At 56.0% G+C, this 69256-nt stretch overlaps 1 protein-coding gene across 1 annotated transcript; it reads left to right on the top strand.

Annotated features, from left to right (window-relative positions):
• Positions 1-9202: 9202 nt before the first annotated feature.
• NDUFA10 (NADH:ubiquinone oxidoreductase subunit A10) lies at positions 9203-60913 on the top strand. Its single transcript, XM_042950754.1, has 10 exons — positions 9203-9360; positions 12764-12932; positions 13661-13876; positions 16228-16314; positions 19064-19185; positions 20427-20506; positions 25894-25948; positions 27496-27581; positions 35908-36016; positions 60506-60913. Exons 1-10 carry the CDS (start codon positions 9286-9288, stop codon positions 60572-60574), a joined length of 1068 nt encoding a protein of 355 aa, XP_042806688.1. The 5' UTR covers positions 9203-9285; the 3' UTR covers positions 60575-60913.
• Positions 60914-69256: the final 8343 nt, after the last annotated feature.

The following is a 69256-nucleotide window of genomic DNA, read 5'->3' as shown; positions in this document are numbered from 1 at the left end:
CATCTATGTATTATCTATCATCTATCTTTCTATCAATCATCTATTAGCTATCTATCTATCATCTATCATCTATCTATCATCTATCTACCTATCTATCATCTATCTATTATCTGTCTATCATCTATCTTTCTATCAATCATCTATCTATTAGCTATCTATCATCTATCTATTATCTATCTATCTATCGTCTATCATCTATCATCTATCTATTATCTATCTGTCTATGTATCTATTATCTATCATCTATCTATCTATCATCTATTATCTATCATCTATCTTTCTATCAATCATCTATTATCTATCTATCTATCTATCTATCATCTATCTATATATCTATTATCTATTATATATCTATCATCTATCTATTTATCATCTATCATCTATGTATCATCTATCTGTCAATCATCTATCTATCTATCAATCATCTATTATCTATCTATCTATCTATCTATCTATCACCTATCTATCCACTCATCCATTCACCCAGCCATCCATCTCCCTGTCTGTCCATCCTCCTCTCTTTCTGGACTCCTAATTCTGTTCCACTTGTCTATGTGTCTATTCCTGCACTGATGCCATGCAGTTGTAGTTACTATGGCTTTTTAAAATCTTGACGTCTGGTAGTAAGTCCAGCATCTTTGTTCTTGCTTTTCAAGATTGCCCTGGTTATCTTTAGCCCTTCCCAAATGGGTGGTGGGGGATACATATTTGAGAATCAGCTTGTCAATTTCCACAAAATAAAAATTTGTTGGATTTTTATTGGGATTATACTGAATCTATAGATCGATCTGGAGAGAACTGTCATCTTTAGAATTTTGAGACTCTTAATCCAAGAGCAAGGCACACCCCTCTATTCACTTACGACTTCTCAATACTGTTTGTTATTTTCGGTGTATTCATCTTTCACATCTTTCTGGGCATATTTGAGTTTGGGTTTTTAAAACTAACACAAATGGTAACTTTAAAATTTTTTACTTTTTTAATTTAAAAAAATTAATCTCTATTCCTTTGTTGCTGGCACCTAGAACACAATTTTTAGAACTTTCTTTAAAAAAATTTTTTTTAATGTTTATTTATTTTTGAGAGACAGAGAGAGACAGAGCACAAGTAGGGGAGGGGCAGAGAGAGAGAGAGAGAGACGCAGAATCCGAAGCAGGCTCCAGGCTCTGAGCAGTCAGCACAGAGCCTGACACGGGGCTTGAACTTGTGAACCATGAGATCATGACCTGAGCCAAAGTCGGATGCTCAACTGACTGAGGCACCCAAGCACCCCCTTTTTTAAAAAATTGTTTTTTAATGTTTTTATTTATTTTTGAGACAAAGAGAGACAGAGTATGAGCAGGGGAGGCACAGAGAGAGAGGGAGACATAGAATCCGAAGCAGGCTCTGGGCTCTGAGCTGTCAGCACAGAGCCCGATGCGGGGCTCGAACTCATGAGCGGTGAGATCATGACCTGAGCCAAAGTTGGACGCTTAAGTGACTCAGCCACCCAGGCACCTCTAGAACTTTCTTTTTGAAATAATTATAGATTTACAGGAGGTCGCAGGGAGACATAGAGGGAGGCTCTCTGCACCCTTCGCTCAGGCTTCCCTGATGACACCATCTTGTGTGACGAGTTCAGCGTGAATAGCAGGGCATTGACTTCAGTGCGATTCACAGAAGGTATCTGGGTTCCCACCAATTCTACGTGCACTCATCTGTGTGTGTGTGTGTGTGTGTGTGTGTGTGTGTACGCGTGTGTGCACACACCTGTACCTTTGTAGTTTTATTGCCTGTGTCGCTTCGTGGGCTGCCACCTTCTAGGATGTGGAATGTTTCCGCCACCACAGGGGGCACACTCCATGCCCTGGCCTCTGGCAAGCGCTGATCTGTTCCATCTCTGTAACTGTGCCTTCAAAGATGTTATACAAACGGAATCACACCGTGCGTGATCTTTTGAGATCGGCTTTTCCCGTTCAGCCTGATTCCCCTGCGGTCCACCCACAGTCTGTTTTTATTGCCGACCAGTGCTCTGTAGCAGGGGTGCCCCAGCGCGCAAGGACAAGCGGGGGGGCCCCAGCGGCTGGCTGCGTGCGAGGCACGAGGGTGCGGTAAACAGTCAAGCACAAGCACAAGTCTCTCTGTGAACCTGTTTTCACTTCTCCGCAGACCAAGGGCCGGGTTGGATCTCAGCCCGTTTTTAGCGCCAAAGGCACCTGCCGACTCTCCAGCAGAGCGGCCGCGCAGCTTCCCGTCCCGCCGCCGGCGACCGCGTGACCAGGTTCTGCGTCTTCTCCAGCGCGGGGGTCACGGCCGTGTCTCACTCCGCCCCTCCGGCAAGGGCGCGGCGGCGCCTCCTCGGGCTTTAATTTACCTTTTTCCGACGGCTAGCGATGCGGAACGTCTTCTCGCGTGCTTGGTGGCCATCGTGTGTCCTCTTCCGGGAAGTGTCTGTTCACATCTTTTCCCCGTTTTCTAGCTGGGCTGTTTCTGAATGTTCAGCTTTGAGAGTCCCTTACGGGTCCCGAACGCAAGGCCTTTGTCGGGCTGCGCGCCTCTTCTCCCCCTCTGCCGCTGCCCTTCCGTCCGCGTAGGGTCCCCGACAGAACAAACCTTTTTGATTTTGTGGGGTTCCATGAACCACGTTTCCCTTCCGTGCATCACGTTCTTGAGGTCAAGTCCAAGAAGTCCTTCCCTGGTCCTCGGTCCTGAAGGTAATTCTGTCACTAGTGTCTATGACTTTGTAGGTGTACATTTACCCCCGTGATCATTTTGAGTTAATTTTCGCGTGTGGGGTGAGGGGCACATCCACGTTCAGTGTTTTGGGCCCATGGATGTCCGACTTCTGCAACACCGTTGTGTAAGAAGCCCCCCATTCCTTCGCTGAATTGCATTTGTACTCTGTCAAGTATCGGTTGAGAATATTTGTGTTGGTTTATTTATGATCCTCTGTTTTGTTACGTTGATCTGTGTGTCTGTCCCTCCACCAAGACCACAGGGTCTTGAGAAACGTAGCTAATTGGTAAATCCCTAACACTGCAGGGATGATTGGCTCCTCCCACTTTATTCTTCTTTTTCGAAATGATTGAAGGGCCTGTATGTTTCCTTATAAATTTTATAATAAGCTTCTTCATGTGCACAAAAAAATCTTGATGGGATTTTGTTGGGAAGTGCATTAAACGTACAGATCATTTAGAGGAGAACCGACAGCTTTGCTGAGTCTTAAAGTCCGGGAACCGCAGCAAATCTGTCTGACGATTGATGTTTTCTCTGACTTCTTTCTCTGGTGGTCTGTTCCCAGCGTACAGATCCTGGACGCGCTTTGCTAGAGTATCCCTAAGTATTACACTTTTATTCTGGAGAAATTATTAACGCTATTGCATTTTTAGGTTTCAGCTTCCACTTGTTGTTAGTATATAGGAATATGCAGATTTTGTGTTGGCTTTGTAACCTGCAACCTTGCAGACCTCATTTGTTACTTCTAGGGACATGTTTTGGTGTCTGGCTCTGGATTTTCTACATAGCCAGTCGTGTGATCTATGAATAAAGGCAGTCTGGTGTCTTCCTTTCCAATCGTATGCCTTTCATATCCTTTTTATTCTTACCTTGCTGTATTGTTTAGGACTTCCAAGGCTCTGCTGAACGAATGGGGAGAGCAGGTATCTTCCCAGGAAGTGTGATGTCAGCTGTACGGTTTGTACATAGATGTTCTGGGGGCGCCTGGGGGGCTCAGTTGGTTGAGCGTCCGACTTCGGCTCGGGTCATGATCTCACGGTTCGTGGGTTCAAGCCCCGCGTCGGGCTCTGTGCCAACAGCTCGGAGCCCGGAGCCTGCTTCCGATTCTCTGTCTCCTCACTCTCTGCCCCTCCCCTGCTCACGCTGTGTCTCTCTCTGTCTCAAAAATAAATAAACAGTAAGAAAAAAAATTAAAAAAACATGTATCAGTGTCATATTTTGTCAAATGCTTCTTCTACCGCAGATGTTTTGATCACTGGTTTTCCTTACCTGTTAAGGGGAATCGCAGTGATTGATTTTTGAATATCACATCAGCCTTCCAGCCTTTAAACAGATCCCATGGTGCTGGTGTCTTCACTCTACACATTGCTGTACAGTATTCAATATGCTAACATTTGATCAGGATGTTTGTGTCTAAGATCATGAGAGATATTGGTCTAACTGGTTTTCCCCCCATTTTTTGTGTATGTGCTTTGTCTGGGTACCACAGACTGGGCTGGGGGGTGTTCCCTCTTCTATTTTCTGGAGGAGACTATATACAGTTAAATCTTTAAATGTTTGGCTGAATTCTCCAGTGAACGAGAGGGCCTGGCAATTTCTCTTTTTTGGGAGGTGGGGGAAATTTTTAAATTTTTTTTAATGTTTATTTATTTTTGACAGACAGAGAGAGACAGAGCATGAGCAGGGGAGAGGCAGAGAGAGAGAGACACAGAATCCGAAGCAGGCTCCAGGCCCTGAGCTGTCAGCACAGAGCCCAACGCTGGGCTTGAACTCATGGACCATGAGATCACGACCTGAGCCAAAGTCGGACACTCAACCGCCTGAGCCACCCAGGTGCCCCCTAAATTACAAATTCAATTTGGATAAGTTAGGTTAGCAAATCATTATCAGGGCTGATGTCTGGTTTTTTTCTTTTTCTTTCTTTCTTTCTTTCTTTCTTTCTTTCTTTCTTTCTTTCTTTCCTTTGCTCCTTTTTTCTTACCTTCTGGTTGGAAAGTTTTACATTCTTTAGAGAGCCATCTTGATTTAGATGTAATATAATAATAACAATTCAGCTTACTTCTGAGGTGATGTTTTGGGCAGTACGGTTCTGTATCGTGTGGTTTCCTTAGCGGTTGCTCTAGATATCACAGCAAGTGCTCGTGACTTAACCTGTCATATCACTGCTTTATCGTTTCCGGTGGGAGAGCGAAATGTTACTTTCACTGAAGTCCTTGCACCACCACCCACCCCAATTTCTAAATGTGCTTGTTTGAGTGTTTCCTCCACATACATTAAACACCGCACCAAATGATGTTGCAATTTTTGTCTCAACCATCCAATGTGATCTGAGAAACTCCAGGTGAAGGATGGTCTGCTATATGTACCCCCATTTCACCCATGCCATGGTCCTCCCTTCCTTCCGAAGCCCCCAGCCTCCTCTTGTTACTGTTTTCTGTTTGGAGGGCTCCTTTAGCCAGACTTTAGGGGTGGGGGCCTGCTGGAAACAGTCTCTCCGTTTTCCTTCACCCCAGAGTGTCTCTGTTTCCCCTTTTACATCTGAAGGACAGCTTTGCTGGGTGCAGGAGTCCTGGCCCAGGGGCTCATTCTTCTTCTGCGTTGTTGGACAGTCCCTCCGATACCGCAGGTGAGTCCAGCATCGCTGGCAAAGGGGCAGTCGGGAGTGCACCAACAGGAAGTGATGGGGAGAGTAACAGAGGAACACTTCCCAGATGGTTTTATGAATCCAGTATTATCCTGATGCCATAACCTTGCAAACACGGTGCAGACTGAAAACTACAGACCATCTCTGTCGTGAATATACGTGAAAAAAAACTCTTTGAAAACGTTTGCAAATAGGATTCAGCAATATACAAAAAGCCTGACACATGACCGTGTGGGGTTTAGCTCAGGGATACAAGGCTGGTTCAACAGTCAAAAGCCAATCACTGAGATCCATCATATTAACAGGCAGGAGCAGAAGTCATGCTGTTATCAATAGATGCTGGAAAACTGCTTGATCCGTTCACGGGAACAGTTCTCAGGAAGCAAGGAACCCAGGGAGCTGCACCAGCTTCATAACGAGAAGTAACAAACCTCCTGGACTTAGCGTTACACTTAACCCCAAGCTGAATGCTTTCCCCTGGGAATTCGAGGGGGCAGGCTCCCGCCGCTGCTGTCCCACACAGAGCCCCAAGTGGCAGCCGGTGCAGCCAGGACAGGAAAAGAGGCAAACAGCATTCAGCCTGCAAAGAACGAAAATAAAGCTGTTCCTGTTTACGGATGACGTAATTGTCTACATAGGAAGTCCCAAGGCATCTACACGACATCTTCCAGAACTAGTGGTGTATTCGGCAAGGCCACAGGATACAAACTAAGCGTACAACAATCAGTTGTGTTCTTATGCTCTGGCAACAAACACAAGGGAACCAAAATTTAAAATTCCATTTAAAGGCACTCAACAGTTTTTAAATGCAGAACTTACATGCTGAAAAGTGTGGCGTGCTGGTGGAAGGAACCAGAGAAGATGCAAATAAATGGGGGCATCTGTTGGGCACGGGTAGGAAGACTCGGCAAAGAGGCGAAATCTCCCCAAACTGCTATGCAGGTTTAACACAATTACCATCAGAATCGCGGCAGGAGTTTCTGCACATATAGAGAGGATTGCCCTTAAATGTTCACAAAAAGGCAATGGAAGCGGACCAGCTAAAACAATTTCAAGGGAGAATGGACGCAGAGAAATTAGCCTACCAACTTTGAGACTTGGTCTGGAGCCACGGTAGTCAACACTGTGTGGTGCTGGGGCGCCTGGGAGTTCAGTCGCTTAAGCGTCTATTGATTTCAGCTCAGGTCATGACCTCACGATTCATGAGATCGAGCCCCTCGTCGGGCTCTGTGCTGACAGGACAGGACAGCCTTCTTGGGATTCTCTCTCTGCCCTTCTCCCGCTCATGTGTGCACACACACTCTGTCTCTCCCTCTCTCTCAAAATAAATTAATTTTAAAAAAAAAAGATCATGTGGTATTGTTGGGAGAGATGCACAAATGTTGAACTTTCTCGGAAGTTATTTTCCACATAGTGTGATTCCTGGTTTGTTCTTTTCTGTCAATGCCGACAGCATTCCGCGGTGTGCACCTGTCATGGTCTGTTTAACTGGCCAGCATCTGGCTATTATAATAAAGCTGTGACCAACACCCATGTATGGGTTTTCGTGGGGACGCAAGTTTCCAGGGAAGCAGAAGTCAGAAGTGACACAAGAATAGTGATCGAATCTAGGTCCAGCCGTACCTGCAGCCAGCTACACGCACTCAACTTCTCCGTTACCGCGAGGTTTCCGTCACTAGATTTATGATGCTAGTTGGTACTAACACATTAGGTATCATACAGTATCTCAGAGACTTGAGAGATTACGATTTGGGGGACAGCCTTTTCTAAGTGTACTTTACATAAATGTGAATCTTACCAGTAAAGCCTCACAAGTTATGTGATCTCAGGATAGTGCAAGTATCTCCTATTGATCCAGAAACATCGCTTTTTCCTTATGAACCAATATTGAATCTTCTCTCCTTTGGTTTCACTGTTGTAGTGATCATACGATCGCTCAAACTGAAGCTGGACAGAATTATCACTTGCAGGGTATTTATAAATGGAGCTCATTTGGAAATGAATTTCCTGAGTGCACTGTTTCCTTTCCCAGTGTTTCAGGACAGGGAAGGACAATATTGCTTGTAGCTGGCTATCAAGGTCCCATAACAGGGTGTTTACGAAGGGCTCACAACCAGGGACACTCAAACATATTATTTGTGTACCAAGAGCTTAACTTACTCTAGTTACAAGATCTGTTTAAATAAATTTTGGTTTTAAAAAAGCAGTTATACGTAACATCCCTTACTTCAATATTCCTCACAAACGTCCGTGTTCAGAGCTGTGTCCAGTAGAATGTCTCTTGTCCTTCTGTCTAAGGGTCCAGCCCTGGAGGAGGTACCAGGGAGGAGACGAGAGGAGGCCAGGTCTGCAAAGCGCCTTCACACCCAGAACAGAGCGGGGTGGAGGGGAGGGGGGACGCTGGGAGGCCTGACTGTGGTTCACCTGTCAGGCATGTGTGAAGAGCTTCAGGGCAGTGGTGTCTGATATTAACTTAACCTGACTTTGTTTCCGACTGGACTGTGGTCTCTCTTTCTCCCTCTGCGGTCAGTACAAGTTGTTCACACAAGAACTTTATCTTGGAAAATAACATAAAGCATGTGTCTTCGTCTGGGGTCAGGCTGGGAAAGATCCCAGCAAATGGGAGTTCTGGAGGCAAGATACAACGGGACACGTAACAAAGATGAGAAAAGCTGACAGAGCCCCCCGCCCAGAATTGCAACACCTTGGAAAGGGCAGTGGGCTCCCCAGAGTGATGGGACACCTTGGTGATTCCCTGGGGCTGGAGGACTTAGGGCTCCCTGGTCACACCTGCTTACTGGAGGTGCGTGTGCAATATGTCAGGGGTCCTGCTTGGGGCCGGGGACACCGTGGAGGTAGGATGTGAACGCGGCGCCCGCTCTCAGAAAACGCAGGGTTTAGAACAGTATTTCTCTCGGTGCCGGCCACTGACATCAGAATCCGCTTGTGAAACAGGTTTCGGGGCCTATCCCCTATTTCCTAAGGCAGACGCTCTGGCTTTGCGGAGTAGGACTCTGCACTGTGGATAAGCAGGATTCTCGCATCGGAGAAGCATCATTGGCCGACCTTCGTGTTCACAACGGCATTCCCACTCGGGCATGCAATTCCACGATCGTTCCGAAAAGCCGAAGCCGAGAGGAGGTTAAACGATAGAAACGTCCGGGTGTTGAGAAGAAGCCCGAGAGATGGGAGATTCGGACACCTTTCCGAACGGCAGGCAGGAAAGACATCTCACGTGGAAGTCAACTCGTGCTAACCGGGGAGGCGAGCACCAGGACCCTCGAAAGGACTGCGGTGATGGAGCACCCACAGCGCGCGCGTGTTCCAGTGTCGTCCGAGGTGCCACACGCCCTGCCAGACCCAGGGTCCCTCGGGCCCGGCCGGGAGGACGAGGACGCCGGAAAGGGCCCTGGGGCGGCCAGGTCCTCCCGCGGCCCCTCTCCCTTCCCGCCCCAGTCCCGGGCCACCTTCCCGGCCTCGGACGGGCTTCCGGCTCCGGGGGGAAGGAGGGGGCGGGGAGACCCAGGTGATTTGCAGGTCCGCCCGGGCCGGCCTCGGGGCCGCGGGCGGGAGCGGGGAGTCCCGGGCGCAGCACCTGCCAGCGCCGGGGCGGCCTCGGGACCCCGGCGGAGTCCAGCCGACGCTCTCCAGCGTCTCTGTCGCAGCCGCAGGCCCAGGTCGGGCGGCCGGACCCTGCGAAGGCCGAGCGAGGCGCAGGCACATGGGGAGCCCGGCCGGGGCGGCCGTCCAGCGGGAGCCCACACCCGTCGCCCTGCGCCTGCGCCTGCGCCTCGCGCCCGGACGCTCCTGACAGGCGTCGCGCAGGCACCCCGGCCGTGACGTCACGGCGGCGCGCCGGCCGCGGAAGAGGACCCCGCCGCGACCGCGTCCCCTCGGGTCCTTGAGCCGGTGCGGACCGCGGAGCCATGGCCTTGAGGCTGCTGAGAGGGCTCCCCGCGTCGGCGGCGGCGCGGGGCCTGGCGGCGGTCGTCCAGCGCGTGGTGAGCGGCAAGCGGCGGGCGGGGGGAGGTGCCGGCCCGTCCTCCGGCGCCGACTCCCTCACCTCCCCGCGCCTCGGGGCCGCGGCTGCCGGGGTCACTCTCGGGGGACACCCGCGGCCCCCGGAGTATTCGGTCCTGAGTCGCGGGCAGGTTTGCTGGGGGCCGGGAGCTTCTCCGGGCCGTGTCACCTGAGCTCCGAGCACAAGGCTTGGAGGGGAGCGGAGGTGACTCGGCCGCCGGGCCGCCGTGGCGTGGGAGGCCAGCCTGCAGGTGCCCCGGTGCGGCAGGACGACGGGCGCACGAGCAGGTGCGGCCGAGCCTAGGAGAGCCCGGGGCCCGCGCTCCTCATCCACTATAAGCGGCATCCACAGCTGCTCGGTGAAGCCCAGTTGGGGCCCAGCCCTTGCTGGGCGCCGCGGGGATGTGACTGTGGAGCAGAAAGCGAAGAGAAGGCGTTGGGTTAGATCCGAAGGGATTAGGACTTCCTACGGCTGAGAACAGTGGGATGACGTTGACGCAGAGAGAACCAAGGAAGCAAAAGAACTGAGGCCGGCAACCTTAGGGAACTTTCTTTTGTAACTGTGGTCGCAGAGTAGCGTCTTTGCTTGCTAAGGGCTGGAGCTACATTGGTGTCAAATTGCAAAGGGACTTGCTTGACCTCCTTCCTAAAGATTTTGATGAGAGGATTTTAGAACAGTGCAACTGTCTTATCAAAGTCAAATACGTGTTTTTAGGCGATAACTCAGGCCGCCAAAGAAAAGTGATTACCTTTTTAATATCTGGTGTCCTGGGAATTGTGATCGTGGAAGTGAGGGACCCAGAATAAAGGAGGTGATATTTTGCTATTTTGCTGCAGTACATGCACTAGACAGATTGCTCCCCCCCCCCCCCCCCCCCCCCCCCCCCCGCCCCATAACCGTTCACTTCCTGGTACTTTCTACAGCGGATATAGATGAACTTCAGTAAGTGGGAGAAAAATGAGTAAGAAGAAAAGGGTACACACCTTGTTACTTGAATACGCAAAGGAATGGGAAATGTGTCATGAAAGATCAGTTATTCCATATGATTCTAGAGAGCAGTAAACGGGACTGAGGATGGGAAATTGTGGAGAGTACTACTGTAACTCTATAAAAAAGCACTTCCTAAAGATTTTGAGGTCGGGAAATGGCTGATTGCTTGACCAGACATTACCGTGCACCCGTTTGTGCCACATCGGTGCTATGTTCAAGTTGTGGACGCAAATGGAAACAGTTTGTGCATGGCTCATACGTAGCCTGGAGGAGGGGGTGATGGATGTCTAGGGTTCAAGGTACAATACGATCAACATCTCCTTATCATCTCCTCTGCTTTTGCCTGGTCCACTTGGCATAGAGCCTGGCCCTGCTGGCTTTGCAGCACTCTGGCCTCCGGACATTTGTGCGAACAGTTTCCTCTGCCTGAAGGACCCTCTTCCACATGTCCACTTGGCCAGTTCCCTCAGCACCTTCCAGTCTTTGCTCAAATGTTACTCTTTCTTCAGAGGCTCCGTAGCCACCTGTTGTAACACACAGCCCGGCCCATGTGCCATGCTGCCCTCCACAGCACTTCATATGCTGTTGACAGTTGAGTCCTGAACAACACAGGTCTGAACTGCGTGGGTCCGCTTATTTGCGATTTTTTTTTTTTTTTATAAGTACAGTGTTGTGAATGTAGTTTCTTTTCCTTATGATTTTCTTGGTAATTTGTTTTCTAGCTTGCTTCATTTAAGAATACGGTGTATGATACATGTACAAAGTGTGTGTTCATCAACTTTCTGTGTTACCGGTAAGGCTTCCAGTCAATAGTAGGCTATTAATAGTCAAGTTTTCAGGGAGTCAGAAGTTGTACGTGGATTTTCAACTGCATGGGGGGGGGGTGTCGGCACCACAAACTCCTGTACTGTTCAAGGGTCAGCTGTAACTTCTCTGTTTTGTTGTCCTGTGGAACCCTTTTGCTCATATCCACATCCCCGGTTGTCTAGAAAAAGCGCACTGCATCGTGTGGGCTCCTAGTAAATACTTGTTGAATGAATAAGTAAGTGAATGAACATTTTTTCATACAGGTTTTGGCTATTTTTGATACTTTAAAAATAAGCTATGAGTTCCTATTCTTCCTTATTCTGTCACTATTCCTTATTGAGCTATACAACTTTTATATACACTAAGGATTTTCTTAGTTGCTTGCCTTTTGATTGTGTTGCTTTCTGTGTGCGTGTGTTGTGTGCTGTGTAGAGTAGATCATGTGGCTTTTGAGCAGAGAACGGGTATGTTGGAGACAGGAGACGAGACGTTGTGCTGTAGGTGAGAGATGTGAAGATGTCTGCACAGTCAGTGCAGTGGGGACAGGGGCAGGACAGTTCGCTCCTGAGAGGTTTAAGAATTAAGGTCAATAGGATTTTGTGAGTGCCTGTAGGGTTGGAAGGAGGAGGAGGATATCCAAGGTGATCCTGTGTTTGCTTGGTTTTGCTTGGTGGATAGCGGATAGGGAACTTGGGAAGGAAAGCAGATTTGGGGGTTAGGGTATGGATGTTAAATTTCAGCTTTAAGCCTGTTAGTTGTCAGATACCTTCAGGACTTCTGGATGGAGCTGTTTAAAGGCTGGTAACCAGGTCCAGAGCTCAGGACAGGAATCTGGACTAGAAAAATGCTCTGTTCCCTTACTCCTGTCTTCCCTTCGCCTCCTCCTCCCTGCCTTTCTTCCTTCCTTCCTTCCTTCCTTCCATCCATCCATCCATCCATCCAACTTATATTGAACATGGTAAGCGTATTCTGTTTCAGGCACTGTTCCAGGCCCTGAGGATTTAACAGTGAACAAAACCAACAATCCCCCTGTACTTATGAACTTACGCTGGGGGGTGGGGCAGGGAGACCGGTAATTAAATAACTAGGTAATAAAAATGTAGATGTTGGCTTTTTTTCAAGTTTATTTATTTTGAGAGAGCGTGCATGAGCGGGGGGAGGGGCAGAGAGCTAAGGGAGAGAGAGAATCCCAAGCAGGGTCTGCACTGTCCGTGCAGAGTTTTGAAACAGTTCCATCCCACAGACCATGAGATCATGACCCGAGTCGAAACCAAGAGCTGGATACTTAACTTACTGAGCCACCCAGGTGCCCCTAGATGTTGGGTTGTTTTTCTTTTTTTTTTAACGTTTGTTTATTTTTGAGAGAGAGAGGGAGACACAGAATCCGAAGCAGGCTCCAGGCTCTGAGCTGTCAGCACAGAGCCCCACATGGGGCTTGAACTCAGGAACTGTGAGGTCATGACCTGAGCCAAAGTCGGATAGATGTTGGTATTTTTATCACCAGAGGTCTTCCTGGCATTTTTACCTAATAGCTGCTGGTGCCTGTGGGAAGTGGAATGCTCACGTCATGCTGTTGTGTTTTCCAGGAAGGAATTCATACAGGCGCCCAGTGCAGGCTACAGTATGGCCCTTTGGCATACATACTCGGCGAAAGAACAACCAAAAAATTCACAGAACACAGCAAAGTGATAACTGTAGACGGCAATATATGTTCCGGAAAAGGCGAGCTTGCAAAACACATAGCAGAGAAACTAGGTATGGATATATGTCACGTGGAGCTCCTTTCTCTCAGGTGCATCGTTGCTTATTTGAGTTTGATTGTGCTTTCATATAGACTGGGTGGAATTGGGCCCGAGGTAGGTATTTTACATTTTTAAAATACACTAAAATCTACTTTTAATCTTTCGGATTTGGAAAGATTTTTAAATCCATACTGGCTGTCAGTTTGCGTTGGAACTTTTTCTTGATAATGTCAGCAGAGCACATTCACGTGAGCGGTCTCACCCGAGCTCTGTGACGGTCCTCCAGGGTGGGGCCCTGATCACTGCTGTCGCTTGCAGACGGGTGAGCTCCGGAGGGGGCTGCTGTCGCGCAGCTGGTGAGTGCGGAGCCGGGACCCGAACCACATCTCCTGACTCCCGGTGAAGAGGCCATCGTACTTCCCGTGGTAGCTGACGGGCTGGTGCCCAGTCGCACGGTGGGGGCTCCCCGCGGTCGTGGGCCGCTCTCCTTTTCGGGAGGAACTCCCGCGAGGGTACCAGGGACACACTGTAGGCCGGCCCTTTCGCCGACATGCTTGTCTTCCACGAGTGCTCTGGACACGTCGTCTTGAGTGTCCTGTGTGGACGCAGGCGTGAGGGTGACCTGCCCCGGGTCCTGTGCCGCCGGCCTCCGCCCTGTATTCAGATGGGGCTTTCTTTCTGTGAGTCCCTGCTGCCCGCCGATGGCGGGCGAGGCGTTCGCATCACATTGCTTCTTCTCAGGCTTGAAGCACTTCCCCGAAGCCGGGATCCACTACGCGGACGGCGTGACGGGAGACGGGAGGCCCCTGGACGTGGAGCTTAGCGGCAGCTGCAGCGTGGAGAAGTTTTACGAGGACCCGAGAAGTAACGACGGCAACAGCTACCGCCTGCAGTCCTGGCTGTACGCCAGCCGCCTCCTGCAGTACGCGGACGCCCTGGAGCACTTGCTGAGCACGGGTACGGTGTCCGGGCGGCGCTTGGGCGTGTCCTGCACGTGAACCCCTTCTGGAATCGCCATTGTAGACTGCCACGAAGCAGAGCTTTTCTTTAAGGGCGTTTGGGGAGGCAGGTTCTGTCTTTTTAACAGGATCATAAGTTCCCCGAGACCCACGCCGCTATTGCTTCGGGATGAAAGTCCCCGAACCGTGTTTGATTTTCGCGTGCCGGAGCGAGGGGTACGGATTGTGTGGAATTTCTGTGCCGCCAGTGTAGGCGTGGCAGTGAGATGTTCAAAGCCGTGGGAGAAAGAGAGAGCCTCTAAAGGGCTGTGAGGAAGTGGAGTCAGACTCCTGCAGACGCAGCGGTGAGTCACACGGAGATGTGACACACAAAGTAAGCTCGTCCCCAGGGCCCAGAGATGGGCTGGGATCCGCCATCAGCCCACTGGGGAGCAGCGAAACCTGGAGGAAGGGCAGCGGTGGTGGAGGCGGAACACGCAAGGCCCCAAGGGCCCGGACGACTGGAAGGGGGGTGTGTTTCTGGAAGTCACTGGAAGCCGGCAAGAGATGGACGAGGACTGTATGTGGGGGCGGGTACCGTTTGCAGCCTGGGAGACCAGCAGCAGGGCTCAGGACATAAAGTTAGCACAGAGCAGGGTCCAATCCAGGAGGGACTGCGTTATCCTGGGCACCAGCAGCGTGGGTGACGCTCGGCCCCTACCCCAGCGTGCCCTGAGAATCGGTAACAGACGCCGGGGTGCTTGGCCATAGCTCCCAAGCCTTGGCAGTGCTGAGTTCGCAGGTGGAGATGACGTGTGTGCACGTGAGAGGAGGGGGTGCAGATTGTATGAGCCTTGTGTCCGCCTCTTACGACAGTGATGGCCACGCCCGGTCGCCAGTTACCTGGTGAGCCATTTACAGACCACTCAGCTGCCGCCTGGAGGGTCTGCTTCGTGGGGTGTGAGGACGAGAAGGTACAGCATGTTTGACGGGGACCCCAGGTGACTGACGGAACTGGTTTGCAAAGCGGCATTTGGGAACCACTGCCAGGAGGGTTCCACGTATACGACACAGGCCAGGAGGTGCAGGATTCACTCTTGACCGAAACGGTTACAGAGGAGTCTAATTTTTGTCTTGGGTGTTCAGAACGTCCTTAGTGGTACTTTTCCTTCTATGAACGGAAGCCCTGATTTTCGTTGGTGCTGCTTCTAAGAAAAGATGCGGTCACCTCGTGATGTTCTGTACCAGGACCTGGCTCACGGGAACTGGTTGGTGGCTTGGGATTAACGCTGACACTTGGCTCATTCCAGATTCTTTCTGAAGCATACTTCACCTCTTGGGACTCTCCCTTTCTTAAAGTTTAGAAGAATCACTTTAAACAAAAACTTACTCGTCTCTGTCTGTGTTGTACTAACCGTTAAGTGTTTTGTGAGTGCCCGTTGCGTGAGGTGCATTCTAGGAGCTGGGGTTCAGAAAGTGAAGCCCGCACCCTCCCGGAGCTTACGTTTTCCTGGGGAGATGAACAGTAAATGTGGGGGAGTTCAGTGCCACGTCAGGTCGTGAGAAGCTGAGGAGGGTTTTGCCGTGGGGCCGGGGCCCTACTTGCAGGTGGGAAGGTTGGGGAAGGCCTCTGTCCTGGCACAGCAGGGCTGAGCCCGGGGGGACCGGTGCTCGGAGTGGCTGTAGTCACAGGGGGCCCCTGTGACAGGAGTGCAGTGAGTGAGGCCGGAAGTGGACGGGATGAGGTCAGAGAAGTTGCCTGGGCAAGATGGGTTTTCCTCTGGAGGAGAGAGGAAGCCACTAGCAGATTTGAGCGGAGGAGTAACGCGGTCTGGCTTGAGTTTTGCAAATGCCCCTCTGTTGCTGTGAGAGCAGCCGGGGGCGAGCACGGACGCAGGGCCTACTTGGTGGCGGGGGCGGGAACCTTGCCAGCAGTGAGGAGGCCTGGCTGCAGGGAGGCAGCTGCGGCGGAAAGGTCAGGTTCTGGATGTGCTTGGGAGGACGCCGGTGGTTTGCTGATGAACTGGGCACGGGGGGAGAGTGCTGGGTGCCGCCGGGGTCTGGCAGAGCAGTCGGGGTGTGTCGGGATTGCAGTGAGCAGGTGGGGTGGGAAAGCTACGGAAGCTGTGAGGCGCCTTCCTCGTAACTGGGGGTTTCTGCTGCAGCCGGCGGAATGAGATGAACGTTACGTTGCCCCAACCAGAAATGTTCTAGTTCTCGAAAACAGTCTCTCACTTACGAGCACACATACGTACGTTTGAACGGTATGGTAGAGAACTTGTCTCTTTGTAAAGTGAAATTACTCGTCTCTGGGGCCTTGGGTTTTTTATCTGTCTGAACTTGGAATTTTGTTTCCCTGTTTTTAAACAGGACAAGGTGTCGTATTGGAACGCTCCATCTTCAGCGACTTTGTTTTCTTGGACGCGATGTATAACCAAGGATTCATCCGGAAGCAGTGTGAGTGGGCGTTGCGCTCAGGCCTTCCTGGACACGCGGCGTAGCTTCGTGAAGGCTCCGGTAGACTCCCCACGCGGCCCCTGCTCTTTCCGGGCACGTCTGTTAGGCAGCCGGATAGAAGCTAGTACCCGTTAAATTTCCGCAGGAGAAAAGCGGGTTCCTTCCACCCTCTCTTCCTCCTAAATTCCCATCTCCCAGTGGAAGCAGGGAAGCGTTCTGGATCCTTGAACAGCTCAGCTCCCGGATTCCACCCAACCTTCCTGAGCTGCCCCGACCCTCTTCGGTCTTGCAGGATACCGCAGCCACTTTCTCTGATCTGTGCTTTAATTTCCCTGAACTGGCCAGTTTTTTAGTGTATTATCTTGTTCACAATCGGGATGTCTTCTTTTTCTTGTGGCTGCACCTGCATGCCAGCGACACCATCATCCTTTCTCTCTGTCTGATGTGCTGCCGGTCTGCCGCGTCCAGGGACGGTAGCCCCGGTAGGGTGTTGTGGGAGGTCTGACGGTGGCAGACGGACAGGAGTGAAGGCCTCTCCTGAGCCTGGTGGCCTGACTGAGCGGTTATGGAACCACGTCAGGGTGGGGCCAGGACGTGTAGGTGGGAGTGCGCCAGGGCGGGGCCGGGAGAGCCTGTGCCGTCTGCCTGTGGCCGTGTCCACCTGAGCGCTCGGCTGGCTGGGGCGGTGGTGGCTCACGCCTGGAGGGCAGAGCGAGAGCGCTCGGTGAGTGACTGTGGAGAGCGAAGCAGGCCAGGAGACGGCCCGGGATTGAGGCGCCTGGCCGTTGGTCCGCCCGCCCGTTCTGCGGTTGGGGTGCCCGCCCGTGCTCGCGGGAGGGGCCGCGGCGCCCTTGCTTCTGGCCATGGACCTCACAGGCTATCCGAGCAGCGGCTGCGGGCAGTCAGACAGCCTTTCTGGGACGTGGGCTGCGTGCCGGGCTTCGTTTTAGGCGTCGGGGATCTGGGGCGAGGAGACGGGGAAGCTCCTGCCGTCCTGGCCAGGGCGGGGCCGGCATTGAAGCAACGTGGACGCCGTTACTCCGGGACCCTGTGGAAGCGCCCAGAACTCTGGCTGGGAGACGGGGTGCGGTCCGCCACGGCGTCCTGGGTGAGCCCGGAGCAGGCTGGCAGCAGGGCAGCGGGTGAGCGAGGCGCAGCGTGGCAGGGAGGCCAGCGCGGGCGGAGGACGGCCCAGGAGAGGCAGGTAGGGCGGGAGGAGGGGAGGCTCGCGCCCTGGCCGGGGGGGCTTGGCTGTTTCCTGAAAGTGGCGAGGAGCCACCCAAGGTGTCGGGTGTGGGAAGGATGTGGTTGCGTTGCGTTCGTTCGTCTGAAGTACGTGTTCGGTGAGGGGACATCCAAGGACAGGAGGCCAGAGGTGGGGATGTCAGAGCAGGATGGCACGCCGACGCCACGGCGGGCAGGGCGCGGACCCGGCTGGGCAGGGCGGGGCAGGGGCAGGCCCGGCGATCGGCCTTGTGAGGAGGAGGCCGGGGAGTAACTGGGCTCAGCAGGCTCCTTGCCACGTGAAGAGGACGGGGCGCGGCAGCGGGCCGAGGAGCAGGTGTCCCACACGGGCGTGTGAGCTGGGGACCCCTGAGGTGGCCAGGTGGTTGCGTGTCCCAGACGCGGTCTGGGGGATTGACGCGGACAGAGGATGCGCTTGTCCCGGGAGAGTCGGGAGAGGGAGTGAGGACTGAGGCCAGGGTCCTTGGGGCTGGCTTCCGGCTCTCTGGGGAGGGAAGCCCGCTGCGGAATCGCACCCAAACGGGGTCGGTGAGGGTGGCAGGGGCACGGTCGTCACCGAGCGTGTGGGATCTCGTGGGACGGGAGCGGAGAAGTGACCCGGGGTGGGGGGCAGTGGCTTTCGTGAGAGTCAGTTCTGTGTTGGGCTGGGAGAACAGATTACTTTGGGGTGGACGGCGCACGCACGGCCAGGCGTAGGGTCCCCTCAGCCGTGGGGACTCCCAGAACACGCCCAAGGAGAGGCACTTGGCGGAGGAAGCGGGAGGACGGACGTCTTGCCTGGGGGTGGGCAGGACCAGACAGGAAGCCGGGATGAGGCCGAGTGTTAGAACGGTGCCCACAGTCCCGTGAGGCTGGGTCACTTACTTGGAGTGCACCACCGTCGTAGCCTGTCCCTCCGGCCCAGACCCTTGTGACCTTGGGTGAGAGGTCCGCCTGAATCGCCCCCAAAGCAGGCGTCGCTAGCAGTGGTCACCGGGACTTTTCTGTACAGCAAAGTAGTTGTCTTTCTGTGGCTCTTCGTGTGATCGCTTCTGGAAGTTTCTACCATGTGAAAATCTGCAGATGGTCGTTTCTTGACATTGCTGCTGTGGCGGGTGAGGGCGGTGGTTTCGTTCCAGCGACCCAGAATGCGCTCTGGCTGCCTTTCCAGTGGCGTCACTGTGCGCCAGAGGACGTCCAGGTGCAGGGTGTTCTTGGAAACGGTGCGGATGGGGTTCGGCACCACCGGCCGTGCGTGGCTGTTGTGCGTGCGGCTTGCTCGGTACGGCAACAGCTTCAGGAGGATTTCCCCCAGCCTTCACTGCTTGCTGCTTTGTTTTCTCATTACCAAATCTGCTTCAGAAGGTCGGTCTGCGTAGCTGATTAAATTTACTGAAGTAGGTTGAACCCGAGTACATGTAATCAGATGTTTTTCAGTTGAGTTTTTTGAAAAGTAAAGTATGTACGAGACGTCCACGATGTGGACACCCGTGGGTGACAGACGTGTCCCGCTCGTGTGTGGCAGGTGTGGAGCACTACAACGAGGTGAAGAAGGTCACCGCCTCTGAGTACCTGCCTCCCCACGTGGTCATCTACATCGACGTGCCGGTTCCGGAGATCCAGAGTCGGATTCAGAAGAAAGGAAATGTAACCAGCTCTTAAATTCAAGACCCCGCTCGTTTTGCGTGTCCTCGTTGTTGCGGTGCCAGTGCTCACGGCACTTTGCTGAGTCGCCACCTTCCTTCACGGAGCCGGGCGGCACCCACAGCGGAGCCCCCGGAGGGTGGGCCCTCGTGCGGTGGATGGACGGGGGTCCCGGCGCAGTCACTGCTCTCCACCGGAGCCCCGCGGTCCCTGGCCCCATCTGTCTGTCGTCCCCTGTCCCCTAAAGCACGCTGTGAGGCCGGGTCAGTGTCCTGACCACTTCCCTGTGCCCTGCACCTTTCTGTTCTCTCGCGGGGTCTCCGTGCCCCGGTGTCTGGGCAGACCGAGTGTCACTTCAACACCTCTCAGTGCTTCACTCCCGTTGAGCCCTGTCCCTGTGTTCCTGCCTGCTGAGCCTGCGGCGGCTGAGCAGCGAGGTCCACGCATGTGGCGCCGGCCGAGACTCGGTTAGGCGGCCTGGACACTGCAGACTGGAGGTGCCCACCGGCCGTGTGGGCGTGATGCAGGGGACAGAGGTCGTGAAGACCGTCACCGCCCTCAGGATGGTTCTTGGGAAGCACTGCTCCCACTTAGGGTATTTGTTCCTGACACGTGGTGACAGTGTAGAGTTGTGTGAGGGGGACGCGCAGGCAGTGTATCAGGCGGAGGTAAATGCCACGAAGAAACCAGGGAACGACGATGTGACTTGACCACAGCGTGGCTGAACTGGAAGAGGTCTTAAATTCTGAAGCTTGCTGCTCGTGATTGGCGTTTTCAGTTTCCGAATTTGGCTTAGCACAGTTGGAGGTGATAGGGGGGTGAGAGGTGGAGAAGTGGGAGCGGGCTGGGTGAGTGAGCGGCGGGGAAGCGAGAAGGACGGAGGGAGTGGGTGGCGGAGAGGGGGGTGAGAGGTTCGGGGAGAGGTAGGCTGGTCCTCCTGTCTTGGGCGCGCAGCGGAGCGGGCAAGCCAGGCCCGGTGTGTGTGCACGCATGCGCACCGTGTTCTTTCTGAGCCTGTTCGAAGCACGCGTCTGAAGGCCTGTGCGAGGTCATGCCGTGGGTTCCCTGGGCAAACGGGTTAATCCTGACCGATACCGAGGCCCCTTTTCTGTCGTCCCTACGACACCCACAAGTTGTTCCCAGAAAACCGTGTTTGTTGCTTGTTTTCACGTTTTACACGCGCACAAGTAAAAGAAAGAGACGCCTAAATGTTTCACGCTTGTTTTTTTTCTTCTTTTGCTTAGCCACACGAAATGAAGGTCACCTCGGCCTATCTGCAGGACATCGAGAACGCCTACAAGAAAACCTTCCTGCCTGAGATGAGGTGAGCCAGGCGCACGATTCACACGTCTTCACACGCGGCTCCCCGTGCGCCGCAGCCCGGGGGGTTCACTCTCACCACGGTGGGTGTTGTGCGGCACGTTGCACACTGAGGTTTGCGAGGGAGCAGGACAGCACACGTCCCAGCTTGATCTGGTGGGGTCTTGTTGTTTCTTGGCTTGCTTGCTTCGTCCATCTTCTTCGTTTTACTTCTGAAATCACGGCAAGCCGGAAGCAGACCCTTGCTGTGTTTCACGATAGGCGATAGCGTGTGAGCATCAGAGGACTCCTCTGACACCTGAGCTGGCAGCTGGATGTTCATGTCTACCCAGGGTTGCTCGGCAGTGCCCCCTGCTGGTACAGAAAATTCAGGAGGATAAACAATCCCTACGGGTTCTAAGAGTTCTTCTGAAAGGTCATTTGGATTAAATGAAATCCCACCAAACCCTCCTGTTTCTCTCTTTTCTCCTGTTCTCTTCCTTTCCTGAAGGCGCAAAGCGAATGTGTTTCCGCCCCCTCCATGTGGCCCATCCTCGTGTGGTCCTTGGCCGCATCGTGGGGAAGGGGGTCGCGGGTCTCCCTCGCGTCCCGCCAGAATTAGGTTGTTTGATGCTTTCACTGAAGGTTCCTAGCAGTATTTCTTAAACTTTCTGAAACTTAACCCTCTTGGTACCTAAAAATCTCATGCCTTTAAGATTTCAGAGTGTAAAATTATGAATAAAAACTGTGGTAGCTTCGGAAGAAAAATTTGGTTTTTAAGTTGAAAAGTAATTTTTTTAAGCGTGAGCATCGATGCTTATGCTGCGGCCGTCTGGTGACAGGCTCCTTTCTAGCAGCGGTACAGAGGGTTGAGCTGCGGGCCCCCTTCGTCCCGTCCTGCTGCTCTGTTTGTAAGACCAGAGGTGCAGAAGCACCTCGGTTTTGTAAACCTGCGCCAGGGCAACGTGTGGAGGTGTGTGAAGAGGCAGAGGGAGACGGTGGACCGCAGCGCGTCGGTTCCGGAAATGCCTCTGGAACATCTTCGGCTGCAAAACAACTGAGAACGGCAGTCCTGGCCCCAGTTGTTCCCCGCAGATTTTCCCGTAGAACTTCGGCTCATAATGCCCGAATCCTGCTGCAGTCGGGAGGGGAATTCCTTTCACTCGGTGGTTATTTTGAAGGCCGTCTCCTTGAGGGCTTCCAGATCACAAAGTGTGTCCGGCCGCCCCCTAAGTGTCCACGGCGTGGTCTGGCATCCCGTACTTGCTTTGTCCTGGGACCCCCTCCTGGGGCCACACGTGCCACGCTCGACAGCTCACGTGCGCCCCTCCCGGGTCCAGGCAGGTGCCGCTTTCCCCGGCGTCTGGCACGCTTCCCTCCGGTGGCGCCAGAGCCCGGGGCAGAGCAGAGCAGAGCACACACCCTCCCGGGCCGGGGCGGCCGTACGGCGTCGGGCTGTGCGGGGCTCGTGGATCGCTCACGGGGTCTGCACGTCGTCGCCCGGCGCTAGCGTAACGGTTCCTCAGGGTGGGTTTTTACCCATCTCGGTCACGGACCCGGAGCCGCAGGAAGCCGCCGAGGCACACGGCGCACGCGCCTCGGGCCAGCGCGCTGAGCTGGCTGAGTTTACACACGGCGTCGCAAACGCTGTCCCAGGCCCGCCGGCGACCGCTCCTCCTCCCCGGCGTCCTCGCCCGCGGTCCACTTTCCGAGACGCAGGTCGGGGTGCTTCCCGCCTCACCGAGAGGCCCCAGCGTGGCGCTCAGGGACCTTGGGAGCCAGCCGCGCTGAGGTGAGGCGCTCTGGTGGGCAGGGCTGTGTTCTTGGGACTTGACCTGGGGCCTCGGGGCCTTTGCTAAGTCCGGGTAGGAGAGTGCCACCCCCGATGAGAAACAGAGAGTCACTCTCTGGGGGGACGAGCTCTACCTCTTGGTCCTGCTGTGATGTCTGTGTGCCCTGTCTTCTGAACAGATACGGCCTGTGCATTGTCCTGGCTCAAGCCATGTGGGTTTATGGGAGCCACTTAAGTTGGAGGCCATTTGTCACAGTGAACACATACGTGAGTTTTCTGTGCAGTCTGCCTTATGTTAAGTGTTCACAGGCTCAGGTCACAGTGCAGCGAGGGACGTACGTGACTCCCAAGGTGTTCTCTTAGAAATTCACTGGACCTTGACTGGAACCACAAGTTTTATGTAAAACTTTAAGCAATCTACGACGAGTAGGTTATCTAAAGTGTCTAAGCGTTCGTGACTTAGAATTTGTCACAGACTCAGAGTCTGGAGTTCTCTCTTGTCCAGCAAGAGAGCGGACGCAGAATTAAATGCGAGAGAGGCTAATGTCCGGGAGGATATGAGTCTTGAGGAAGGGTCCTCCCTCCATATTTATTAGGATCAGAAGGCTCGCAAACGTGATGGACGTGCAGAAAGAGACAACGAAACGGCGATCGTCAACTCGTGTGTGTCGAAGCAATGTGGTGTTAGGGGTTTGGGTCAAAATCATGGCTGCCTGAGCAAACTTGCCTAGGGGATGAGACAGATAGAGCATGCTACCTCAGGGTCAACACGACACTTTTTTTGTGAATTAGCTCCGGGCAGTTTCACCCTGCTCCATGGTCTGTAGCCTGTTTATGTGTTTACCTACTTTGGACCTTCCGTCCTGTGAAAGCAGCTTTCCGTTCTCGTCCTCTGCTGGGGGTGCTTTGCCCTGTTGACCTAATCTCCGATGCTTTAGTCCTAAACCTTGTTAACACAAAGCTGCAAGCTCAGGGAATTCCTAAACTTACTCCCCATAAGAGTTCAGGAGGTGTTTTCCCACAGGAATGATTTTAGGTTTCCCGGGCATGTTCATTTGAAGTCATTTGGTTCAATATTATGTATTTACAGTGACTCACCTTGGAAGAGAACATTGTTAGAGTATCAGTAATTAAGCAATGAAATCAAAATTGCTTAAGAGAAATTTTTTTGAGCTCGAATGTCCGTATTTGAAGCAGAGTGGGTTTACCTGACTTGAGGGCAACTGCCGTCCGGGCTGGCTGTCCCGTCAGCTCTCCTCTCCCGAGCAGGCACGCGACGCTTCGCCGTGTTCTTACGTGTTGACCATGAAAGCGTGGGGAGCGTTGCAGCTCTCGTCAGGAGACACTGCTACCCACCACAGGAATACGTTTTCTGGCTTTGAGAACATTTATGCTTAAAATCATTGGAAGGCCTGTGTTTTGTCCTCCTTACCTTGATTATGAAACGTGTCGGAAATGAGCTTGCACCGTAGCTTGGCTTCACACGCTCGTGAGGAGGCCTTTACGCTGCTCTGTTTGTAAATGTTGCCACGACCGCTGGTGTCACGAGAGACACGGGAGGCACAGCGGTTCCTGAGATGGGGGGGGGGCCTGAGGGGGTCCGCCGGACGTGAGTTCGCTCCATAGGCCTTGAGGGGGTCTCCGAATCTCTGAGATCTCGGCCACCCTCCTGGTTCAGCCTCTCTTCACAGGCCGGTGGGAACGAGGGGCAGGCATGACCCGACGGCAGGATCCTCTGCCATCTGTCGCTCTGTTACTGAGGCGTTTGGCACGGGACGCTGCTCGTTCTAGACACGCAGAGAATAAATGTCGGCTGTGTGGAGTCACACGAAAGATGGAGATGTTAGGTTATGAAATCGGCTCTGCGAGCCGTTTTCCGTTGACCGTCTGGAGTCGCCAGTTCTGCACGGGCGGGGACCCTGTCTCTGTCACCGTGGACGCCCCACACGGTGCCTGCCGCCAGCGGGGACTTAAGAGGTGGGCTCAGTTACGTGTGTCGAAGGTACGTGTCACCGTGTTCCTGACGTCTCCCGTGCACGCTCGTCACAGCTAGGTCAAGGACGCCAGACCGTGTCGCCGTGTGAGGAAGAGCCGTGTTGTTTCCATGCCAGCCGCCCTCCCTTCCTCATCCAGGGTTGGTGACAACCTCTGTCTCCTACGCGCTTGGTTTAATTCTGACTCGTGGGACTTGTCGAGGGAAAGGACTCCCCTCTGCGTGCCTTTCTCCCCGTAGTGACAGTGAGAGGCCGCGGGCCCCTGAGGAGGGGCTGCGTGCGTCAGGTTCTCCGCTTGGGGGCCGCTCTCCCTCCAGCCACAACGGCCAGTGCACCGAGGTTGTGTTTCTAGCTCTGTGGGGTCATTATCAATCTGCTTGTGGTTTCTGACCGTTTTGCCCGTCTTTGTGGCGATACAGGAAATGCAGTGACCTCGTTGCAGCAAGAAACACTTATCTAGTTGGAGGACGTCTTGGAGTGTGCCATGCAGGCTTACCTGCAATTTCAGTGCTTGGGGAGTTTTTTCTTACACTTGGAATGAATGTGAGTCCACAGTAATGATACGAATACAGACGCCTTCCCTGCACTAACTCTGCTCATTACACCGGTGACCTGTCGAAGGTGGCCAGCAGTTGGCGACGCTCGATGCCGTTGTGGAGGGTCGCACGTGGATTTCAGTTTGAGCGTAGCTCGTACGTTCTTGTACTCTCTGTCAGCGGGAGGGTGCTGTGGTGTAGACGTCGAAAGAGAGAATGGCCTGGTTTACGCTGTGCAGATGATCCTTGGGAAATAGCAGTCTGTCCTTGACATCCTGCTGTCCCCTTTGCTGGATAGGGGTGAGGCATTCCTGTGGTGACGGGCCGTCCAGTGGACCTCTGGTCTGGGCGGCCTTGCTGGCCTCTGGCCGGGGTTGGGGCGTCAGGTCTCCCACTGGCTGGTCTGGAGGTGGCGGTGGGGGCAGACTTCCCATCTGTGGCTTGTGGCGGTCCAGTCGTCTCCTGGCTGGGCAGCTGGCCATCCAGGTGGCAGTCAACGTGGCGGGGAGATAGGCAGAAGTGCTGGAAATGGCGCTGTCCCCGTCTGGGATCCAGTTGTGACTTTCCAGTGTCCAGACTCAGGCCAGGGACCGGGGGAGTGAGCTGCTTTGCCCTGCTGCGGGCCTGGGCTGACAAAGGTTATCCGGAGGGCCGGTTTGTCTCCTAGATTCTAGCAGCTCAAGTAACCTGTCCTTCCTCTTCCACCACATGGCCACTCTCTGTGCCCACGCCTCAGTGAGGCCCCGGGCACCTTCATCCTGTCCTGTAGCGAAACCCGTGGAGGTGACCCATGGACCCCGTCCCCCTTCGCCACTGGTCCTGGCGCCTGTGGGGTGGGGGTAAGATCGTCAGAAGGGAAGTCAGGAGACGCACCCGCTGTCCAGCCTAAAGCACGTTTCTGCTGCTAGTGGGTCCTCCTTAGCCGTTCAGACCATGTGAGCCAGCACGTGCCCAGCGTATCACCCTACCCTGTTCAAAGAATGGGAGGTTTCAGTGTTTGTGGTGATAGTTTTTAACGTTACGTATTCATTTGTGCATTAACGTAAGCTTGGAAAATTTACGTTGAATTCCATCTTGTTTTTTCTTGCAGTGAGAAGTGTGAGGTTTTACGGTATAGTGCAAGGGAAGCTCAAGATGCGGAAAAGGTAAGAAATCGGCCGAAAGTTTGTGATTATTCTTAAATTTGTTTCATGTGTAGGGTTCTTATAAATCATATAATCAGTTCATCTCCCACCAGTCTTAGAAATGTCTATATTTCATAAGGTTTTTAAAAGAGGTACTGAGCCAGCGTATCTCACTCCCCTGGTCATGAGATTTTGATTTTGATTTGAATAACTTAGTTTCTAGGATCTTAAAATTGTAGAAAATACATTAGTAAGTGCATTTTGTAAAATTCGAGTCAATCTCAGTGCAATGAGAACTTAATGAGTAATAACCAAAAACCGTGGAAAAAAATAATGCAGGAACATTTGCCCTCCCAAATAACAAAAACATGTTACACAGCGATGGTAATGAAAGCCTTGTGGCGTTAACACAAGAATTGATAAATGGCTGAATGGAGCAGAGCAGAGAGGAGAGAAGCAGTTGCGTGTGCGTGTGCGTGCGCGTGCGCGTGCATGTGAGGCTTTGGCAAAGGCAGTGCTTTAAGGGAAAACAAAACACGAAGTAGAAGAAAATGATTTCTTAAATGGTGTTGAAGCAGTTGATCATCCGTTAGGCAAAAAGAAGGTCCCATGTTTTAGAAGTTAATCATAAAATACTAAAAGGCGAAACAAAAGGTACAAAAATTCTGGAAGAACAGGTTTTATGGTCTGGGGCTGAGGCACAGGTGGTGACATCAGACAGTACCGTGGAGTTGACCGCTGCAGAGACAACGGGCCCGGTCGGCTCTGGGCACGAGAGGAGGAGAGGGTTATGGAGTGAGGTCTTGTCCACGGAGAGGGGGACGCTCCCTTAGGGCCCGGGGCCACATCCGAGTGCAGCTCCGGGCCAGCTCCAAGGACTGCACGTGGCCCACTCCGCTTGGACTGCCTGAGTTCTGTTGACTTTTGTCCCTGGGAGGCGTAGGCGGTCTTACGCCTGGACGGACCCATCAGATGCCACGTGTCCGAGCAGAAGGTTGCATTTGCTCCTAAGACCGTGCCCTGCTTTCAGTTTATAATTGGAAGTACCCAAATTCCTGAGACTCAAGAGAGGACCCCGGGTGTGGCGTGGTTTGGGGAAAAGTGCATCTGAAAAGGTCGCCCCTCTGGGAGATCAGAGTACAGACTGAGGGTTTGGAGGCTGGGAACACAGATTGTTGGATCTCTTCAGGAAATGGATTAATTTTCTTGTTCTTTTGTTGCTTCCAGTGGCCAGGACTTGTCTTCTAGAACGAAGTCCCTGGGGCGGGGGAGTCTGTCACGATCACTGTCTCCCCCGTCTTGAGGCTTTTTTTGTCCCGCGCCTCGTCTCCCGGCCCGACGTGTCATTTCTGCGCCACCCACGTGTCAGCGGGCCGGGCGCGCACACTGAGGGTCAGCTCTCAGTCCCATTTCTTCACCGAAGGCTGTCTGTCCAACTTCCTTTCTTTTTGACTTCCGTGGGGATTTTTCCTGCTAGGTGTTTGTGGCTTGCAATGTATTAAAACGTGACCTCGTTTAAATTTCCAAAATGGGCCTCTGCGTCAGGCTTGGAATCGTTTGTGTCGTAGGTGGTGGAGGACATCGAGTACCTCAAGTACGACAAGGGGCCGTGGCTGGAGCAGGACGACCGGACTCTTCACCACCTGCGGATGCTGTGAGTCCCACGCTGTTGGGAACCACCCAGACGGGGCGCGGGGCTGGGTCTTTGAGAATAGTCCACGGCCCGCGGTAGAGACTGACAGAACGTGAAGGAGTTGTGTTTCAAGTTAGGTGTTAACCGTGCCACCGGGAACGAGGTGTATTTCCTTTTTCCTTCAAACAGGCTCTTCCGTCCCCGAGTCGGACAGTTAATTAAATTGATTGCCAATGTCAACCCGGCAGATCCTTTGCTGCTTCCGTGTGCCGAGCCCTGAGCCGGGTGTAGAGGGTTCAGAATCAAATAGTAGTCTTGCTTTCATCTCCAGTGGGCACTTTGTCCTCCAGCTCCAGGCAGAGGATGGTGGGGACGCGGCCGTGCGTCCCGCTACCGCTCAGCTTGCCAGACAGCCCGACCCTCGCAGACACACAGCAGAGGGCCTTCTCCTGCTGGTGCCCTGGCGTCCTCAGGGCACCGCTCCCTTCAGGTCAGGCCAGCTGTGTCAAGACTGCAGACGTCACGTGCGTGGAGCCGTTGTCACATGTTTGTGCCACGGAATGAGTTCCTCGGTCAGGGCCACGTGGTGCAGATGACCCTGTGCGTGCCCTGGGGCTGCTGTAGCGAGACACCACCCACTGGGGGCGCTGACACAACGGAGGCTGCTTCTCCCGGTTCTGGAGTCCGGAAGTCCAGAGTCCGGGTTGCTGCCAGGGCGCCCTCCTCTGCGGGTTCTAGGAAGACTCCTTCCCGCCCTTCAGCTTCTGGTGGCCTCCGGCCATCCTGGGCTTTCCTGGGCAGGTGTCTGCGTCACTCCCACTCTGCCTCTGTCTTCACGTGACGTTCCTCCCTGTGCGTCTGTGTCTTGCCTACGTTTCTCTCTTCCTGTCGGTTCACCAGTCACGGGAGGAGGATCCATGCCAGTGCCCTGGGATCACATGTTAACTTAATCTCTGCAGAGGCTCTTTCCAAATAAGATCACGCTCACAGGTTCCAAGTGGACGTGAATTTGGGGGGGACACTATTCAACCCAGTACACCATGTGTTTTAAGGGTCCCTAAGCCTGACTGCACACTTGGAAACTCACTGCAAAGACTCAGGAGTCTCTGTATGGAGTTGTACTCACGGCCGGGGTCACAGGGAGTTAGCAGGTGCATGGCTGGGCAGTGAGGAAGAACCATGGCCAATCTGGAGCCGTCCACGCCCCGGCTTTCGATGCTCCCTCCCTGCCATGAGGGACGTGCCAAAGGTGCTACTTTGTTCAGGAAAAGGCAGTAACACGTGGGCAGGATCTCTGCCCACGAAGCCCATTGGACATCAGTGCCCAGTGTTTTTTGGGGCACTGGTCATGTTGGCACCTTCTGCCTTAGCAGCTACTCAAGGCCTGGCCTCCAGGCAAAAGGCCCATGTAAATCCCATCGTACCTTGGTGCGTAGGGTTCAGTGCCCCGGCCTCGGGGCGCTGTTTGGAAACAGAGCTCTCGGGCGTGCTCTGTTTATGACAGCAGAAGGGATTCCATGCGCACGTGAACTGGGCTTCTCACAGAAACGTCTCGGGCGGGAAGGCAAATCTGAACCCAGCAAGTGGAAGTTTCTTGTGAGGGCCGCTGGCTGCCCTCCATGATGGGGGGACCCCATGCTACCGACTTCCCTGTTTTGTCCCCCAGGACGAGCTATGCTGGGGGCTCAGCACTGGCCTTGCTGTGGCACGCTGGGCACACACGGTGGCAGGGCCACATCAGTTTTGAGGAGCGCCACTCTCAGTGTTGAGCCCACGCGTAGCACCCGTCCTGCCCCGGTGACCAGTCTGCCCATCGGACTTGCTCCCGCGGAGCTGTGCCCCGAGCGCCAGACCTTCCCGTGTGTGCCGGGTAGTTTGCTGCGTTGCGGTTTCTTTTGTCTGATAGCTGGCTGCAGCCCAGCGTCGGCACACGTGGAAGGGTGCCATCAGCTGTTCACATCCTGTGCTTGAGGCGGGATTACTTTTCGTGTGAAGCTACTGACTTAGGTATTACGAGTAAGGTAACTTTTAATGGTTTTTGTTTGTTTTTTCTTGTTTTGTGCTTCAGATGGAAAAAGTAGCAGCTCATGGGAAAGGTCCCGTGGTTGTAGGGGTGGGGTTGACAGGGACAGGGAAGGAGGCTCCCCGGGGGAAGGCTGGGAGTGGCCACTGAAGGCCAGACCTAGCGCTCCGTGGCGGTCCGTGCTCCTCACGTGGCTCGGGGCGAGCGGGGATGTGCCCTGGGCCTGTGGAAGCTCTCTGCCGGCCGCCCCGTCTTCATGGTGAGATGGGAAGTGGGCCAGCGGCCGTGAGTGCCAGTGAGGGTGCGGGGCGCGGGGGGACACAGTGGAGGTTTGAGGAGGGAGGAAATGTCTCAGCCTCGGTGTGGGGAAGACCGTTGGGAGGACCTGAGAGAAACGTGCTGTGTGCGGCTGGTGGGGCAGCGGCCCTGACACCGAGCGGAGAGAGGGCTTTTCCGGCTGCTGCGGCCGTCCCTGGGCTGTAGGACCCTGCATTACAACAGTGTCGGGGTCTGGGGGTGAGTGGGAGAGAGGGCAGGAGAGCCGGGAGCGTACAGAAGTGAATGAGGGTCGTGGTGAGAACTTTGACTCGGGTGATGAGGCGGGTGAAGAACACGGAAATGACCGTCGGCCCCAGTGGGTCAGGGGTGGGAGCCACACCACTCACCATAGAGAGGGAGGAGGCCCAAGTCCAGGATCACCTGTGATTCCTGACCGTGGGTGGCAGGCTGTAAATGTGTGAGCTCGTCTTTCTGAATACAGGTTACCTCGTATGTGTCTTTGTATTCTAGATTTTAACATCATAAGCATGTCCCTCTCAGTGAAAACTTAAAAATTTGATTTCTTGATGGCTGCTTGGGGATGCTGTTTGAACCCTTTGATGGAGATACAAGTCAGCGGTTGGCAAACTGTGGCCTGTGGACCAAATCCAGCCCTCAGCTGCCAAGAATCGTTCTTACATTTTTAAAGGATCGTGAGAGAAAACTGGTTTATGCTACAGAAACTCTCTGAAGCCCTCAGAGCCTGAAGTACTTACTGTCTGGGTTTACAAGTAAAGTTGGTCAGTTCCTGAGATGCTGCCCTAATCCACTTACCGTTTCTTTAATTTTGATTTTTCGGGTTGCTTTGATCCCTTCCTGTTCGTAATCAGCAAGCACGTTGCACGTGTGTCTGTTCCACGCCGGGTGTAAAGGCGGAGGGACTGGGTGAGGTCGTGTGAACACAGCTTACAGCTCTCTCTCGCAGAACCGTTCTCCAGAAAAGGCGAGCCAGGCTGCACGCTCGACCGTCCCCCGGAGTCCCGGACGGACCGCGTAGTTCGAACAGACAGCAGACACGTGTGATTTTGACACCAAAGACGAGTGGTTGCTTTATTTTGCATTTTATGAACCCTGAACTTCAAACAGTTTGTATTTCGGTTGCCTGTTCGTCGTTTGTGAATTTTCTCTTCACGTTTATTGATCTTTTTAAAGAACCAGCTTTTTGTTTTCTTGAATTTCTCTGTTGTCTGTTTTCAGTCTGATTTCTGCTCTAGCTTTTATTATTCTTTTTTTACTCTGCTTCCTTCGAGGCTTCGGTCGTCTTTTCCCTGGTCTCCTGGGGCAGAGGCCTGGACGCTCGACTTCAGATCTCCCACGTGCACTCGGTGCTGGCAGCCTCCCTCTGCTGTGCCTGCACTTGTGGTCTGAGAACACACTGAGTTCTGCGAAGGCCTTTTATATGCTCAGGAACTTTTATATGCTCTGGATTCGTGCTCCGCTGGGGTGTGAGCACGATGTGGATGGAATGTTCTGGAGATGTCAGGGAGAACGGGCGGTTCATCCACATGCCCGTGGCTTCTCTGCCTGTGGGTCTGTGGGCCGGTGAGGGGTGACCAGGTCTGCGGCCACAGGCGTGCAGGGGCGGGGGGGTGGGGGGGGCGGGACGGGGGCCTCGGCGGGGTGCTCCCCTCTGCTCCCCACCACCCAGATGGCACCGTTGCCACGCACCAGCGCCTCCCGGCACACCGTTGCTCTTCTTCCAGAGCAGGTGGTTGGTTGTCAGGGATATTTGTTGTGCGGATGAGAGTGGGGACTTTCAAGCTTTTTACTTGGAGCTAAAAACTGCAGTCTCTGGTTTTGAAAACTCTGGTTGAGTTTCTGTGTCGAGATGGTTGTATGTTCAGGTGTTTTTGTACATTTACCTCAGTGAGGTCACTTACCTCCTACATCATTCGGGGCCTTGCTGGAAACGCAGTGTCCTTTCTCTCAGCTGCTGCCTGGTGTCTCCGTGTAGGTCTGAGGCCTCGAGGCGTGAGCCTGAATCGCAGTCACGGTGTCAGCACTGTGTCCGGACGGTGTTCCGGAAGCGCTTTCCGATTCCACCGCACTCCTGTCTGGTGGGGGCCCTCCTCGCTGTACAGGGGTCTGGCCCGCCCCCGGAGGCGACAGGGGCGTGGATGGGCTGACGCGACCCTGCCTGCGGTCGTGTGCACAGACCGTGCTGCCTTCCCTCCGCCCGGTGGCTCAGGCTTGGATCCCGGTGGGGCCGTCACCTCTGCAGCCGGCATCCCGCTTGGACCCTCCTTTTCCTGGCCGGCTGCCTCGCCCCCGCCATACCCTAAGGGACGTGCTAGGGTCTGCGCTGTCTCCAGTGGTTTCTCTCCCTGCCCTTTTCTCTTGTGACTCCTGCTGCCTTGGCGGTTTGCCCCTTCGTTCTTGATCTTCATGCTGTGCTTAGTGATTTCTTCCCACTGCTTGTCCCGTGTGCACACGCCTAGCAGGTTAATTTTCATGAAAATGTCACCGTGACCCTGCATTCCCTTTCCTCAGAATCCTTCAGGGGCTTATCTTTGTCTTGTCATGAATCCACATTTAGTTTCTGGGAATCAGTTCAGAGTCCTTTTGACGTCCTTCTGCCTCTTCCTGAATCTTCTGTCTCCCCCACCGGCCCGGTAATTATCTACGAGTCCTAGCCTTCTTCTGAGCCTGGCTGTAGCCACCTTTCCCCCCCACCCCTGAGTACCTTCTCTTAACTTCAGACTTTAACAGCCACGTGCTAGCTTGTGGATTTCTGTGTGATTCTTTTCAGTGTTGGCTACTGCTGGACACAGACGTGAAATACCACGTGAGGGCAGGTGGCTGTCCCGGTGTCCCCACCCCCTGTGGCTGGTGATGCGCTAGGGCCTTTTGACTTGTTCCACTGATAGCAGTGTCATTTTCTTTTTAACTTCACTTACTTATTTGGAGAGAATGAGCAGGGGAGAGGCAGGAAGAGAATCCTAAGCAGGCTCCGTGCTGTCGGCACAGAGCCCGACGCAGGAGTTAACCAACCCCCTGAATCGGGAGATCATGACCTGAGCCAAAATCAAGAGTCGGATGCTTAACTGACTGAGCCGCCCAGGCGCCCCCACGGTGCCATTGTCTAAAAGTTATCTGGAATGTGTGTTAATTTGATTCCAGACTGTCCAAAATTGATGTCTTAAGACCATAATTTTAGTAGTTATTTAGTTGTGTTGTTATTGGAGCAGAGAAGGATTCAGTAAATCCCTTCAAGTTTACAGATTATACCATTCAATTAACTGTTTTCATTTATTTTACTAAAAATGGCCTGTCCTCTCCTCCCAGTTTATTGTCCCCCTGCCCCTGACGCCCGGATATCTCATCACAGTGTACCATGGTAACTGTTTATTTTCATTTGAGCATCATTTCTTAATTTGGGGGACTCCAGTGAAAATTACGACCGATTTTCTAAGTTAAGTACCATAAACACGCCACTTAACCAGTCACACCCATTTTGTCTAGAACCTGACCAAATTACTGGTTTAGAGCCTTTTTGTTCCACGCCAGTTACGAATGCTGGTGTACGATCGTGTGTGTGTGCTTATGCCGAGGGACCGCCACTGTCTTTTTCAACCTTGATGGCATTCTGTGTTCATACGCGTGGTCCGTGACTTACCGGCGCCTGCCTCTGCTGCTTTCATTCCCATGCTCGAGACCCCGGTCGCCAGGCATGGCTCCACGTGTGCAGGGCCCTGCTTCCCCAGAGCCGGGGCCTTCCCGCCCCCCCAGTTTGCTTCCTCATGGAGACTTCTGTTTCCTGTGACTCTAGGAGAAGGTCCTCGTGGTAGGAAGTTTCAGTTACAGAGACTGTGGGGTATGAGTTTGGTATCAGAAGTGTAGCGTTCGGACAGAACTTTGCGGTTTGGGAGGGACTAACCAGTACCCTTTGGACATGTTTTAGGAGCAAGGGTAGACATTCTGTTGATTGGGAAACAGTTCGAGTCATAAAACATTATCTACGGTTCATTTTTTCTCTCTTTTCCTGCCTCACTCTTGTAGAGTGCGTGGCATGGCATCTTGTGTTGTAAACCAGGCTCGGGTACGCCCTCGCTTCTTCGGGCACTTTGGCTCATGATGTTAAGAGGTTATATTATCCTCAGCCAGTTTTTGAATTCTCTTCAATTAGACTAAGTGCTTTGTGAACAGAATGTTTTCTGTCTCCGCTTTTTGCTCCCTGGGTCATAAAAGGTTTCCCGTGCCTCACTTCTCCTCCATCTGGAGTGAATCTGTGGTTGATTGGAGGTTACGACTCCTGGCGTTTGGTGGAGACGTGACACCGTGGGCTCTTCGTAACGGGTCCCCTTTAAGCTCACGGCGACAAGTGGACAGGCGCTTAGCCACGTTTCAGTGAGAACAGCGGCAGTGGGTATTTTTTTTAATGTTCCAAACCAGTTGGAAGCGTGTTTGCTCAAAGAGACACCGTTTTGGGGGCTTTCGTGTAAGCTCTCCTTCGGCCCGACGGAGCCTAGATGGCACTGTCGCTCTGTGTGCTGCGGACCAGCTCCCGGGCCAGGAAGGTCTTTCAGGGTTTCCAGAATGTTTCAGGTTTTTGGAACTTACTGAGAAAACCCAATCAAACTCCACCTTGATATCTGGTAGCATTTAAAAATACTAATTTCATTTTTAGTGTAAATTGTTTATTATGAGGTCACTTTAAAAATTATCCTTGTAAAATAAAAAGTAAGAATAATTCCACTTGTGTGAAAAATAAGGAGATGTGTACTTGGGCGTTATCTGCACGTGCTCACAAGGCCACACGTTCTGTGAGCAGCTCCCTGGGAGAGGTAAGAAATAGCTCTCCTCCTCCGAGCGTGTCTGTTGTGGCCACTTACACGATCAGTGGATGTCCACGTAAATACACTTAGGAAGACTCCTCGGGTAATGTTTGCCGTTGGGTCATTATTAGTCCGTGTCTGAGTGACACAGTTTGTACTGGTGACACTCAGGCGCTGCCTTTTCCCACCGTCCACGTCCAACCTGCCGCGGGTTCTCGGGGTGTGTGGTCCTCCACAGGGGAGGGCCTGGGGGCGCTGGGCTCGGGGTTCGAATTGGGTTGTTCTGGCGGTGGCGGTGTGCCCCGGGTGCCAGGGTGCCTAGGCCTTGGGTTTACATGGGCCTGGACTCTTTATCACAAAGTAGCTGAAGGCCAGATGCATTTGAAGAACTTCCATTTGGGCCATTACGGATAGAAACATCTTTTGCCATTATAACTCATTAATGGGAAAGTGGTCATTTAAAATAATTATTTCCTTGTTTTGAGCCCTTCAGAAAGGAGACTTTATTTAAGTGTTTCTTCCTAAAAGCCCTGAAAATGCTTTTCGCCTTCAAGGACAGTGGTCATATTCAGACTAAGTTTAATTTGAAATAAGCAGTTACAACACAATGTAAATATTTTCGCAAAATAAAATAGTGAAACAAGGAGCGTTAGACCTTTATAGGCAAGGGTGCACCTGGCCGTCCTGCGTGTGGCTCCCCACCATGTGCTCCGGACCTGCCCATGGCCTTGCTCTCCTGGAGTCTCTCAGGCGGAGAAGGAGGACGCTGCGTGGTGAATTTGGGGGAACTGGACTTCCTTGCCGCCTTTCCCTCGGGATTCACGAATTGTGCACGCTTTTAACAAGGGCACACTGCACGGCCCTGTTACAGATGGCGTTGGGTTTAGTTTTTTTTTCTTTGGGCCATTCCTGTGTCTAAAGCACACCGTGGCTCCTTTTATGTGTCTCCCACACCTCCTCCATTCCCGAAAGGCCGTCCTCTGTGGCCTTTGAGCCTTTTGGAAGACTCTCCCTCAGGTTCTGAAGGTCATTTCAGAAGAGCAGGTGCACACAGACCACATGGTCTCTGAGGTGAAAGTTGGCTCCCAGAGGAATGCTGGGATGGATGGCGTTTATTTGCACGTGTGAATTTTGTAACTTGGGTGTTTTGAAAAGCCTTGTGTCTTTATTTTAAAAGGCTTGTGTCTTTATTTTACGGTTTAGCGTGATCTGTGTTTGTCTTATTTTGTAGGGTTCAGAATAAGCTGGAGGTGCTGAATTACACAACCATTCCCATCTATCTCCCAGAAATCACGATCGGAGCTCACCAGAGTGACCGCATCTTCCAGAAATTCACAGAGGTGAGATTTTGAACCAGGAGCGCTGGCTGCTGGGCCCCCACGACTGTACCAAGGTCACTTCTCCAGAGAGTGGCTTTTGTTGGTTTTTTTGCGTGTTGGTTTTAGTGAAAGAGCTTCCCTTCCCTTGAAGTAATTCTCCTCCCCTCCTCACTCCGTCCAAAGCCGGTGAAGCTTCTTGGACGGCCCTGGCCGTGGGCAGTGAGCCACCCTGGGGAGTGCGTGTGGCACGCGGCCTTCCTGGGCAGCAATTTCTCTTGATGTGGAAACGTTGTCTCCTCTTTAGCCCTTGTCTACGTTTCTCCAGAGTCAGATTTCCCTTGGGGTGCTGCCTCACTCCTCACGGGACACGTGTCCGTGGAGGACGAAGGCGTGTTTGTGCAGGAGGCCCGCGGGGCGGGCGTGAGGCCGAGCTCGGGGGCTCCAACTGGGTTTTGGATCTTATCTGCTTTCCATACCTTTGTAGTGAATCACTTGTTTTCAGAACGGTTTGGAGAATCATTGGCAAAATCCCACGAACCTAGAGGACACTTAAACCAGTTGTGTTCTAGACGCCGGCGGGTGAGGGGAGCCTCCCCTGGGGATCCTGACGTCGGATCGAGAATAAGAGCAGGATTGCGTCTATACCCACTGTCACTGGGTTTGTTATTGGCAAATGTGTGAAATGATTGTATTCAAATTAGCTCTTCAGGCTAAGCAGCCAGCATTTAGCTCGGTTGAAATCTTAGGTATTTCTGCATCTCTAGAATGCTAGCGCATTGCTTGACGCACCGATCGGGTGTCCGAGTATATCCCATTGCTCACTGTCTTACTTGGGATACTCGGCATTTTCTTTAAGTACTTTTGGTTGTTTTGAAAGTGAGTTGATTCAGCGTCGAGATTTGGGGAAGTACGCAGTAAACCCACGCAGCTGTCACTCAGCAGTGCCCACGCTTAGTACGTTTGCACGTCTCTTCTGAGTGTCGTAGCACCTAAGTGCGTGTAGCTCTGGGGGGCTGTGGGGGCCGTGGGGGCCGGGCTGGCTCCTCCCTGCTGCCTCTGTCGTGGCTCTTGCACAGGTGGGAGAGCCTGTGCTTGCTGGTGGCTCCGCTCTGCAGCTGATGGCTCTCCAGGTCCTGCGGAGCCCAGGGCACAGGCGGCCTCCTTTTGTTCTGTGTCCTCACGACTCCCACCTTCCAGGCAGCCGGCGCTGTGCTCGGATTGGCACCGTGGCTTCCTCTCTATCTCCCTGGGTCCTCTCCCCTGTTGCCAGAGCTGCAGGTGTGCATGCAAAACCTGGCCCCGCCACCTCCGGCCCCGCCCCTCCGGCCCCGCCCTGGCTCCCCTTGCCTGGGACCCCGCCAGACCCTGGGACACGCTCCCTCTGGCTTCCAGGGAGCCTCGTCCCCCACTGGAGCCCCAAGGGTGTCCACCGTCTCCCGGGTGTCGTGTGCTGGTCCATACCACTGGCGCTGTGGGCTTGAAGGGGGTGCACGCACAGGAAATTTAAAACCAGATGGGTATTAAGTTATCTAGTGAGAAATTTTTGCTCTTTTAAATTTTTAAAAAAATTCATCTGATTGTGTGAGCGTGTTGATTACTGATAACATGTCTGTAACATTTCTGTTACTTTTGATGACCTCACTTTAAACATTTTTTTTTTAACATTTTAATTTTATTTTTGAGAGAGAAACAAAGCGCTGGTGGGGTTAGGGCAGAGAGAGAGAGGACACAGACTCGGAAGCAGCTCCAGGCTCTGAGCTGTCGGCACAGAGCCCGACGTGGGGCTCGAACTCACAAACCGGGAGATCGTGACCTGAGCCGGAGTCGGACACTTAATCGCCTGAGCCACCCAGCTGCCCCTTGATGACCTCACTTTTAAACAAGAAAGCAATGGGCCGCAGGCTCAGAGATTTTGCAGTCACTGATATGTGGGTAGAATTTAGCAATAAGCCCTTTTTTATAGTTTCTTGTTGTGCTCTCTCGTTTATGGTGGGTGGTACTGGCTTTCCACTTGAATTACCGATACAGTTTCCTCTTTAAACTTACTGTGACAAAGGGCATTCAGTTTTTCTAAGTGTAAGCAATAGATTGGGCACACAGCTGTGGCTGGAGCAGGGCAGGGGCCTCCGGTGAGCTGCGTGGCTGTGCCGCACTCTGCTGGCTTAACGTTCCATAGGCGTCAGGCATTTTCACGTCGTCCTCCCGCACGTTCGCTGCCTTTGGTCATTGGTTCAGTTATCCAGTCCGCCGCGTGCTTTCCGGGTATGTGCGGGGGACCATCGCGGTGCACAGGATGGGCAAGAGCCCCTGCCCTCGTGGAGCTGACGTCAGGGTGGAAGGACCTAGAAAGTAAAACTGAGAGTTTGTTAAATGGTGGCAGGTGCTGCGTAGAAACCTGAGTTCCCAGAAGAGGGCAGGGCAGAGCCTTGCCAGGTGGGGGCTGGATTTGGAAAGCCTGGGTCTTGCTCCCAGAGGCACACTGAGAAGGTGGCCTGGGAGCGGAGAGCTGCAGGAGGTGAGAGGAGCAGGGGTGGGTGCTGGGGGAAAGGCCCGGGAGGGGAGACGGGCAGATGCAGAGGTGAGGCTCGGCGCTTCCAGCACGGTGCCGAGGCTAGAGCAGGGGCAGGGAGGGGGAAGTGGTAAAGAGACGGGGGAGGCCAAAGAGAGGCCTCCTGGGCCCGTGGAAGAAGGTGCAGGAGGAAAATTGCATATTTTGTAATGGGAACATGGTGGTGTCGGATTTGAGAGTAGATTGAGTAGGGGTATGGATGGAAGCAATGAGGCTAGTTAGGAAACTTAATAGGAAGATAGACGGAGAGGTAGCATTAGCTCAGACCAGGGTGGTCCTCGCACGGGTTTCAAAAAGTGGCCATTATTATGGGTAGAACCAACAGTCTGTTGAAATTTTGTATCGGAAAGAGAGAGAGAAGTAAGCTGTTTGCTAGGCGGTGGCCTCGCTAGGACTAGGGACTCACTAGGACTAGGACTAGGGAACTAGGACTTGAGTTGCAACTGGCGGATGTTGGCAAAACAGAGACACAGGTTTCCGTGAAGGATGAAGGATTTGTCGTTGGGGGTGTTGGAGATGCTTACGATCCCCATGAAGAGATGCTGAATCGGTTACGTGCGGTGAGTTTGCAGTTTGCAGGAAAGCAGGACTTGTAAGTACCCGTTTCGGGGTGGTCAGCGTGTGGTTGGCGTTTGGAGTCGCGGAGCTAGCTCACGGGTGGTGAGCACACGTGGAGGAAGAGAGTGAGGTCAGGGGGTTGAGGGGGCAGCAGAAAACCAAACTGCGTCACCGTTTTCACGGAGTGTACGTGAGTGTGTGTTTTATTCCATTAGTTATTCTCCCAAGTGGGGATTGGTAGTGCCTGTAGGAATTTTTCTGCTGATACACGTCCGTTAATAAAGTGTAGCTTTGGGGCGCCTGGGTGGCTCCGTCGGTCGAGCGTCCGTCTCTTGATTTAGGCTCAGGTCATGATGTCACGGTCGTGAGCGTGGAGCCTGCATAAGATTCTCCCTCTGCTCCTTTAGCACTTGCGTTCACGCTTTCTCTCTCTCTTAAAAAATAAAAATAAACAGTAAAGTGTAGCTTTATGTACGTTTCTTTGTGTAAGTGAGAAACAGCTGGATTATCCCAGCAAAGCGGGACTGGCATCCAGAACACACGAGACTCTCGTCATCCCGTGTGAGGAGCGGGCCAGGCAGTGCCCCGCTGTGGAGCATGGGCGGACCCCTCTGCCGCGCCATGGATGGGGCGGGGGGTGTCCTTGCGGTGGATGGGACCCCGGAGTGGCTTTGCTCACCACTGTGGTGAGACGCTGCTCAAAGCAAGGAGGCTTCCGGTTGACCCGCGGCCCCAGCCTTTGTAATGACAGTTGTGGGCAACACTTAAAAGTCCCAGCGTGGGGAAAGAAAAAGGAAAACGCATGCCAGCAGGTAACGGCAGTGTCACTTCTTTCTAACCTTTATGCCACCTGTTTCCCCTTGCCTTGATGGGCTGGCTGGATCTCTGGTTCATGGGCAAGTAGGCGCTGTGACAGTGGCTGATGTTTCTGACATCAGTAATTCACCAGTAGGGGTTATGCTGCTGTGGGTTAGCGGTAGATATTCTCCCTTAGGAACTGAAGGAAGTTCCATTTGACTAGTAGTTGAATTTCCGTCCTGTGTGGGTGTCGAGTCTGATCACCTGTGTCTGCCCCAGACGATGCTTTTCTCCTTTTTTTGTTCATGAGCTCAATCTTACCAGTTGATTTTCTAGAGGGACACAGATCTCGGTCTGGGGGAATCAGTCCCCCTTTTGTGTGCATTAACCTCTTCATCTGGAGCTGAACCCAACTCACGTACTTGATTTAGGACTTTTGTACCTGTGTTCCTGAGAGATCGTAGTTTTCTTGTGATGATCGTCCTCAGGTGTTGTCGGGGTCACACTGACACATGACACGGAGTTGAGGCGGCACCTTCATTTTTTGTTCTCTGCAAGAGTTTGCAGAAGGGGCACGTCACGGCTTCCTCTAGCATGTGCATGGGTTGACTGGTGGGGCTCTGTTGGAAAATTCCCGATTTTGGCTTCAGTTGCTTTGATTGACACGGAATATTCAGCATCTTGTCCCTTCTTGGGTTCGGTTTTGGAAGTTGTATTTATCACAGAATTGGCCCCCATTTCATTTAGATTTCCTAATTTCTTGGTGTGAAGTTGTTTACAATGTTCTCTTTTATGCTTTCAACTCGAGTGGGCTGGAGGGTGACCGCCATCCCCGTCCTCAGCCCTGTGGCCAGTCCTGGTGTCTCTCTCCCCCTTCGCTCTTGGAAGGAGCTCAGCATCCAAGGAACGGTTTGTTTGGTATCGTCCGTTATACAGTTTGGTTCGCCGATCTTTTTCTCTTTTATTTGCTGTCTCTCAAACTTTTTATGATGAACAGATGGGTCATTGATTTTTCAGCCTGTCTTGCTCTTGAACAGGTATGTGGAAGGCTGGACACGCTGCCCCCCAGACCTGGCTTAATTTGAGCTCTTAAGTCTCTGTGTTGGGTTTTCCCTGTCATTAACTCAGAATGTTTTCTGATTTTAATCTGACTTCTGTGTACACCAGTAACTCATTTGAGTTCTACTGGATCATTTAAAAGCAGTTGGGATCTTTCTGACTATCTTTTTGTTCCTGATTTCTGGCTTAATTCCACTGTAATCCGAAACATACTTTTTATCATTCCGATCCTTGGATGTGACTGAGACTCACTTTTCAGCTCAGCATTTGGTCAATCTGGTCACGTTTTGCAGTCCCGGAGGAGAGTGCCCCTTCCCCGTGCTGTGCGCGGCATCCCGCTGGCATCCCGCGGTGACGCGTGTCACGGCAGGACTCGCGTCGCCGTCCTCCGTGCTGGTGTGCCGTGCGAGGTGCGTGGAAGTGTGCCCCTGTTGGCGAGGCGTCACATCTGTCGGGCCTGGGGTTGTGTCTCACGCGCTCCGAGCCTGTGTCGTCACACGTCCCCCGTGTTGTGTGCTTGTCGCTCTCTGTGCGGACCCACGATGGCGCCGCGCACCTGGAAACGCGTGTGCTTCAGCCCGTGCGGTCCGTGCGCAGAAGGTGTACCCGCTCGCGTCTCGTGCCGCTGCCGTGTCTGAGGGGCGCCTCTCCCTTGGGGTTTTGTGTGTTTCTTACCTGCTTTTGATTTTTTTCCTTTCTTGCCTTCTTTCGGATTCAGGGTTTTGTTTGTTTTCATTCCATTTCCTCCCTCTGTTTGCTTCCTGGCTCTCATTCTCTTAGTTGTTAGTAGCCAGCCTGGTGGCGAAGTATGTGTCCTTGACTCAGTGGGGTCCACGGTGAACTAGACCTCTAGGCCGGGACGGGGGCCCCGGGGCTTTTCCTCCCTTCGCCCGGCCCTTGGCTCTCGTGCCGCTGTCATCCTCTGTCCGACTGCCCGCTCGTCGGTGCGCCGTCAGCCCCCGCGACGCTCCGGTCTCCGCTTTCTGTGGCCGGCGCTCCCGCGGGTCTGCCCAGGGCCCCGCTCTCCGTGCTCTCGCTCCGTGTCCTTGTCCTGCCTGAAGAGTCGCGGCTGACAGAAAATCCTCTCGCTGAGTTTAAAATGGTCTTTATGATCTTCGTTTTATCTCCCCTTTCATTTCGGGATGTGTTGAACTTCCAGAAATAGCAGGAATAGAAAACTAACTCGCGCTGAACCAGTGCCCGTGCTCCACACGACGGCGTCTTGGCTGCAAACGCTTCGCGCAGAGATTTCCGGTGTGGTCCCTGCACCAGCATCGCTGGCTCTCCTTAGGAATGCAGGTTCTCGGGCCCCACGCCGGGCCTACTGGACGGGGCTTCTGGGGGCGCGGCCCAGGAATCTGCTGTAAGGACAGAACCGTGGCTTTGGCGTGTAATTCTTGCAAACGAGGACGTGCTCCTTCACAACCAGCGTGCCGCTCTCCACACCGGGAGGTGAGCGCTCGCGTCTTTCCGCCTCTGACCCAGAGACCCCTTTGAGGGTAACCGTTGTGCCTCTGAGAGCGATGCTCTTGCGGGCGGAAAGACCCGGCGCAGGCTCATGGCCTGCATGTGATTAGGGCGTGGATCGGATCCGTTCCTCAGGCTTTCTGGCACACTTTTTGAGGGGACGGGACAGGCGGTTTTTGCACGGCCCTCCGTTTGGTTTCCCCGGAACCAGGTTTCAGTTGTGTGCCTTCTCGTAGGGACGTCCCGGGATTCGTCACGTCTTCTCAGACGGCGCAGTTCCCGTGGGCCCCCTCCCCACGTACGTCGACTTTGATGACTTGGCGGAGATGATGTGTTCACTGTCAGTCTCTTACTCCCTGTAACTTATATAAATGTTTTCCGGGAAAGTACTTTGAAGCTTCTTAAACGTCCATTTCGTCATCAGACTCTCACCCGGTGGCTCTAACATCCGCCGATTTCCGTGGCTCAGTTACTAACACGACGGTTGCCAAATGGTCACCTGCTAATGCTGTCGCTCTTCCTCCAGTGCTGGTTAGCGCTCCGCTGTGTGCGAGTGCTTTCTCCTGTCCCTGTGCACTCACTTACTTGGCTGTGCCACAGGGGACACAGGCCGGGGGGCTCCCGGGACCCCCGTGTTCGCCCGCATGCCTGTGCTTCACTCTCCTCCCGTGCCGGGTGCCGGCGACTCTGGGCCCATAGCAGCCCCGCGGGATCCGTCCTCTTCGCCCCCCACTCGTAGGTCCTCACGGAGCAAGGAAGCTGGGCTCTCACGGCTTCGGTCTCTGTGCTTCCCGAGCTGACCATTGTGTGTGACCGGTGTCCTGCCGTGCCTGTCCGCCACCGTCACCACTGACGTCCCCGGCCCCTGCCGGTGCCCCCGCCACGCACATCTCCACTTTGGTCTCTGCTTGGCTCGAGGTTCCTAACATTGTCTGGAAAAGGTCTGCTGGTGCGTCCTCGGTGTGGCCTGTGCCCCACTCCCTGTCTGCCCCCTTCTGGGGCCCCAGTTAGCCCCGTGGGCCTTTTCCGCACGTTCCGTGCCCTCGCACTCTTCTCTGTTTTCCGCACCCTGTTTTCTCTCGGAGCCTGGGTGTGTTCTTCTTGTCCGTCCCCCAGTTACTAGCCTTTTCAGCTCTTCCCAGCCTGCCTCTCAACCTGCATTTCCTGTTTGTGTTTTTAATTTTAATCGTAGTCCTTCTTGACTCTAGAATTGCCATTTTTTTAATTTCAAGCTATTTGCTGAAATCATTTTGTCATCTGATTTCTTGAACAGACCAGGTAACTGCACTACCTGCACCTGTTTTAGATCTGTCTACACTGCCTGGTTCTCTCCGTCCCTTCGTTTTCCTGTTTTAGATCTGTCTACGCTGCCTGGTTCTCTCCGTCCCTTCGTTTTCCTGTTTTAGATCTGTCTACACTGCCTGGTTCTCCCCGTCCTTTCATTTTTGGTCGTTTAGTCTTATTTTTGGTGTGCCTCGTTTTTTCTTTACGTTCCAGCCATCAAAGATAGCTCAAAGCTCTGGTGGTGTTACCTTACTCTGGAGAGGACGTAGGTGCTGTCCCCTGGCACCTAAAGTAGGGCCGGGTCCCCGAGTCCATTGAGAAACCGCCCGTGGGTGCTGCGCTTGGGCTTGTGAGGGTCTGCCGTGTTCCCCCTTTGCCCTTACCGACGGGAGTGCGTTCAGTGGGGCCCTTGCTCTGGTGGGTCCTGACCCACCGTACTGTGCCCACCGTCCCCTCCCATGGTGCCCTCAGCTTCCCAGCAACCGCCTTTGAGAGCAGGCGAGCCCTGGCAGGGAGGCGTGTGGAGACCAGGCAACTCGCCTTTTCCCCTTTCTTCCCTGGGACCTGGAGCCTCCCCACCTCGGTGCCTTCGCTCAGGTGTTTCCCTCATGTTGCCTGTCTCTCCTGGTGGCTCAGGAGGGGCATGTTGTCCTCACTGGTCCACCGGGAGCTGGATGTGACAGCCATTTTAACCAGAGACATGGTGGCGGTATCTGGCAGTTTTTTATTGTTACTGTGTTTTGCGTGTTATTTAATCTGTGAGTATTAAGAGAATCTACTATATTGGACTTACAGTTTTAATGGGTTTTTTTAATGTTTATTTTGAGAGAGAGAGAGAAAGAGACAGAGCGTGGGCAGGGGAGGGACAGAGAGAGAGGGACACACAGAATCTGAAGCACGTTCCAGGCTCTGAGCTGTCAGCACAGAGCCTGACGCGGGGCTCGAACCCACAAACCGTGAGATCATGATCTGAGCCAAAGTCAGACGCTTAACCGACTGAGCTGCCCAGGAGCCCCAGACTTACGATACTAATTAAATGTTGAGAAATGCTGGACGTTTTAATTGATTTTTAAAGTTTTAAGCATTTTAAAAAATAACTCCATTTTTTAGAACAGTTTTAGATTTACAGAAACATCGTGAAGGCGCGGGGGAGTTCTCACGCACCCGCCCCCAGCTTCCCGTGCTAACGTCATGTTCGCGAGGCGTGTTGTCACGGTGCGTCAGCCAGCACTCGTACCTCCATACCTTCCTCGATTTCCTCACTTCTTCCCTAATGCCATGTTCCTGTTCCAGGATCCCATCCAGGACACCGTGTGACAGTAAGTTGCCACGTCTCCAAAAGCTCCGTTTGGCCGTGACGGTGGGTCAGATCTCCGTTAGTCCTTGTGACGGTTCTGAGGAGGACCGGTCAGGTGCTGGGTGGGGCGTCCCTCACTTGGAGTGTGTCTGCCTTTTTTCTCAGGGTGAGCCGGTGTTTATGTTCTGGGGGAGAGAGCCTGCAGAGGCGAAGCACCGGTTCCATCCCTTCACGGATCGTAAACCTGCCTCCTCCCTGCTGGTGTTGGCCTTGAGCCCCTAGCCGAGGCCACGCAGATGCGCACGCTCCCTTTCTACAGTCTCCGTGCACACCGCACACTTTACATCTGTCCACTGAGTAGGAATCGTGTGAACATTTAGAGGGATCCTGATGTTTTTGAAGGAAATTCAGTTGCTTGATATTAAAGCAGTGATCAGTTTGGGCACCTGGGGGGCTCAGTCGGTTAAGAGTCCGACTCTTGATCTCAGTTCAGGTCTTGATCTCAGGGTCACGAGTTCAAGCCCCGTGTTGGGCTTCCACACTGGGTGTGAGCCTACTTAAAAAAACAAAACACAAAACAGTGACGGATTGAATTTAGATAGAACGTAAATACCGGTAACTGTTGTCCTCGTTGGCAGAGTACTTCGTCTGGACGTTGAAGACATGGGCATCAGTTCTTACCAGGTGTCCCTTGGACAGCACGTGGCGGGGCCGCTGGGGAGGAGCGGCAAAGCCCCTGCTGCTGATTTCTCCCGCAGCTGTTGTAGGACTGGAGAGATTTGTGGTTCCAGGAGGGGTCCCTGGCCAGGCTGCAGAACTGCTTTCTAGAAATGCCTGAGGGAGCAGCAGGTGAGGCCGGTCCTCCCCGGGACACCCGAGGCACCGCGTGGTCTGCTGCCTGGAGGACAGCAGGGTGGGGACGCATGAGAATTGTTTCCTTCAAGAGGAGGAATTGCTTGGTGTCAGAGCCGGGGGCGTCCTGTGGCCACGTATGTCCTGGGACACGTGAGTTGCTGGGGTGGGGGCCATTGCGGGAGGACCCTCAGAAGCCCACCACCCTGCCGGCCAGTTTCTCATTTTCCAGGGAAAACTAGTTTCAGTGTTGAAAATGTGTTTCAGCCAAAGTGCCTCGACGGCATGACAAGTTTGTGTGATTCTGATTCAGGTAGTAAAGGTGATGAAGTTACCAAGGTCACAGTCCTGGTTTCGTGAGGACCTCGCAAAGTGTGTGCCCTGTGCTTGTAGAGACGTGAGGAGCCGGAGGAGGGCCGAGCTCTGCGCGTCGCAGCCCCAGTACACGCTGTGCGTATTTCACGCCAGACCCTGAACTTGCTGGGGCTTGTGGTAGGAGGTTATTGGAAGCAGGAGCTGGGCGCCGACCTTTTGTTTTTAGTTAAGTGCCGTGGTCCCCTCTCCCTCTGAGGGTCCTTCTTCTCTTTCTGTCTTTGCTGTTCTGGGTCTCTGTTTAAGTCTCTTTTTGCTTCTGCCAGCGCTTTCTGATCTCATTGACAGGATGTTATTTCTTGCTTATGGTTTCATTGGCTTCTCTTTCTTGAAGCGTCTCAAATACATAGTTCCTTGTATTCTGCACGTGGTAACGTCAGGTCTGGAAGAGCGTCAGACTTGGTCATTTCTCGTGTCCTCTGATTCTGACCCTTGGTGGCTTATTCCCTTCTGTGTTTGGAGACTTTGGACGCGAAGTTCATGCTCTGTGGGCATATATCCGTGGGCGTTCAGTGAGAGTCCCTCCTAAATACAAGATGCCCACTTCAGTCTGAATCCAGATAAGCAACAGCTACTCTTCTGGTGTGAGTATGCCCCGAACATTCCGTTCCTCGGGGCAGCCGGGACTGTGCGGGGACTCCGGGCTCCCACGCCAGAGTGAGGACCGACCGTGGCCGCCCGGGAGCTGTGCTGCGCGTCCGTCAAGAATCCCCTTCCCACACGGCCCCGCGGCCCTGCCTGTTGTCTCTGGGCGGCTCTCCAAATGTCCCCGGGGCAAGGAGGCCACAGCCTGCCATCCTGCCTTCCGGTCTGCTCTTCGCTTTCAGCCCCTGTTGTTGCTTGCGGAGCTCAGCAGTGCATTTAAAGCATTTCCAGAGGTTTCACATCAAGAGCTTTCTCCTGGCGTTGGGGCTGTTGCCTTGCTGGAGATGGAAAGCCGCTGGGTTCCCACGGGATCTGAACGCCGGCTTTGGTGCCGGTGCTTCCCGTGTCCGTGCTCCGGGGCGTCTGAGTCGGAAGCTCCGTGTCTCTCTGTGCTCAACAGGTGTTTGCCTGGTGAACCCCCAGGACAGGACTCGTTCAGTGCCCGACCCGCAGGGCGTAGAAGGGAGACCTGGCTGGTGAAGGACCTCCGTCTAATGTTATCATCCGAGAATCCCAGGCAGAGGGTGCGCTCGGGCATCTCGGGAGCACGAAGATACTGTGAGCAATGATGGCTTACCCCTGACGCTGGCTGCCGTCCCTCCCCCCAAACCGTCATCATTTTACACTCGCTCACTCACCCCTCGGCAAATGTTTATCGTGCCGGGCACTGTTGTAAGCGTCGGGGCCACATCTGGGACTAGAACAAGAGCTTGCTCGCAAGGAGCCTGCATCCTGGTTGGGGGAAGGCGGGACAGACGATAAGCACGTATGTAGCAGGGCGTCTGAGTGCCGCGGGGCAGAGATGAAGCTGTCTCCGGTGGGAGCGGCTCTGAGAGAGGGCGCCCGCACGGGCAGGTGACCCCTGCGCCTGCAGGCTGGGCACGGAGCCCCCGCCCGTGAAGCGGAGCCGGTGGGGCGGCAGGCGGAGCTGGAGGCGAGGTGGGAAGGTAGCAGGGCAGGGTCGGGGGGGCTGGAGGCCGTGCTGTGAAGACTGGCCTGATGTGTTGGTGAGACGGAAGCCAGCACGGTGTTTTGAGGGCGATCGCGTCTGTATCACGCGCGGGAAGGATCGCTCCGCTTGATGCGCTGGCCCTCGAGTGGGGGCAGGGAAGGGGGGTGTTGGAGGAGTCTGGGTGAGACGTGGTGGGGCCTGGCTCCCGTGCCCTTACCCGAGGGCCCCTTTCCCGCTACAGCTTTACAAGGAAAGACGCTGTTGTTGAAGGGTTCAAGTGCGGGAGAGTGGTCAAGGGAGGGCCGTGACCGCGGGGGCAGGCGCTGGGCGTGGTGTTTGTCTCCCTGCGTTTCGTGTCTTCGAGCCGTGTCGTGGGTGTGGTGCCGGGTGCAGGTAGAGGCGACACTAGGACTCGTGCTCTGAAGCGGATTGGCGGCGACGTGCCAGCTGGGCGTTTGTAGGACACACAGCTGCTTGTTTTGACAGCGGGCTTCATTGTGGGGCCTCGGGCACACTTACTGATGGATCCTGTGTTAACTGAGTGAACCCAGAAAAGGCGTCTCACTAGAGAACTTTCCAGGACCAGCTGGACACCGAGGACGCCTGTCCCCTCTGCATGCTGGAGTGGCGCTCTCGTGTAACTGCCTGTCGGTCAGCCATCCTAGGGGACGCTCGTGGAAGCACGTCCGCCCAGCTTTGTAAAGCGTGAGGACCACTGGGGGCACAGTGGGGGCACAGGGTTCGCCCCCACCGAGCTCCTGTACCTGCTCCCACGCCGTGTTCTGGCCACTCAGCCAAAGCTTTTCAGCCCCGTTCTCCTTTTCAGGCTCACGCTTTCTGTTTTCACAACGTTTGGTCGCAGTCTGCAGTTGCAGCGACAAGTACCGTGGGCGTGGCCGTTTGAAGTAATGACCCGTTCCCCTCGGAGGGTGGGGGGCAGGGGAAGTACCACGGCCCCCGGAGGAGCTGCCCCTTCCCCGCAGCGTGTGGGCCCGGGGCCTGGGCCAGCAGGAGCCGCCGCGGGAGGAGGGGCGGGGGAGGAGGGCTGGTGAGGCGGAGGAGCCCCCGGAGCCGGCCCGGCCCCCGCGGCCGAGGGCACGGCGCCTGTGTCGGTGCTGTGGGAAGGTCGGGGTGGTGCGGGCTGCTGGCCCTCGACCGAGAGTTTGGGCAGAGCGGTGGCAGCGGGCTTTCCCGTATTTTGTTCTATCTCGAAAGGCCGAGATCTCAGTGTTTTTGTAGCACAAGGGCAAGAGCCAGCAGGAAGTGAGGGAGAAGGTACGGGAGGGTGGGCGCAGCAGGTGGGCAGAGACTGCAGGGGTGCAGAAGGGGTCGCCGGCCCGCCGAGCAGGTGTGGCCGCCCTCAGGGCCGTGGGCACAGTGCGCAGGCGGGCCCCAGCGCCTGCGGGAGCGGTCGCCCTGAGCGGGAGTGGACACCACTTCGTGAGATCTGGTGGGTGAGGCTCTTGTCGCGCCAGAGACCCCTGCCGGTGGGCCGCTGGCCCAGTAGAGGACCTGCCTGTGGGGGGCACGGGGCCCGACAGGCTCCGTCCAGCTTCAGGCGAGGACAAGAAGAGGTAGAACGGACTTTCGTCAGTCCTTTATGCTGAACCGCGGGCTTCACTTGGGATTACTGTCTACAAAAAAGCCTCTGAGCTGAGTTTTAGACTCACCTTTAGGGAAAGGCGGGGCTCAGAGATCAGCTCCGGTGGCACCCTCCTAAGGAAGGGCGTCAAGGGCGGAAGTCTGGGGTGATGGTTCGGAAGACGCCGTCCGGGCTGGCGAGGGCCTTCTGTTGGCAGACAGCGGGTACGCAGCAGGGCCCAGATCCTCCGAGGGCCTTGGCGCCCTCCTGGTGGTCGGCAGTGAGAAGGAGAGGGGCTCTGAGGGGACGGCTGGGGTGCAGGCTGGAGGGTCCCGGGGCAGGGGTGAGAGCTGAGAGGCAGGGCTGACGGGGAGGCTGCAGTACGAGGCCGGCCAGTTGTGAGCTGTGGGCGAGGCCCCGTGCTGCTGCCGCAGGAAGGCACCGTTGTCGTTATTCCCATTTGTAAACGAACCGCCTGGCACAGAGGTTATCTGCGATTGGGGGTGGAGGTTCCCGGAGGACGCACTGGGGCCGCGTCCCGTCAGCCAGCCCTTCGGGCACAGCAGCCACACGGGGGCCGCCGGGGTGGCCGGCGTGCAGGCGCGTGTGCGTGAGCATTTCCGGCTTAGCTGTGTCGTGACCTGGGGGTGCGGACTAGTGAAGACAGACCTGAGATCTCACAGGAATAGGATTTTTTAGTTTTCGTCTGGTTTTGTTGATCCTGTGACCTCGGTGTTTGCTCAGCTCTGTCGCTGGCTGGGGTCCGGGTCCTTTCGGGTGCCTGCCACACTCCGGGTGACTGCCTGTCTCCAGTTTCTCCCGAAGTGATGTTTGCAGAGGGGCACGCGTGCCTGGAGTCTGAGATTATCCATCCATGCTCTTTCTGTTCGCCCGGCCCCCTTCGGTACTTGGAACGGCCGGGGCCTGCTCGGGGGTGCTGATGTGTGCGTAGCAGCCTGCTAACTTTTGAAAGTCATTTTTCAGACACTGTATTGGGTCACTTTTTATTTCCGTGCAGCCCTTCCTTAGGGCAGACAAGCTGTGAATTGGTTTCCACTTTACCGATTCAGTGTCTTTTCAATTTAGGGAGGCCAGATGCCGTTAAGATACGGCGCTCCCTCCACCCATCCGATTGTGTCCAAGACAGTTGCTAGGACAACGGTCTTCTGCTTCCTCTCCTGCTTTTATCTGTCCACTGTCTCAAGTTGTCTTCACCGCAGCACCAAGTGACCCATGTTTCAGAACAGAGACGGTCAGTCACTCCAGTATGCCAACACCGCGTGCTCTCGCTCCTGTGAGATTCCCTTTGATAAAGACAGACGTGCGGTGACCAGGAGCCGTAGCATCCGTTCGCGTGAACACGCTGGGGAGGAGAGGTGCGGACGTTTAATTGTTCCGCGCTTCCTCTCGGCGCGTAAGCCTCGGTTAGAACTTAATCTGCTGCGTGTGTCTGTGTCCGAGTGCAGATTCTCAGCGTGGACGTTGTTTAGTTGAGCGCGTGGAGTGCTCTCCAGCCTGCCCTTCGCCCGTCGGGGCTGGAAGACGCACCGAGACGTGCGCTGCGAGTGCCCCTGCGCACGCTGCCCGGAGAGCGCGTCCCCGAGACTCCGCATCGGTCCGCGCGCCCCGCGACTTCGAATCCCGCGTGTGAGCATAACACGTGTCCCCCGGAGAAGACCGCGAGTGCACGAGGCGGGCTTTTCACCAGGTGCTTTCCTCTGAGTGAAACTGCGGATTGTCACGCGTTATCCGAGGCTCTGCTGGCGGCAGGTCACGGGGAGACGCCTTAGCACGCAGCCTGACAAAGCCCGGGCGCCCGGACTTGGCGGTGCGCTCAGTCGATACTTTCGTTTTAGGGTGTCTAGAAAGAATACTGTTTTCAGGTATTTAAGCGAGTGCTTGAGTTAGGGCCTTTTCCACTCACTGCTCACGCGAGTCCTTGCAAACACACGATTCTGTGGTGCTTCTGGCAGTGGATTTGGCCGCTGAGTGTGGATGTGTTTGTAACAGGCTGTGGTGTTTGTGCTAAAGATAGAAGGCACTTGTTCTTCAAAAGATGGCTTTTGAAAATTGTCTTTGATAAAATGAGATTTTGAGGGGGGAGTTGATTTCAGAGTTTCATCCTTGATTTATGCTTATCAGTAATGGAAAATCAGGGAGATTGTATATCAGAGAAGTGACTCTAAAATAATTTCTGCCACGCTCTTTGAAATTAATGAAAAATTCTTAGAGTCCATTAGCATTTCTACGTAATAATGGGAAGCAGAGATCGGAAGTTGGAATCCCGGGGTCACTCCAGACTTACCGAGCCGGCAGAGCATCTGGAAAGAGCAGAGTCCGTCATAGCCGGTATAACCCACGTCCCGGCTTTCGTGGGGTGAGGCGGGTCCAATACAAGGAGGGCTTCATTTGATCCTTTTAAAAAAATTCACCTCCCGACAGTAATACAACAAAGGATTTGAGGCCAGAATTCCTCCTGCCTGTGTTCTAGTTCTCTGGAGAGCCGCTAAGAGACTGTGAGCCTCAGTGAGCGCCCCGCGGTGACCGCTGAGAGCCAGGGTTCCCGACCGGACTCTGCAGGAAACACGAGAGGAGGTGGGAAAGCCTGGGCGTCCACCCTCCGAGGCCAGCGTGGAGCGGGGACCGTGCCCCGACACACACCCAGGCGTCTCTATTCTAGAAACTTAAGCGGCACAGCATGATACACCAGGACTGGCAGATAAACAATAAATCGGAGGGAGTGAATGGAATTTGGTAAAACTCAGGAAAGGCAGCATGTGGTCAAGAGAGACAAAGCTACTATATCATTTTCCAGAGTTAGCAGCGGGGAGGACTTCCTGTCTGCTAACCCGCTCTCGGTGTCCCGGAAGATGATCCTGGACTTGAGACCCGCGGTTCTAGCCTGCCGCTTGCAGCCCGGCGGCTCGGGCAGGTCACGTAACATCTTGTCAAGCAGGGACGGCGCCCGCCTGCCCCTCGTGGCGTCGGGACGTGTGAGGCGGTGCCGGCGGCGGGACTCGGTGATCATCGCTGGCGTCGATAAGTAGGCCGGTGACTGCCCTGGGCGTCGCTTTGAGACGAGTGCCAGGAGGAGAGTCTGCGGACGGGTGCAGGGGCTCCCAGGGGACAGGGAGGGCTCGTGGAGAGAGGGGCAGGAGCCGGGGAGGAAGAGCGGCCCGGGGAGGCACCCCAGAAGAGCAGGAGCGAAGAAGAGGCAGAGGCCCGGACAGCCAGTCGTCAGCTGCTCCCTCGGGGAGGTGCCTGTGCGGGAGGTGGGGCCGGCTCTGTTCCCCCGAGCACCAGCGTTCTAGTCTCTGTCACAGACGGGGGCCAGGGCACTTCCTTCCCGGGAGGTGGTGATGGAGCAGGCCTGGGGGGGAGGGAGGGGGAAGCAGGGCTGCAGGAGCCGGAGCCTGGCCCAGAGAGGGCCGCGCAGTGAGCGACTGGGGAGAGGCGAGGTCTCTTCCTGCTGGGAACCTGCTCTCCAGCGCCACGCGTCGACGCTGTAGCACGTGAGGGTCAGATTTGCATCGTTTTCTCTTTTCCTGCTGCTTTTGGCTTGGTTGGTAATGGTCTATACTTCTGTTTTATTTCCGCTGTTGACTCAAAGGCTACACCCGTCTCACCGTTAATGACCGCTCCGGGCCGCTCCAGCGCACGCCTGTCCCTCGCCACCGGCTGCCCGCGAGCGGCCCGTCCTGTCCTGCCAGGCCACGCGGAACGCAGGCGCCTCACGGGGGCGCCTCCCGCCCAGCTCCTCCCGCCTCTGCCGGGTTGCTCCCCTGCATTTCACGTTACCCGTGTCGGTAGCTCGTGACCTGTTGCCGTTGTTTCAGCTTCAAACGGTCAGTTCTCTGTGAAACAAGTGAGAGGTTCCTCGTGACCCGCCACCCGCCCCGTCGCTCCCTTCTCTGGCGCGCTCGCGCTCTGCGGTCCCAGGCCTCCGTCTGGCGGCTCTCTCGTGTGGCCTGAGCCGCCTCCGTCGCTGCTGCTTACAGCAGGGGTCTGCTGGCAGCGCGTCCTGTGAGCTCTTGCTTGAAGAACGAGAAGAACCAGCTTCAGCTGCAGTTTCACAGACACGGGCGCCCGGAGAAGAATCCCGGGTTGGCGCGCGTCCCCCCCCCCCCACCCGCTGAGGCCCCGTGGATCCTGGCCACACGGCTTCCGTGGACGAGTGTGAGGTCCTGCTTGCCCGCGGCCCTTGTGCCTCTTGCTCTCTGTCTTTGTCACCGCTTCCCAGCCACTTCGTCACGACGCGCCTCCGCGAGCCGTCGTGTCCCGCCTGTGCGCGGCGCTCTCTCGGTCTCCGTAGCATCTGTGAGCACGCTTGGGCGCTGTTGCCCCGGGTGTTGTTTCTCACCCCTTCTGGGGCTCCGTGCACAGACGTTGTCCGACTTGACGGTGACCCAGAGGTCACCGAGATTCTGTTTTGGGCCTTTTTGTCTCTGTGCCTTACTTTCGGTTCCCCGTTTCCTCGTGTGTGTGAGACACGCTGCCAGTTCCCTTGTGTTCGTTTGGGCCCTCCGAGGAACAGAAGCCAAGATGGGATTAAATTGCCCAGACTGTTGGGAGACACCCGTGAGGAGTAAAGGGGAGAGATGCGAGCTGCAGGGGGAGCCTTTAGTCCTCCGCTGCGTGCCGTCCGTCACCGGAGAGGGACGGGAGGAGCGTGGTGTAGCAGCCGTGCAGGATGGACCTGGCCAGGTGGACGAGGGAGAGTCCCACGGCCCCCACAGACGGGCTGGCCTGGACCCTCTGTGGCTCTGAGCTGAGGGCCGAGCGCTTTACCAGGGCGTGGCCTCGGTGCGAATGGGGTGGTGGACCATAGGGTCGGCACGGGGGCGGTGGGGACATCTGAGCCGCACGCTGCTGTGACCACCACCCCCGTCAGGTGGAATCTTATTTCAGAAATCCTATTTTCTTTTAACCCTAGGATTTTTATTTGTTTCTTTTTATGTTTTCTAGTTTTCTCATTATTTTCATTTTTCATTTAATTCCTTCAGGAGGTTGAATATTTTTATCATAGCTGTTTTAACGGTCTTGTTTCGTAATCCGTCATCGTCATTGTCTGACGATTTGTCTGAGCCTAATTTGTTTTCGCCCCTAATTTGTTTTCCCCTGGTTACAGGTTATGTTTTTTTCTTTTTCTTTCTTTTTCTTTCTTTCTTTCTTCTTTCTTTCTTTCTTTCTTTCTTTCTTTCTTTCTTTCTTTCTTTCTTTCTTTCCTTCTTTCTGTTTATATTTGAGAGAGAGCAAGCGGGGAGGGGCAGAGAGAAGGAGAGAGAGAATTCCAAGCAGACTCCACCTTGCAGCACAGAGCCCGATACGGGGCTTGAACTCACAAACCGGGAGATCACAACCTGAGCCGCAACCAAGATTCAGACTCTCAACCGACTGAGCCACCAGGCGCCCCAAGTTACATTTTCCCCTTCACGTGTCTAGAGACTTTTCATTGGTTGCTCTGTGTTGTTAGTTCTACGTTTTTGAGTACTGGATTTTGTTTTATTCCTCTGAAGAGTGTTAGAACGTTTACTCTGCCAACCGGAGGTGACTGCAAATCAGTTTAACAAGCTTTTGGGGTTTGATACCTTAGCTTTTTGGTGAGTCTCAGGTAGCCTGACTTCTAGGGAAGGATTAGCCCGATACGTGGGCGTGGCGGGCCTTGGCTGCCTGGAGCTCAGTCACTCACGGCCTGAGGGAGCACCTTGCAGAAATGCTCTTTCCCTCGGGTGGCCCTCTGCCTGCCTCCGGGAGCGTCATCTCACGCGTGCACGGACGTGCCCAGCCGCAGACCCAGTGGGTCACTGCGATGAGCCTCTTTCCTCGCCCGGGGCCTCCCTTCTGGCTCTCTGCCCACAGATGCTAGCCACCCTGACCTGTCTGTCCTGGTGTGAATTGGTCCGGTGGCTCTCACGTGGTCCATCCTCAGTGGCAGAGCACATATGGCCGCTCACCGGGCCCCTCACCCGGCCCCTCTCTCGGGCACGTACCTTCACTGCCCCCCTCTCCTGGGCACATACGGCCGCTCACCCGGCCCCTCTCTGGGCATAGAGGCGCCACAGTCAGTCTGCAGACAAGCGGCATGACCGACTTCCAGCCAAACCTTGTTTTCCCCGAGCACAGTCGTCAGGCTGGAGGTGGTCTTCGGGTCCCGGCACTAGGCCGTCCCCGGCACTGGGCCCGCGGCCTGTGTTAAGTGCACAAGGACACGTGGAAGCCCAGAATCGCCCCCGCGGGGCAAGCAGCGGCGTCACAATCTGGGCCGGTGGCTTCCGCGCCTGCTGAGTGCTGTGTCAGCATCCGTCTGCTCACCGTTTGTGTGCCCTCGAGTGAGCAGCCCCCCTTCTACAAGTGTACCTGAAACACGGAAACCTGGAGGCACGCGTCGAAGATGGTTTCTCTCCAGGAAAGCCTCACGGAGCAGGTTGGCCCACGGGCTGCACACGGGAGGCAGTTGTGGCCGGTGGCCTAGTGAGTGGGAACGGAGTCGGAGCCGGAAGACGTGGGTTCGGATCCTAGTGCCGTGCACACTCTAGCTGTTTATCCCTGGGCTACTTAGCCTTTCTTTTAGAGAGAGAAGAGAAAGGACTGCGTGTGCTATGAGCTTCAGAAGGCGTGGAGTGTGCAGTTAGCTCAGCTCTCCCTCCTTGGCCCCGGCCCCTGGGCCCCTAAGAGGCAGCCTGTGAGAAGTTTCTTTTGAACGTCCCCTTCCAGGGGTCGTGTGCTAGCAGTGCACGCGTGTGTGCGTACTTTTGTGCCTGTGTGCGTGCACGCGCGTGTGTGTGTACGTGCGTGTGCCTGCGTGCGTATATGCATGCGTGTGTGCGTACACGTGTGCGTGCAAGTGTATGCGTGCGTGTGCGTGTGTGTACGTGCCTTGTGTGTGCATACGTGTGTGTGCGAGCGTGCGTGTGTGTGTGTGTGTGGGGGGCTGTCCAGTAAGCTGTCGTGTGCTGTTTGCCAGGAGGATCAGGGATCTCACAGTTCCCACCGTTATAAATGTTAGTTTAAATTACACACGACCCTCTGACACGCAGATTTTGCACAATTAAATAATTTGGGGAAATCGGGAATGATTTTGCAAATACGTACTTTGGTATTCGTGTCTTTTCCCATCTCTTCCGTGCCAATCAAGATGATGCCAGTGGGAACAAGACCTGGGCCTGGGGAGGAAACCACTGAGCTGCGGACAGCCTCGGATGCCCACGTCCTCGGTCTCTGGACTGCGAGGCTGTGCGCCCCCCGACACCCCGAGGAGGGCTGCCCAGGGGGAGCTCGGGTGGAAGGCCACCCTCCCGCCTCCTCCGGGACATCAGTGCCCTCTCTGTGCCACTCACCCGAGCCTCCTGCTTGTTCCTGGCTCTTCCCAGTGCCCAGCCCCGATCGCCAGGTTTACGGGGGCACTGAGCCCACTCATCACGGAGAGCCCCAGGGGTGGGCCGTGGTGAGAGCCACTCACCACGATATCGGGCACCAGGCAGCTTGGCCACTTTTCTGGAAGAGTTTGTGTTTGTGGTTTGCTGCAGTGTTTTCTTAAGGAAATTCACTTTTTGATTTTTTTTTTTTTAATGTGTATTTTGAGAGAGAGCACGCGTGCACACATGAGCAGGAGAGGGGCAGGGACAGAGGATTCCAAGCAGGTTCTGCGCTGTCAGCGCAGGGCCTGACGTGGGGCTTGATCTCAGGAACCTTGAGATCATGGCCTGAGCCGAGATCAAATCGGATGCTTAACCGACTGAGCCCCCCGCTCAGGCGCCCCTAAACTTTTTGATTTTTAATGGTAAATGGAAAAGGTGGGGAAACAAATTCCTGAGAGTATTAAACCGGCACAGCGCCGTGACTTCAGAGGACAGGTGCGTGCAAGATTATCCTCAGCTCACATGTCCCACGTGGAATTTCGGAGAGGGAGCGCTGAAGGCTTGAGTTCCTAGGCCGCCTTCCTCCCTCCCTCGCCCCGTGCACACGCAGTGGTCCTCAGGCCCGGTCAGCAGGTGGCCCCCCACACTTCACATGTAACGCTTCATGGGATGTTTTCAGGGTGAAGAGGGGGCCTTCCGCTAGTCAAAATTTCTTCTAAGATACTTTCCCGTGCACGAAGAACAAACTAAGACCAGAAGTAAGTTCAGCTGGGAGAACCAGAAAACAAACCGGAACATCAGCGGCTTGAGGAAGATAGGTGGTCATTTGTCCCGTACAGGCTGGACGCTTATACTCGGGAGGCGCTGGGCGGCTCCTGTCTACAGAGTAGTCCCGGCTAGCGGCCCCGTCACCGAGGGGGTGGCCCTCATCCGGGGATGCGCACCTACAAGCCCGTGTGCTCTAAGGGGTGGCCGGGCCCGGGGAGGTGTCGCTCTGGTGTCGGTTCCTGAGCGGTGTCGCTGCGGGGCTGTGTTTTCTCACATGACGAATGTGAACTGGGTTCTGCTGGTTTGCAGGTTGATTTAAATGAGCAGACGCAGCTATGAAGTAACGTGTAAGCAGCTTATCTTGTGCCCGCGCGGTGTGAAATGTTCCGGATGGAAACCCTCCCTGGGGTCTCTGTTGGCTTACGTGCACTGGAAGGGGACCCTGAGGCTCTGGAATCAAAGGCCAGTGAAACAGCGCCCTGAGATGTCCAGGGAGCAGGCTTCACGGGGCAGTTAGTAGATCCTGGCCGGACTCGGCAGGTTTGACGTGCTGCTAGTTTTTATTTGCTCCGTGGTGGGAAATTGGATTTGCGAAGAGGAGGACAGAGCCAGCTGTCGCCTGCCCAGCCTGTCCTCAGCAGGTGCTGCCATGAGGGCCCGTGTGGCAGACGCCAGCACGAAGGACACCTTGACCTCAGAAACCCGGGGGCTCAGCCGCGCGGGTTGCCGCAGGGTCGGGCGGGTCAGAGCCTCAGCGCTCTTGCGCGGAGACGCCAGCGTTGTGTTGTTCGCCTGTGGCGCTGCGGCGGGTGCTCAGAGAGAGGCCGTCTTCCGGCAGGTGCGCGCTCCTTTCCTGCTGCGGCTTGGTGCCCGGACGGCCGTTTGCTGGGTGTTTCCGGATGGCGCCCGGCCTGCCCTCCCTCCCTGTTCTTGCCCTCCGTGGGCCGCCTGCTGGGTGGCGGGGGCCTGCCCGCGGATCTCCGCACGGCCCTGTCTCTGGAGCCTCGGACCCAGCCTTCCAGGGCCCCACACCATCTCCACGAGGTGCCCGGGGCTGCTCCCGTGCGGTGTCCACAGCCCGGCGGGGGCCCCCTTCCCCGGGGACGTCGCCTGTCCTCCCCCTGCTCCTCTCTATTTACCCAGGACCTTGAGCCCTTCGGGCCCAAGGAGGCCAGAACGGTGTCGGTCCCCGTGGCCCTCGCCCGCGGCACTCCTGCACCTGCTCCGGCCCAGCGACCACCTTACACCCAAGCGCTTGTCGGAACCAGAGAGCAGAAGAGCTCACCTCTTCCTGCCGCTTCCGAGTCCCGTAGCTCGCACAGCGGCCCCGGGCGCCCGCCTCTCCCCGGGGTGTCCCCCGTTCTCCGCGCCGGGCTGGCCCGCAGCGCCGCCGTGGGCTGTGGGCGTGTCGCGCGTGCTCCCTTGCCAGTCTGCCCCCAAGACTCTCAACTCCTGGAGAGCTGGGTCTTGTCCTTTGTTTTCCTCTTGTGTTCCCGGAGTGCTCGTGGCACCTGGGTAGGGCCCCGTTAGCAGGGTACCCCGGGCCTGGAAGTAGAGATGGCCCACGCGTGTCTCCTCTACCTGTGTGCCAGCTCCCTGCTCACCCCTCCCGCCAGTGCCCCGGTGGCCGGACCTCCGCGGCCGCTACAGAATCCCCCCGCAAACCTGAGGCTCCGGTAGCCAGGAGAGAACGTGGGCCGGGGGCCTCAGAGCTGGTCGTCAGGGCTGTCTGGCCTTGGGAGTGGCGTTCAGGGCCTTCACGGACACGCTGCCCACATGCCCCTCAGTGGTTCCCCTCGCTGTGGCTGCAGGTGGATGCCTTTTGCTGATCAGGATAAAGGAAAGACTGATTTATTTTAGTTTATTTTTTTAAGTTTATTTTGAGCGTGAGAGTGATCACAGGAGGGGCAGAGAGAGAGGAGGAGAGAGAATCCCAGGCAGGCCCCATGCCCATAGCGTGTCAGGCTCGAACTCCCGAACCGTGACATTGTGACCTGAGCCAAAACCAAGAGTCAGACACTTAACCAACTGAACCACCCAGGTGCCTGTGGCTTATTTATTTTTTAATACTTCAGTACTATGTGCAAAATTTGGAAGAGTTTTGCATGTAGCGTGTACAGATCTTTCCACATCAATGTGAAAATATGAAAAAGAAAATTCAGTATTTTGTTCCCATTTACGTAACTTGAAAAACATGCTGTATCTGAGTGTTTCCCTGCCTGCGCAGCGCGTCCCTCGGGTCTGGGTGAGCCACACGCAGCTCCGTCGCGAGGCCACCCTGTGGCTGGTACTGCCTTTTGTGGCCACTCAGGGCCGGCGAGCCCTCGTCTCGATGCAGACTCCTTTGCCCGCGGGGCTGGGCTCGCGTCTGCGTGGCACGGTCTCTCTGCCCTGCATCCCCCGTCTGTGCCCCTGACTTCCCTCGGGTACACGGCGGGCGGGCCGGCAGGAGACCTCCCTCCTCCCGGCCCCGTTGCTCCCCCGACAAACAGCCCTCCTGGGTCCAGCCGCTCCCCCACCCCTGCTCCTGGAGGTTCCCACTGAGGTCGGGCCTGACGGTTCACCCGCTTCCTTAACCTGCCCACATAGGTGGCGGAGGGCGGAGGGCCCCGCGTTAGCCTCACCCGAGGACTCACGAGAGTGTGCTGGTCCAGACTGTGCCCCCCGGAGGTGTGATTTCATTGGCAGGTTTTGCAGTGTCACCGTGTTTTTAAATCATGGCCGTCAAAGCCAGCCAGAGGCCGCCCCCAGGTCTGCTGGTTGCCGGAGCATGCCAGCCGGCCGAGCTCTCACCGGGGGCCTGTGTGACTCCCCTTGGAGCAGCACCCGTCATGGGGCGGGCCCCCTGGTCCTGCCGAGGAAGCTCGGACTCGAACAAGCTCTCGGGCGGGTGAGCCGGGGGCTCCGTGTTCCTTGTAAAGCATGTGACCGTGGCTTTCCCTCCCACAGCTGCCAGGACGCAAGTACTGCCCCGGGTACAATGCGGACGTGGGGGACAAGTGGATCTGGCTGAAGTGACGGACCCTCCTCCGTGGACTGCATCGCGATGACGAGGACACTTCCGGTCTGCCTCACTCGTGGGGTCCCTGCAGCCTACTCGGGGGGAGGGGTGGGTGAGCCGGAACCAGGCCGCCTGTAGTGTAGCTGCTGGGGGACCGGGAGCCTCTAGTGTTTGGAAGGCGGGAATCTTGTAGCTTTGGGAATGATCCAGAATTATCACCGGGGAAATAAATCTGCTATTAAAGACCAGATGTTACTAGATGTTACTAGAAGAATTCCCTTTCATTGCAGCCGTGTTCAGTGTCATGCAGATTTTGTACCTGTCTTCACACTTCAAGAAATAAAAATAAAACTGTTTCCGTGGCATTTGCCTCCGTCACACGTCTGCACACGCACACATCACATACATGTACGTGCACACACGTGTCTGCCTGCTTCACCGACCGTGAGCTTTGATGCATTTGGTTTATTCAGTCAGAGGCGAGGACACAGAGGGCCCCTGAGGCACTTAGCCGTCTGACCGGCCGTCTGACCGGCCGTCTGGCTACTGCAGGGGGCACAGGAAACAGGCAGGGAAGAAATCACCGCCTGCTTCTAGAACCACCTGTTTCTTCTAAAAGACATGTCAGGAGACACACAGGAGGACCATCGTTGTAATTCCTCCGAAAGCAAAGCAACGAACTCTGTGTTGTCTTCAGAAACGAACATGCAAAGGGAAAATCCCACTTCTCCACTGAGACGTGGAAAACTTCTTGCAGGCTCGTTGTAGAGTTCCGCGCGTCAGGGCCGCCGTGGGGCAGGTGCAAGTCGTGGATCCCGTTGAACCCAGGGCTCCCTCCTCGGAGCTGCACCCCGGCCACCTGCCACCTTTGAGACGCGGGAGACTGACGTGACGTGCAAGTTAACGTCCGGCTCCTGGCACCCCTCCCACCCGTCCAGCCCCGCCCACCCCTCCGGTGCTCGGCGGGCACACGGCCTGCCATCCCGGGACTGGAGCCTAGGCAGTGCCCTTTGGGCCTGGTGGCCAGAGATCTGCTCTCCTGCCCTTCCCCCTCCTTCCCCTCCTGCTCCCCTCCTTTTCTTCCTTCTTTTCCCTTCCCTCCTTTCCCCTCACTTCCCCTCCCTGCCTCTGTCTTCCCCTCATCTCTCCCCTCCTCCGCCCTCCCTCCATCTACCCCTCTCCCTCCCCGCCCCTCCCCTTCTCTGCTTTCCTCTCCCCCCCTCCTCACACCTCTCCTCTCCTTCCCCTGCCTTCTCCCCTACTGCCCTCCCCTCCTCCCCTGCTCCCTCACCTCTCCTCTGTCCTTCCTTTCCCCTTCCCACCTTCCCTTTCATGGGGGTGGGAGGGGGTTAACAACTGAAAATTAAGTTTCCCAGCAGCATGTGACTTGGAGTCAGACCTCGGTGTCGAAGCTTCGCGGTCCCCTGAGAAACGCCGCCTTCGTCGCCGCTCTGAAGGGCACGGGGCCAGTTGTGGGCGTTTTCTGGACGACGTGCCTCAGACCATCAAGGAGAGGAGGAAGGAAAAGAAAAACATCTTTAATTACCTTGGCCGCCCCTGGTGTCTCGGCCCTAGCGAGCCCGCTCGCCACGCCGGCCTCCGCATCGCGCCGCTGCATCCCAGCTGGTGGCGGGCTCCGCTGTGCGGTCGGGCTCGGGTGGGAGCCGGCTCGGCACACGCGGACGCGCCCTTCCCAGCTCGTGCGACAGCACCGGCAGCACCGGCCGGAGTCCGCGTCTGGCCCCGCGGGCTGTGCGTGCCCTGCCGGCCCGCACACCGGGGCGTTGTGCTGAGCGAGGACCCGGTTCGCCTCTGGCGTCTCCTCTCCTGTCAACAGGCCGGAGAACAGCAAACAGACAGTGTCCAAGCCTCCTCTCCGGGCAGAAACCCGGGGGGGGGGGGTTGGCAGACGCCCCTGTAGGATCTCCTGACTTCAGAGCACCCCATCATTTCGTTTCACAAAAGAAGCTTACCGCCCCCGAAAACCCCAGAGTTGAAATAAAACCCTGTGTTTTAAATACCCCGTGTCGGAATATTTGCTGCTTTGGGGACCAGGGCCTAAGTGTTGCAGCAACGTGGTTTTGTCTGCAGTTTTTCTTACGGGCGTGTGCGCGGACGGGAGAGTTTTGTGTTACGGAAAAAGTGCTGCTTTTTCTCTCAAGGACTTGTCTGTTCTACCGGCTCTTAGAAGCAGAAGGTTGCGAACACTGAGCTTCTTAAAGGGAGTCGGAGATACTCCTCGCGTCCTCTCTGCAGCCGCTGCCTCCGCCAGCCCTGCTCCTGCACAGGTGTGTGGCCGGAGCAGCCGGTGAGGGGACGCAGGTGTGCCAGAAGCCCCCCGGTCACGTGGTGCTTCCATTTCAGAGACAAAGGAAACTCGTGTCTTCCTTGCCAAAAGCCACTGTGTCCGTCCAGAGTCCCATTTTTCCCCAAAGCCTGCCGGCTCCTGACTTGGCTTGGGGTCCTTCTGGGTCCTGTCTCCCAGTTGCCCATTTCTGGATTGCTCGTCGTTAGCGGTGCACATGTCAGAACAAAGGGGCCAGCCGGCAGCTGCTTTCTCGTAGGAAGGCACAGTCTGTGCTCACACTGGGGCAGATCTGCAGGACGTGGGGGGTTGGCAGGGTGGGGGTGGAGAGAAAGCCACAATTACTGTCACGCATTTGGGCTTGCACGGGGAAGGCTGTGTAGGCAGCAGCCCCTGGCTGGCTGGTCAGGACCCGATGAATGGAAGAATGTACCCAAGTAATTCTAGGTTTTATACCTGGGTGGAAATAAAAGCTGGGGACCTGAGGCTTTGCTTTAGGGAAATCGGGAGCCCGAAAACGGAGGCAGAGATTCGCAGCAGTCACCCCCATCGAGAGGGAGCATCTCGTATCGTCTGGATTTCACAAGGGAAAGGGCACTTGGCGGGAACGTGTCCACGACGTGAGTGGCCCTCACCCTCAGCCCTCCCAGTGCCTGCCTGGGCTCATTCTGGTGCCCCGTTGTGCCGGGGACCCCCACCTGGACTCTGCTGGGCTGCACCCTGTTAGAAACTCCTCCCCAGAAGCCCCGAAGAGCCTAAAACTCCGTGCAAGATGTGGTCGTCTGGCCTGCCACCACCACCGGCCCGAAGTCACCGAAGGCAGCTCATGTAAGGGCTGTTCCAACGGGAAGCCGATGAGACACAGTCAACTCTTTTCTTAAATGCATATATATGTTTTGTTGGCCTATACTATTGCTTGAAATTCTTAATTAAAAAATGGTTTTAATAAGAACGGTAGCAGATTTTCCTAAGTGTTCCTTCCAGGGTTAATGTGTAGCTTCGAGGTTAGACCCACCCTTCACTTGCATTCCGGGAAGCAGTCTGTTCAGTGCTATGTAGTTTCGGGGAATTAATTTTTTTAATGAGGCTGTGCCCAGCGACTGTTTCCAAAATCCCTCCTGTAGTTTCCACAAAGGCATCTTCCTCTGTATATTTAGTGCGGTAATGAACCCACCCGCAGTGGAGGCCCACGGAGCCTGCGTCCCGGCCGCCGCACCGTAGCCCCGGACGTGCTGAAGTGATCACGGCCGTGGGGCCCAGCGGCGGGGCGAGCGCATTGGCCCAGCAGGTCGGGCCCGACCCTGGGGCGCCCGACTCAGCTTCCGGAGAAGAGCAGCGTGGCTTCGGGGGGTGCGGGGCGTGTGGCTCTTCTGGTGGATCCGGATGGGACGCCAGGGGGACACAGTCTCAGAGGACGGTGTGTCGGGGTGCTGGAGGCCTGGTGGGGAGATCCGGGGCACGGGAGCAGGGACAGTAGGGTGGAGGCGCAAGCTGGAGGGAGAGCGGGGTCCTTTCCAGCCAGGAGCTCCCTCCGGAGAGCCGCGGTCCAGCATCGCTCCTGCCAGAAGCAGGCTGGCATAGGCGCTTCCCCGCTCCTGGTGAGCCCTGTTCTGTCAGGGAGCAGGAGAGGGACACCTGCTGTGCCGCCCGCACTCCTGGAGGGGAGGGTCACTGGCGCTGGACACCCGCTCCCTCTGACTCTGAAAGACGCTCAGGCGAAAGGCACCACGTGTCTCTGAATGTCGCAGCACAGAGGGCACGACCTGAACCCTTCTGTAAAAATCGGGAGCCCGAAGGATCGTTTTAATCTTGGTATCCTACACGCACGAGGTGAAGCGGGGGCCCAGGCCTCGCACCACGACGGACGTGGTGTCGGATGGGCCCCGGGGTGGAGTCCGTGTCTGGCCCCGCGGGCTGTGCGCGCCCTGCCGGCCCTTGTGCTGAGCGAGGACCCGGTTCGCTTCTGGCGTCTCCTCTCCTGTGAACAGGCCGGCGAACAGCAAATAAAGTGTCCAAGCCTCCTCTGCGGACGGAAACCCGGGGGAGGTTGGCAGACGCCCCTGTGGGATTTCCTGACTTGAGAGCAGCCCGTGACTTGGTTTCACGTCAGGGCCAAGCTCGGCCTGGACTCCTGTCCGTGCTGGCTGCTCACGGGCCCTCGCCTTAGAGACGCCGCCACCCGTGCGCGGTGGAGAGGCGGTGTTTTGTCGGGCGCGTGTGCACCTCGCCTGTGATGCCGTGGACGGCCAATCGTCAGCCGGTCGGGGGCTCTGCCGGGGCCCAGGTGGTCAGCGCGTCCGCGGCTGGGCTCCCAGGCCAGTCCTGGTGTTGGGGCTCGGGGAGTAACTCCGGACGCTGACCTGAGGTCGGGTTGCCCTTCTGCTCCCTCCTCTTCTGAACCTGACCCCGGGCAGCGGACCAGCCCCCGACCCTGCACCGGGGGCAGCTCCGGGGCCACTGCAGCGTCTGCCCCTGGGGTTCCTGTGCCCCACACGGTCCTGCTGCCTGCCCGCCTCCCGCCCTCGCCACCGAGGAGTCAAGGTCGGGGCAGCAGTCGTGTCCGGGGCCAGAGTCTTGTGCACCTGGCCCGGGGCTCAGAGCTGTTGACCGCCCCCTCCCTAAGAGCCCGGGCCCCTAAGGGCACAGTTCTTGGTCATCTCCCGGAGCCCCGGCAGGCCCTCTAGCGGAGTCGGCACAGAACCGTGCCCGATGTGAGGGCCACGCCTTGTGGGACACCTGGGGGGCCAGGATTCTGAGTAGATGGGTAGTTCTCTCCCCCGGCCCCCGTCCCAGCTGCTGTGCCGCAGAGCACCTTTGGGAGAGGGCAGCGGGCTGGACCTTGAGGAGGAGGACAGGTTGTGTCCTAGTGTGGCCGTGGGACAGCACTCTACTGGTCACGTTGACGTGACCTCTCCGCTGTCTCTCGGCCTGAACACCCGCACTGGTGCTGCCCCCACGCACACGGGCGCTAGGAGGCCCCGCAGCCCTTCTCCGCCTTCCCGTTATGTAGAAGGAACGGGGTGGCGGGGGGGGGGGGGGGTGGCCACATGGCCCCCAGCATGTTGCTAAGACGCGCCCGATGGCGGGTGTCCGCATATTTCCCGTCCGTAGTATTTGTGCCCTTAATGTGAAGCCTGCTTTCTCAGTGGACAAACGTAATAGACTCGTTTCTGTTCAAATGAAAAGCGAAACGAGCTTGCTACGCACCGGCCAAAGCCGAAATTAAAACGAGCCCCTCCCGCGAGGGGGAAACAGTCTTGCTGAGAGGGTGTAATTTAGATGCAGAAAGAACTCCAGCTGGCTGCCAGTCCCGGCGCAAAGAGCTGGCGAAATGAGCCATTTGTCTGAGGCAGGCACTGCTGTCCGCGGCGGGAGGAGGTGGAAGGGAGAGGGCTGCACTGTGTGGTGCTCAGAGTCCGCCAGCCACTCCCCCCGGCGCGGAGCGCTGAGTGCAGAGGGCGGGCCTGCGCCTGCCGGCTGTTCCCAGCTGTGAACTGCATGTCCAGCTACGAAAACAACAATCGAATGATCATTGTTACCTGGTCGGAAGTAACTGCAAAGACCCCAGACCTTTTTTTTTTTTTTTTTTTTTTTTAACGTTCGCCCCTTTCTCTCTTCCGGCAAATGTTACGTTTGCTCATCTAGCGGCATCATCTAGCGGGCGTCCCCGCAGCCACCGCCGTCCACGGCAACACTGAAGGGTCAGTGACCCGGGCTTCTCTTGTCCTCCTTGAAATGGGGCTTTGGTCCCTAGGTGCCCTCTGCGCTGACAGCTGCTCGACCGTGAGCCTCACTGGAGCCGAGGCGTGCCCCTCGGGGACGGTGCGGGGGCACGGGGGGGACAGAGAAAGAAGTGGCTTTCCCTGCAGTGATGGGACAGGAGCTGGCCTCGGCGCGCCTCCCCGGAGATGCCGGGGCATCCGGTTGGCGGAGCGAGCTCCGTGTTTGCAGGCCCCGAAGCGTGTGCTGGCATGCTGTGTCCCCGCGGGTACGGCCTCCCTGCTTTTTAGAGGCCAGCGCCGCCTCCTGTTCGGAAGGTGGTTGATTTCTGGAAGCTGACAGGGTAGAGGGGCACGCAGGGCCGTGGGCGCTGCACGAGGGGGTGAGCACACCAGCCGGGCTCTCGGCGTGGGCTCAGACGCGTGCCTGTGACAGCCAGCCCCCGCCCCAGCGCCCCCCGCGTGCACTCTGCCTGGTGCCCTCGCCAAACTGACCCCTGGGGCGAGCCGTGCACACCTCCCCGGGCGGGACCATCGTCCACCCCGCGAGCTCCCCGAGGGCTGGAACCAGCCGCCGTGGGCCTGCGCCGGCTGTGGAGGTCACGGTGCTGCCCGCTGGGACCTTCCGGAGGCTCGGAGGGACCCCGCTTCCTGGCCTCGGCCCCTTGGCTCTCGGACCCCCTCGCCCCGGCTGAGCTCTGCTTCTGTCCCCACGTGTCCTTTGTCTCTCGTAAGGACCCTGGTGATGACGTCGCCCTGCAGAGTGTCGGGACCGTTCCCACCCCGACATCCTTACCTGCCAAGTAAGCCCTTGTGCCGCCTGAGGTCACGCAGTCACCGGTCGGGCAGTCAGGGCCTCAGGGGGCTGCCATTTGTCTGCGGCAGGCGCCCGAGACGGGGCCCCTGGAAGGCCTGTGGGTCTGCTGGGGCCGTCTCTGTACCTCGTGTGTCACCTCCTGCGGGGCCCGGCCAGGAGGCCCTCCGAGGAGACGGGGCTTCATGTTACCCACGGCATTTTGCTGTCCCGGCAGGTGCTGGCGGGCTCCCCCCCCCCCCCCCGCCCCCTCACCGCCGTGTGACTCAGTCCCGCCTCCTCCTGCGGAGCGGTTGCTCTGTGTCCCCATCCCAGGGCTCACCCGGGACGAAGTGACGTCGGGCCACCCCGTCTCGTAACGGAAGTGAGGGGAAGCCAGGAGGGCCCTGCCTGTACCCGGTGCAGCCCGTGGTCAGAGCCCCTCTCGCCTCGCGGGACTCGGGGCAGGACCTGTAGGTGAGCGCCCCTGATCGCGGCTTCCTCCGGCCCCCCTGCTCCCCAGGCACCCGCCTCCCGCCACCCCTCGGCCCGCACACAGCCTTCCCCGTGTCTGGGCCTCTGCTGCCCACAGGCCTCCCCACCCTGACCTCCACCCTCGGCCCGTCCCTACTGACTAGGAAAGCGGGGCCTGTGCTGGCGTCTGTCGTGGGCCCGTCTCGGTGGGTCACTGGGCGGCTCATGTGACCGTGAGCTGGACCAGGAGGGTCTGTGGCTGGCAACTCCGCAGAGACCGCCCCTCAGCCTCCTGCCCCGGCCACAGGAGGCTGCCTGGACGGCAGCGGGAGGGCCCCGGGCGCCGCAGCGGGAAGGGCGCCCACCAACCCCGGGCACCGTGCGTGTGGCAGACCCCTCCCCCTGGGCCGCCCCCCTGCTTTGGTCTGGGTGTGTGGACCCCTCCCTGCAAATGAGCACAGAAGCCCCGGCGGCCCCTCCCCCCCTGGCCTGGGTTCCCGGCCCCTCCCCCCCTGGCCTGGGTTCCTGGCGGCCCGAGGGCGGTCTGGGTGTGGCCTCCTGCCCGGCCTCCTCCACCCTGGACGGCGCTGGCCCCTTGTGGGGGCCCCTTCACTCCTGACAGCCCTGAGCTTCAGGGACGTTACGCCTGCGTCCAGAGACACGGTGAGGAAGTACGAGGGTCCGGGTACGGGGCTGTCTGACCCTGGCACCTGCAGGGACCTTGCTCTGCCCTTCCCGAGAACCAGATGGAGGGCGCGAGTGTGGTCGTGCCGGACGCCCCACGGAGTTCTGGTTCCGCCTGGCTGAGGGCTCTCGCCACCCGAGGGGCCCTTCGAGCGCACGGCCTCTCTGGGGACAGCCAGGGGAGCGCCCACGGAGCCCGCAGCCACTTTGGATGGGTGTTCACGCCTTCGGGAGGCGCGGCCCGCCTGCGGACGCTGCACAGACACGGCGGGGGCTGACCCCACGGCAGGGGCGGGGGGGCAAGGCCTTCCTCTTCCCCTTCGGGACCCCCTCAGAAGCCCCCCTCTACTCACGTGTCCACCTCCCTCCCACCGTGGTGGCGGAGGGCAGAGCTCTGCCCGTGACCCCCGGGTCCCCCGGCCACCGCCTTCTGTGCCGGCGGCTCCCGGGAAGCGGGAGAGCCTGCCAGCTGGCCGAGGGCGGCTGAGGTTCAGGTCACTCAGTGGCGGCTGCTCCGTCCGTGAGCCTGTGTTTCTGCCACAGAAGGGGGCTCATGACAGCATGGTTTTCATGGTTTTGTGAGCGCAGTGACCCGGTGCTGGCAGAGTGACTGGCATTTATCCGAGGAGCAGGTGACCTTGAGCGGCTGTCATCACCGGGGCGTCAGACCCGCCTGGGGGCCGGCAGGGCCCAGGGCTCCGGTCCCAGTGCTCGGAGAAGACAG

Source organism: Panthera leo, chromosome C1 (genome assembly GCF_018350215.1).
Source record: "Panthera leo isolate Ple1 chromosome C1, P.leo_Ple1_pat1.1, whole genome shotgun sequence".
Classification (NCBI taxonomy): domain Eukaryota; kingdom Metazoa; phylum Chordata; class Mammalia; order Carnivora; family Felidae; genus Panthera; species Panthera leo.
Note: the sequence above shows the minus strand (reverse complement) of the source record. Positions and strands in the feature narration are given on the sequence as shown.

What these genes read in the sequence shown, in the direction of transcription:
- NDUFA10 (XM_042950754.1), top strand. Translation starts at nt 9,286, where the DNA reads ATGGCCTTGAGGCTGCTGAGAGGGCTCCCCGCGTCGGCGGCGGCGCGG. An exon ending in AGGATTCATCCGGAAGCAGT is followed by an intron (nt 16,315 to 19,063) that starts GTGAGTGGGCGT and finishes CGTGTGTGGCAG; the next exon opens with GTGTGGAGCACTACAACGAG. An exon ending in GGATTCAGAAGAAAGGAAAT is followed by an intron (nt 19,186 to 20,426) that starts GTAACCAGCTCT and finishes TCTTTTGCTTAG; the next exon opens with CCACACGAAATGAAGGTCAC.